This window comes from Lolium perenne, chromosome 3 (assembly GCF_019359855.2).
Source record: "Lolium perenne isolate Kyuss_39 chromosome 3, Kyuss_2.0, whole genome shotgun sequence".
NCBI lineage: Eukaryota > Viridiplantae > Streptophyta > Magnoliopsida > Poales > Poaceae > Lolium > Lolium perenne.
Window position 1 is genome coordinate 66,982,373 of NC_067246.2, and position 72,089 is coordinate 67,054,461.

Consider the following 72,089-nt stretch of genomic DNA (forward strand, 5'->3'; position numbering starts at 1 on the left):
CCCTAAACACTAATTAAACCCTAAACCCTAGACCCTAAACACCCTAAACTAAACCCTAGACCCTAGCTAAACACCCTAAACACTAAACCCTAAACCCTAAACCCTAGCTAACCCTAAACCCTAATTAAACCCTATATATAGGCCAACGACACTTAATTGTGCATCAAGCAGGCCAGGGGTGCCTAGCTCGCGGTCCTCTAGTTAAATTAAATGTGCCATGCATTAACCCTAAACCATATATATAACTAACCCCTAGCTAATCAAACCCTAGTTCATTAAAACACATAACCCTAAACTATACTAGCTAGCTATAACCCGATCTAATAAAAACATGCTCGATCTATATATAGCAGCTAGCTAGCAAATTAAACGGTAGATTAACACCAATTAATATATACGACATGGCCTATATCGATCATATGTTGTATAACATCTCCCTGAGATTCATTAATTAATTATATAATTATCGATGATAAATTAATTAACTTGAATTTTGACAAGTTCTCTCGAATGAAAACACATTTGATTAAGTTTCCTCACAATATATATATATAATTAGTGTGCATGCATGGCCTACCATGCATGCATTCGAGCATATATTTTAATATATATTTGATCGAACATATTCTTGGGGATTTCAATCTCTCTCTCTCTCTCGATCATCTATATATCGTTGTTGGCCAAAAAAACACACACATATACACATGCACTTTATGCGCAAAGGCGCATGTGCCTCTAATAATGTGTGTGTGCGCACTCGATCGATGATCCATAAACCTTAAACCCTAATTAAATAAACCCTAATCCCTAATCCCTAAACCCCTAACCACCATAAACATTAAACCCTAGACCCTAGACCCTAAACCCTAACCTCCTAACCCTAAACCCTAAACCCTAATTAAACCCTATATATAGGCCAATGACACTTAATTGTGCATCAAGCAGGCCAGGGGTGCCTTAGCTCGCGGTCCTCTAATTAAATTAAATGTGCCATGCATATATATATGTGTTTAATTTGGGGATTTCAATCGCTCTCTCGTATGTAGATCTCTCTCTACCTCTCTCTCTCTCTCTGTCTCTCTCTCTCTCTCGTTAATTGGTGGCCAACAACACACACACATGCACTTTGTGCGCAAAGGCATGCGCCTCTAATAATGTGTGCGCAGTCGATCAATCTAGTTTTGATTAATCATAGCACACAATAAAGAAGTTGTATTTGAATCCACACAACCTAATCTAAAACACATAACCCCTAACATGGCCTAATTAATTAACCCCTTCTCTCTACCTAATTAGTGGAAATTGCACAAAATCAAAAGGGGTCCCTCACTAATTGTGCATATCTGCTAGATTGTGATAAACTTTTGCCCCATATATATTTGGTGGATGGGTGCATCTTGGCATGTAAAACAATTAGTGTTTGCAAATGGCGTTGTCAAAATTTATGTACAAATGATTTCTTTCCATCCAAAGTGCATAAAATGGGAGTTTTAATGAAGAAAGTACAAATAAAACAGCTCAACATGCTTCCACACCCCGATTTCCACACGAAGTAGAGCATATTTAAAGGACAATTCCAGAGTTTTACTATTTTTCAAGCAACTTTGCTAATTTTCCCCCACTCACATGACTTTATGTCGATTTAACGAAAATATGGCGAATTTAAACTACATGGGCGGGATAGTTTGAATTGTGCGCGCGGCAAAGGGAACCGCCTATTCCTCAACCTTGTGCACGGCAAATTACACACGCAACTCCATTAAACGCCACCTACCGACCTTAATTATCACCCCGGCGGCCCGGCCGCATGACCCCCCACCCACCCCTACACAACATATCCCCGTCCGTGCGAAGAGCTTCCCCGCCCCGTCCCGTCCGTGCGAAGAAGAAGCTTCCCCTCCCCGTCGTTCTTCTCGAGACGCACCGGCGGTCAAGTTGATCCACGGTAGGGCTGCTATCTCTAGCTCAATCATGTATCGGGCAAGACGGCCTAACGATTTATATTTTCTTGATGCTGCTAAAAAAATTCGTCAGTATGCTCGAACTAATTGGCACTTTATAGTTTTCCGCTCGATTTGTCATCGATCAATTTGTTCATTTGCGTGGGCATATAGAGTCAGTTCTGCACTCGATCCATTAATTTGCTGAAATGCCATGGCAGAGTTTTGTACACGATCTGTTTGCTAAAATGTCGATGGGCATTTTTTGTTTTGTACTCGACATGATTGCTGAAATGCATAATCATGTAGTATAGTTTTGTACTCGATGGATATACATTTCCTACTTCGCCTTAAATTAATCACCAACCACTGTATCTCATAATTAAACAGATGGACAGAACTTGGATACTGCATGGACACTTATGTCCCCCTTCATATATAAATGGTGTTCAACCCTTTATGGGGTTTATTAGAGCTCATGAAGGTCACAACCTGGACGTGTATTGCCCGCGCTGCACATGTATGAATGGTGAGAAGAGGCCTCACCCTGTAGTGGCAGATCATTTACACATTTTTGGGATGGACCGCACATATGTTAGGCGGGTTTAGCATGGTGAACCATATAATGATCCTTTAGTAGGAGAAGCAGATCTTGCTCACACTGTATGTGTGCTGGCATATGTAGTTAATTATTTATATTGATGCTGCTGCTGTTTCAATCAATAGTTTGCATTGCTGTGCAAGGTTCTATACTCAAATTTAACTTGTTGCAGATGGATGGACGGGAAGGAGAGAAAAAGCGCTTGCTTCAGGAAACGGGTTTCAGCTCTGGGACATGTGTTGTGCCAGATGAGAAGGTAAATATGTAAAACGGCATTTGTTCAGGTTGCATCCCTTAGATGTTTGTCTAATCGGTTGATGTACTAATTGCAAAAGCATAGAGTTGAAGAGGTCTCTCAGTTTGATGGGAGATTTGAAGATGAATCTCAGTTTGATGCATCTGTGGATGGTACTAATGACGAGCCTTTCATAGACGAAGGTCCTGCACCTGAGATTATCCAGCCTACAGAAGGAGGCCGTGGACCGAGTACACAGCTTTGCGTTGAAGTGGATGCACGCCCGGAGATCATCAGGGGCGTCCGGGTAGTCTCAAGACCACCCAGCCCTGATGCACCTGTGGATGGTACTGATGACGAGCCTTTCATAGACGAAGGTCCTGCACCTGAGATTATCCAGCCTACAGAAGGAGGCCGTGGACCGAGTACACAGCTTTGCGTTGAAGAGGATGCACACCCGGAGATCATCAGGGGCGTCCCGGTAGTCTCAGGACCACCCAGCCCTGATGCAAAATGTTGAGCTACTTTATGATTCGTACTCTTATGTTCTGGTGCTGTAGTATGTTATGATTTGTACGCCTTTGGCGCTAGATTAAGCATTCAGTGGATGATCGCGTTGCAAAATTCGACACCCACACAATCAGTTCATCGTATGAGTAGTAGCACAATTACTTCTACAGCGATTCCCGCCAGCCGCATTAGTTGGTAGCATGAAACACTTTCAGGTACTCCCCTCTGATTCATATTAATTGACTCAATTCTGTCTAGATATGGATGTATCTAGATGCATTTGTTAACTAGACTAACAAACCTGAGTCAGTTAATATGAATCCGTGTAAACCGCCCAGTCCTCGAGCAGCTAGTTTATTGACTCTGGACTCCAAGCCTCTCGCGGCAAGCCATCGACGAAGCTTTGACTAGATCTTGGCCCGCAATTTTTTGTGTGTGGCGAATAGCAAAGCTTTGACCAGTTCCTCTCGGGATGCAGCACGCCGGTGAGCTTGCACGGTTGCCATGAGCACTTTCCGGCGGAACTTCCTCTTCAGCGCCCTCAAGCCGCTGCTGCGAGACAAAGACGCAGTGCCTCGAGGTGGACGGAATTCTGGATCTCGGGCGGGGGTCCGCATCGTCCGGAACGATCTCCGCCGGGTTAACGAGGACATGCATGGCGGCTGTGGGATTTGTTTTTTTTTTGGTTTGAGCTTGGGATTTGGGGTTTTTTCGGATAGGGGAGGAGGAACCGAGGAAGAGGAAGGAACAGCCGCGTGCTTGGCGCGTGGCGGTGTGCTTGAATTTCGAATTTTTTGAAATGTTTCATTTCCCCGCTACAATTCGGGGGTTTCTTGACGCGCCAATGCGTCCCGCCGGGCAGCTTCAAGTGAATTTGGGGTGCCACGCTATGGGCCCTAGTTTCAGTGAGACATGTAATGACTATAGTCACATTAGTAAGTTCATTGTGTAATAAAATATGTTACCCCTCCCCTTTATGTAGCACCCCTTCTCTCCCGATCGAGTGCCGATTGCCGATGGATGCAAGCCGCTAGCTCGATCCCCTCCTTTCGCCTCCACCGTCCAGGCATCCAGCTTGGAGGGGCAAGCTGCATCTAGACCAAGCGGATTAGGTAGGACTAGTAATGTTCTTTCCTTTCTCGAGATCGGTTCTTTTTCCTCTCCTCGATATCTTGCGCATATCTTTCCTATTACGGGCGAAGGGGTGTCTTTCTCGGTCACCCTCGAGTTGGGAGTGATTGATGGGGGTGGGGGGCGGGGCTACCTTTGCTTGGATTGGGGTGTTCTTCCTTTATTTGTCGACATTTGCAACCTTTGTAGTTTCTGCTGATCCTCACTGTATATTTTGTCAGCTTGTACAGGAAAGGTAAGACCTCGGCGGTGGGGGCAATGGAGCGTAAGGCCACCACGCATGTGGGCAGTTGGCTGAGCCTGAGCTGCGTCCCCAGCCCCGCGGCTGGTACTCCGTTTGCTTATCCACTCTTTACCTTTTAAGTGTCTCTCTCGCATCCTCAACTGCTCTCGTTCTGGAATATGCTTAAAGTAGCACATGTCTTCGTGTGTTTGTGCGTAAAGCCTCTGTGACACCATGCTCTATATTCTCTCGTATCAGGTTGGTACCTCCAGGTTCCGTGGCCGAGGCTATGGGGAACGAGAATAGCGCCCCACCCGCTGCAGAGCATGGCCCGATCTGCAAAGCACAAGAAGCGAAATGCCATCGCCGAGCCGGGCAGTGGACCGCCTGTGGGTAATTTTTTTAACCAACTTACCATGATGTAGTTTGAATCTGATACTCCCTCGCATCCAAATTAATTGACTCAACTATCTGTAGATACGGATGTATCTAGATGTGTTTTAGCTCTAGATACTATCGCCTCCATCCCAAAGCTTTGGGCTTATATTATTTTTAGAAAGTCAAACTATACCATGTTTGACTAAGCTTTTACCAAAAATCAGTAACATGCAAAATACAAAATTAATATCATTAAATAGATAATAAAATATATTTTCCTACGGTATCTACACAGTATTATATTTGTTGATAGAATGTTCTAAAATTTTGGTCAAACTTTGCTTGTTTTGATTTCTCAAAAATAAATAAGGCTTAAGCTTTTGGATGGTGGTAGTACATTCATATCTAGACAAAGCTGAGTTAACTAGTTTTTTGTCTGTCCATAGCTAGTGTTCACGCTGCAAAAGGCTAAGAGCATCCACTATATGCATCAGTCTATCTCATACAGTAATTCAATATCACTGCTGAGGTCTGCCTTTTGTTTTGCTATTCATATGCATCGAAACTTTAGGGCCTTTACTCAAAAGGAAGATCAAAACTGCGGCTGATCAAAGCCGCCAAGTATGTTGATGCCGCCCCCATCTTCTAAATGCCTCTACAAGCACAAGGCCACGCGCCAGCTGGGTGGTGATCTTTTAATGAATATGGTATATTTTCTTAATCCACAAAACATGCCTTGATTTTTCTCTGTTTATTGTCGGTTTTTTCTATGCTTGCCAAAAGTTTACAACAACAACAACAACAACAACCAAGCCTTTCAGTCCCAAACAAGTTGGGGTAGGCTAGAGTTGAAACCCATAAGATCTCGAAGCCAAAAGTTTAGAAACACCAAATTCGTTTGCTTACAATCATCATACAAAGAATGTTCATCTACTCCAGTTCCCCTAACCCAACAAAAAATTATGTTAATTACGATTTTTAGATTAAAAGAGCACCATTAGGCGCTGTTAATTACGACTTTGAGATTAAAATGTCATTTGCAATTGTTAATTACAATTTTGAGAAAAATGGTTAGTTTAACCTCGATCTCTTCTGCTCTCCATTTATCCCAACCGAACAAAAATTTAACCATTCCATTCCTCTGAAATGGAACCATTCCATTCCATTCCACGCTGTTTCAGAACCGAACACACCCTTGCATTGTTGTGAACTGTTGTCCATACACGGCCATACCCTTCCACTTACATCCAGCACTATATGCATCAGTCTGTCTCAGAGTCATTCAATATCACTGCTGAGATCTGTTCCCATTCTTATGCAAGCTGAAACTGCTGCACCTTTACTCAAGTGGATGCAAAATGAGGCCAATGAGGCTGCTGTGAGGACGATGGTGCCGGCACCATCTTCCGAAAACCTCTACAAGCACGAGGCCATGGGCCAGCTGGGTGGTGACCTTTTAATGAATCTGGTATATTTTCTTAATCCACATACATGATTTCATTATTATCTGTTTAATTACTGTTGGCTTTGTCTAATGCTTACCAAAAGTTTAGAAACACTGCGTCTGCTTACAATCATCATACACTAATTTTTCACTTTTCAGTCTGTCTCATCCAGTATATAAACTGTTGATTTCCATTGGCTTGTTTTGTAATCATTTGCATTGTTGTCGACTGTTCTCTATGCACAACCCTATTCTTCCACTTACACCCGCACTATTTGCATCAGTCTATCTCATAGATTTATTAAATATCAATGATGAGTTCTGTTGCTATTCATATGCAGGATGAAACTTCTATGCCTCTACTCAAATAGATAAAAAATGATCCTGATGAGGCTGCTGTGAAGACGATGGTGCCGCCACCATCTTCTGAAAGCCTCCTCAAGCACAAGGCCACGGGCCAGCTGGGTGGTACCCTTTTCATTAAGCAGGTATATTTTCTTAATCCTCATACATGATTTGATTTTTGTCTGTTTATTTCCGGCTTTGTCTAATGCTTACCAATAGTTCAGAAACACACACACCTATTCTTACACTTACATCCAGCACTATATGCATCAGTGTCTCATAGATTCATTTTATATATCACTGCTGATGTCTGTTGCTCTTCAATTTTCATATGCAGATCGAAACCGCTAACCCTTCATTGGTCAAAAGGATTGCAACCGCTGCCGATGAGGCATCCGCAGAGGCTGCCACCAAGTTCTTGTCAGCCCCACCTTCTGGATGCTTATATAAGCTCAAGTCCAAGGACCAGCCGGGCCGTAACCATCCAAGGGTTCAGGTATATTTTCTTAAGCCACATATACATGCCATGATTTATGTCTGATATTATCACCGGCTCTGTCTAATGCTTTTTGGAATTCGGAAACACCAAATTAGCATGCTTATATTCATCATACACTAATTTTTCACTGTTCAGGTTGTAACATAGTGTTATGCACTCGCTTGTCAACATTTGCATTGCTCTGAACTATGCACTTTACACAACCTAATTCTTCCACTTACATTCAGCGCTACGCACCAGTAGTACCTCCCATGTTTCCTTCACCATCCCGATGCCGAGCTTGCGGGAATATGGCGGGCCCATGTACATACCCCGCATATAACACCTCCTATGGCTCTATCTACCTTTCTAGTAGCTCCTTCACGAGTTACTGGTATGTATTCTCGTGGTTTAGCATGAATTGGCATATAGTAAAGTCTTGTTTTTAGTCTTCTGCTTCTTACATTTGTATCAATTTTCACATGCAGATCGTACCTTGTGAACTTCGTCCAATGATTAACCAGATGTGTCCGCATGAATGGTCTTTCACTATGCATGGCAATGGCAAATTGATGAACACCTACATGGTCTATGAGGTGTATGTCTACAAGACGCAGCCATCACATATTTGTATGGACATGATTGGAGAAAGTTTGCTTTTGACTACGGTCTCGAAGAAGGGCGACGAGCTGAGGATCGAAACTCAAACGGGCAGATATACGTAATCGCTTACGTAGTTGGAGACACTTCCAAATATATAATATGTAACTTTTTTCTACTCATATCTTTTGATAATTGTTCTGAGCAGTTGTTCTAAACCATTCCCTCTATTCTAGCTTGCTGGGTTTAACATGATCAAAGCTGCAGATCCCCTGATGGAACATGAGCGGATGTCACAAAGGGCAACCACACCAAAGACCGGCACCGGCTTCCCACTCTCCCGCATCGCACCGGTTCCCCGTACCAGCTCCACATCGCATCTACCCAGCCAGTCCCCTACATCGCATTGGTTCCTGTAGAGGCCCCATATACTACACCTGCTCAAAGGCTCACGGATCAAGATCGGTTCCTCTAGCTGCACCGTGCATCGCACCTCGCTCAACAGCCTCCTCGCATCAGCACCGGTTCCTCTAGAGGCACCGTTATCGCACCTGCCCAGTCTCCTGCATCAGCACCAGCTCGTGTACCAGCCTGTGCTCCCGCACCTGCCCCACCAGATCACCGAGGTCTCAGCTCATTGCTGTGGCCACCCGTGTGGTGACCAGGACGCATCTGAAGGCTATGTTCGTGAGTATATGACAGCATAACTGCTCTTATCTTGATGTCTTCTCTGCTCAAAGTCTCACATGGTTCAGTGCATTGGTGCCACTGACTAATTTTTGGTGGTATCTCTTGCTTTGAATCAGAAATTGCCTAAAAGTATCTCCAAGGATCTCAATGCTGGCCGAAGGGGCAAGATATCCCTCGTCATGGAGAGTGAAGGTCTCACCGTGGAGGGACGGTACTCCGTCGTCCACAGAGATGGCCGCTTGGCTGTTACTTCCGTGTGGAAAAAGTTCATTGACGGTGCCAAACTTCGCATTGGATCAAAGTTGAAGGTCAAGATCTTTCGATGCCACTGTGACATGCTGGTCATAAAGTTCGCGGTTGTCTAGTTCTGTTGCCCCATGAGCCCTTAGCAAATGCATTTGTAGTTATACTTATATAAGGTTATCTTATCTGAACTGCTAATTAATTGTATGGGTGGTAAAACTCTGGCAAGTTTTTGCTCTTAGCAAGTATGTATGTATGATCAGCTATTACGATAACTAATGTTTGTGTTCATCTTAATTTGCATTTCCGTTTTAGAAAAAAAAACTTAATTTCTATTTTGGCTGACCTGTTAGAGAACTATCAGATTGAACCCACAACATGATTCAAATAGATTCATTACACCGAGCCACATGTCTTGACCTTGCTATACACTACTTCCATTAATCAGTGCAAGAAGGCTTACCTGAGCTGCCTGAACCATGGCAGATTCGAATCCACCTTATCTATCTAGAAATACAACCTTTGCAGAAAGAGGATTTGCAGTATGGGGAGGCTGACATTGGGGACCCATGAGCCAAAGAAAGGCGTCAACGTTTTAAAGGTGGCAGGAGATCGAAAGAAAAAATAAGCCAAAAATCAGTTGGTAAACAAATTCAAGAAAAGAAACATTTACCTTTCTGAGAGGATGACATGCGGGACCCATGAGGCAACAGCATCCTCAACTATTTCAAGGCGGCAGGGGATCAAAAGAAAAAAGGAAATAGCCAGAAATTAATTAGGGTCAAAAATAAATCCATCAAAGGAAACTTTTATTGTTCATAGAGGATGACATGTGGGACCGACTTGCCAGCTGCGTCGTCATCGTTTCAAAGGGGGCAGGGGATCAAAAGAAAAAGGCAAATAGCCATAAATTAGGGGAAAAAATAAATCCAACAAAGGAAACTTTTATTGTTCATAGAGGATGACATGCGGGACCCATGAGCCAGCAGCTTCCTCAACGTTTCAAAGTCGGCATGAGATTGAAAGAAAAAGGCAAGTGACATAATATCAGGAGCCAAAAATAATCCAAGAAAAGAAACTTTATTGTACATAGAGGATGACATGCGGGTCCCATTTTGTAGCAGCGGTCTCAACGCTTCCAAGGCGGCACAGACCGAAAGAAAATGAAGTAGCCGTAAATCGGGATGTGAAAAAAAATCCAAGAAAAGAAAGATTTCAATTGGGCCGTATCTGGACATCGGGCCTTCGAACTATCCCGTCGGGCCTTTTGACTCGTACAATTTCAGCCCACTCCAAAACAGGAAAGGTCAGATTTTTCTCAAAAAAAAAAACAGGAAAGTCCTATGCTTCACAAAAACAAAAAAAAGGAGATTCAACATATAAGTTTGTTTATGTAGATATAAAGATTTAATTTATCCGTTTGCAATAGCTCAGAGCGAAATACAACGTTTATTGTCCGCAAAATAAAATATCACATGTTTCTTGTACGGGGAGGCTGACATCGGGGACCCATGAGCCAGCAGCGTCGTCAACGTTTCAAAGGCGGCAGGGGACCGAAAATAAAAAAAGCCAAAAATCTGTTGGTAAAAATATACAAGAAAAGAAAACATTTATCGTTCTGAGAGGATGACATGCGGGACCCATGAGGCAGCAGCATCCTCAATGTTTCAAAGTCGGCATGAGATCGAAAGAAAAAGCCAAGTGACATAATATCAGGAGCCAAAAATAATCCAAGAAAAGAAACTTTATTGTACATAGAGGATGACATGCGGGTCCCATTTTGTAGCAGCGGTCTCAACGTTTCCAAGGCGGCACAGGACCAAAAGAAAAATGAGGCAGCAGCATTCTCAACAATTCCAAGGCGGCAGGGGATCAAAAGAAAAAAAGGAAATAGCCAGAAATTTATTAGGGGTCAAAAATAAATCCACCAAAGGAAACTTTTATTGTTCATAGAGGATGACATGTGGGACCGACCTGCCAACAGCGTCCTCATCGTTTCAGAGGGGGCAGGAGATCAAAAGAAAAAGGCAAATAGCCATAAATTAGGGGTAAAAAATAACTCCAAGAAAGGAAACTTTTATTGTTCGTAGAGGATGACATGCGGGACCCATGAGCCAGCAGCTTACTCAACGTTTCAAAGGCGGCATGAGATCGAAAGAAAAAGGCAAGTGACAAAATATCAGGAGCCAAAGATAATCCAAGAAAAGAAACTTTATTGTACGTAGAGGATGACATGCGGGTCCCATTTAGCAGCAGCGATCTCAACGTTTCAAATGCGGCTTGAGATCAAAAGAAAAAGAAAGTTGATTGTACATAGAGGATGACATGCGGGTCCCATGAGTCAGCAGCTTACCCAACGTTTCCAAGGCGGCAGGGGATCAAAAGAAAAAGGAAATAGCCAAAAATCAGAGGGTGAAAAAAAAATAAAGAAAATAAACTTTTATAGCACATAGAGGATGACATGCGGGTCCCATGAGCCAGCAGGTTCCTCAACGTTTCAAACGTGGCATGAGATCGAAAGAAAAAGGCAAGTGACCAAATATGAGGAGCCAAAAATAATTCAAGAAAAGAAAGTTTTATAGTACATAGAGGATGACATGCAGGTCCCATTTAGCAGCAGCGGTATCACCGTTTGAGAGGCGGCAGGGGTTCAAAAGAAAAAAGAAATTGCCAAAAATCAGAGGGTGAAAAAAACCAAGAAAATGAACTTTTATAGTACATAGAGGATGACATGCGGGTCCCATGAGCTCGCAGGGTTCCTCAACGTTTCAAACGTGGCATGAGATCGAAAGAAAAAGGCAAGTGCCCAAATATGAGGTGCCAAAAAAAACTCCAAGAAAAGAAAGTTGATTGCTCATAGAGGATGACATGCGGGTCCCATTTAGCTGCAGCGGTCTCACTGTTTGAGAGGCGGCAGGTGATGTCTACGTTCCCCCTCCTTTCCTGTAGACAGTGTTGGGCCTCCAAGAGCAGAGGTTTGTAGAACAGCAGCAAGTTTCCCTTAAGTGGATACCCAAGGTTTATCGAACTCAGGGAGGAAGAGGTCAAAGATATCCCTCTCATGCAACCCTGCAACCACAAAGCAAGAAGTCTCTTGTGTCCCCAACACACCTAATAGGTGCACTAGTTCGGCGAAGAGATAGTGAAATACAGGTGGTATAAATAAGTATGAGCAGTAGCAACGGTGCCAGAAAAGTGCTTGGCGCGTAGTTGATGGTGGTGGTATTGCAGCAGTAGTAACGCAGTAAAACAGTAAACAAGCAGTAGTAACTCAGCAGTATTTAGGAACAAGGCCTAGGGATTAGACTTTCGCTAGTGGACACTCTCAACATTGATCACATAACAGAATAGATAAATGCATACTCTACACTTTCGTTGGATGATGAACACATTGCGTAGGATTACACGAACCCTCAATGCCGGAGTTAACAAGCTCCACAATAATGCTCATGTTTTAGTAACCTTTAGTGTAAGATAGATCAACGCTACTAAACCAAGTACTAACATAGCATGCACACTGTCACCTTCATGCATATGTAGGAGGAATAGATCACATCAATATTATCATAGCAATAGTTAACTTCGCAATCTACAAGAGATCATGATCATAGCATAAACCAAGTACTAACACGGTGCACACACTGTCACCTTTACACTCGTGCAGGAGGAATAGAACTACTTTAATAACATTGCTAGAGTAGCACATAGATAGTAGTGATATAAACACATTGCAATCATAAAGAGATATAAATAAGCACCTCACTATGCCATTCAACAGTGAATAAGTATTCTGTGAAATCTAGCCTAAGAGACCCACACGGTGCACACACTGTCACCTTTACACACGTGGGACGAGGAGTCTCCGGAGATCACATAAGTAAAACTCACTTGACTAGCATAATGACATCTAGATTACAAGCATCATCATATGAATCTCAATCATGTAAGGCAGCTCATGAGATTATTGTATTGAAGCACATAGGAGAGAGATGAACCACATAGCTACCGGTACAGCCCCGAGCCTCGATGGAGAACTACTCCCTCCTCATGGGAGCAGCAGCGGTGATGAAGATGGCGGTGGAGATGGCAGCGGTGTCGATGGAGAAGCCTTCCGGGGGCACTTCCCCGCTCCGGCAGGGTGCCGGAACAGAGACTCCTGTCCCCCAGATCTTGGCTTCGCGATGGCGGCGGCTCTGGAAGGTTTCTGTGGTTTTCGTCGTACGTCTCAGGGTTTTCGATCCAGGGGCTTTATATAGGCGAAGAGGCGGCGCAGGAGGGTCGAAGGGGTGGCCACACCATATGGCGGCGCGGCCAGGGCCTGGGCCGCGCCGGCCTATGGTCTGGGGGCCCAGTGCCCCCCCCTCTGGTCCTTCCCGGGTGTTCTGGATGCTTCCGGTGAAAATAGGAACCTGGGTCTTGATTTCGTCCGATTCCGAGAATATTTCGTTACTAGGATTTCTGAAACCAAAAACAGCAGAAAACAGGAACTGGCACTTCGGCATCTTGTTAATAGGTTAGTTCCAGAAAATGCACGAATATGACATAAAGTGTGCATAAAACATGTAGATAACATCAATAATGTGGCATGGAACATAAGAAATTATCGATACGTTGGAGACGTATCAGCATCCCCAAGCTTAGTTCTGCTCGTCCCGAGCAGGTAAAACGATAACAAAGATAATTTCTGGAGTGACATGCCATCATAATCTTGATCATACTATTTGTAAAGCATATGTAGTGAATGCAGCGATCAAAACAATGTATATGACATGAGTAAACAACTGAATCATATAGCAAAGACTTTTCATGAATAGCACTTCAAGACAAGCATCAATAAGTCTTGCATAAGAGTTAACTCATAAAGCAATAATTCAAAGTAAAGGCATTGAAGCAACACAATGGAAGATGAAGTTTCAGCGGTTGCTTTCAACTTATAACATGTATATCTCATGGATAATTGTCAATGCAAAGCAATATAACAAATGCAATATGCAAATATGTAAGAATCAATGCACAGTTCACACAAGTGTTTGCTTCTTGAGGTGGAGAGAAATAGGTGAACTGACTCAACAATAAAAGTAAAAGAATGGTCCTTCAAAGAGGAAAAGCATCGATTGCTATATTTGTGCTAGAGCTTTGATTTTGAAAACATGAAACAATTTTGTCAACGGTAGTAATAAAGCATATGCATCATGTAAATTATATCTTATAAGTTGCAAGCCTCATGCATAGTGTACTAATAGTGCCCGCACCTTGTCCTAATTAGCTTGGACTACCTGGATTATCACCGCAATACATATGCTTTAACCAAGTATCACAAAGGGGTACCTCTATGCCGCCTGTACAAAGGTCTAAGGAGAAAGCTCGCATTGGATTTCTCGCTTTTGATTATTCTCAACTTAGACATCCATACCGGGACAGCATAGACAACAGATAATGGATTCCTCTTTTAATGCTTTAAGCATTCAACAACAATTAATTCTTTTCTCATTAGAGATTTGAGGATGTTTGTCCAAAACTGAAACTTCCACCATGGAACATGGCTTCGGTTAGCGGCCCAATGTTCTTCTCTCACAATATGCATGCTCAAACCATTCAACTCAGTGTAGATCGCCCTTACTTCAGACAAGACGAACATGCATAGCAACTCACATGAAATTCAACAATGAACAGTTGATGGCGTTCCCCAGTAAACATGGTTATCGCACAACAAGCAACTTAATAAGAGATAAAGTGCATAATCTCATATTCAATACCACAATAGTTTTTAAGCTATTTGTCCCATGAGCTATATATTGCAAAGGTGAATGATGGAATTTAAAGGTAGCACTCAAGCAATTTACTTTGGAATGGCGGAAAATACCATGTAGTATAGGTAGGTATGGTGGACACAAATGGCATAGTGGTTGGCTCAAGTATTTTGGATGCATGAGAAGTATTCCCTCTCGATACAAGGTTTAGGCTAGCAAGGCTTATTTGAAACAAACACAAGGATGAACCGGTGCAGCAAAACTCACATAAAAGACATATTGAAAACATTATAAGACTCTACACCGTCTTCCTTGTTGTTCAAACTCAATACTAGAAATTATCTAGACCTTAGAGAAACCAAATATGCAAACCAAATTTTAGCATGCTCTATGTATTTCTTCATTAATGGGTGCAAAGCATATGATGCAAGAGCTTAAACATGAGCACAACAATTGCCAAGTATCACATTACCCAAGACATTATAGCAAATTACTACATGTATCATTTTCCAATTCCAACCATATAACAATTTAACGAAGAGGAAACTTCGCCATGAATATTATGAGCTAAGAACACATGTGTTCATACGGACCAGCGGAGCGTGTCTCTCTCCCACACAAGCATGATGTAATCCAATTTATTCAAACACAAACAAAAACAAAAGCACACAGACGCTCCAAGTAAAGTACATAAGATGTGACCGAATAAAAATATAGTTTCAAGAGAAGGAACCTGATAATTTGTCGATGAAGAAGGGGATGCCTTGGGCATCCCCAAGCTTAGACGCTTGAGTCTTCTTGAAATATGCAGGGATGAACCACCGGGGCATCCCCAAGCTTAGAGCTTTCACTCTCCTTGATCATAGTATATCATCCTCCTCTCTTGACCCTTGAAAACTTCCTCCACACCAAACTCGAAACAAACTCATTAGAGGGTTAGTGGACAATAAAAATTCACATGTTCAGAGGTGACACAATCATTCTTAACACTTCTGGACATTGCATAAAGCTACTGGACATTAATGGATCAAAGAAATTCATCCAACATAGCAAAAGAGGCAATGCGAAATAAAAGACAGAATCTGTCAAAACAGAACAGTCCGTAAAGATGGATTTTATTAGGCCACCAGACTTGCTCAAACGAAAATGCTCAAATTGAATGAAAGTTGCGTACATATCTGAGGATCATGCTCGTAAATTGGCGTAATTTTCTGAGTTACCTACAGGGAGGTGGACCCAGATTCGTGACAGCAAAGAAATCTGGAACTGCGCAGTAATCCAAATCTAGTACTTACTTTACTATCAAAGACTTTACTTGGCACAAAAAAACATAAAACTAAGATAAGGAGAGGTTGCTACAGTAGTAAACAACTTCCAAGACACAAATATAAAACAAAGTACTGTAGCAAAATAACACATGGGTTATCTCCCAAGAAGTTCTTTTCTTTATAGCCATTAAGATGGGCTCAGCAGTTTTAATGATGCACTCGCAAGAGATAGTATGTGAAGCAAAAGAGAGCATCAAGAGGCAAATTCAAAACACATTTAAGTCTAACATGCTTCCTATGCATGGGAATCTTGTAAATAAACAAGTTCATGAAGAGCAAAGTAACAAGCATAGGAAGATAAAACAAGGATAGCTTCAAAAATTTCAGCACATAGAGAGGTGTTTTAGTAACATGAAAATTTCCACAACCATATTTTCCTCTCTCATAATAACTTTCAGTAGCAACATGAGCAAACTCAACAATATAACTATCACATAAAACATTCTTATCATGAGTCTCATGCTTAAAATTATTACTCTTCACATAAGCATAATCAATTTTATTAGTTGTAGTGGGAGCAAATTCAACAAAGTAGCTATCATTATTATTCTCATCAAGTGTAGGAGGCATAGTATAATCACAACAAAATTTACTCTCCATAGTAGGTGGCACCAAAAGACCACTATCATTATCATCATAAATAGGAGGCAAAGTATCATCAAAGAAAATTTTCTCCTCAATGCTTGGGGGACTAAAAAGATCATGAAAACCAGCTTCCCCAAGCTTAGAACTTTCTATATTATTATCAACAATGGTGTTCAAAGCGTTCATACTAATATTACTACCAGCATGCAAATAAGATTTCATAGGTTTTTTAATTTTCGCATCAAACAATCCATGTTTTAAATCAGGAAATAGAATAAGAAGCTCATTGTTGTCCATTATGCCAAACTAGTGTAAACAAGAAACAAAAAGATGCAATTGCAGGATCTAAAGGAAATAGCTTCGAGCACGCACACAACGGCGCCAGAAAAGTACTTTACTTGAGACCGGAGTATGAGTGCCTTTTACCTTTCCTCCCCGGCAACGGCGCCAGAAAAGTAGCTTGATGTCTACGTTCCCCCTCCTTTCCTGTAGACAGTGTTGGGCCTCCAAGAGCAGAGGTTTGTAGAACAGCAGCAAGTTTCCCTTAAGTGGATACCCAAGGTTTATCGAACTCAGGGAGGAAGAGGTCAAAGATATCCCTCTCATGCAACCCTGCAACCACAAAGCAAGAAGTCTCTTGTGTCCCCAACACACCTAATAGGTGCACTAGTTCGGCGAAGAGATAGTGAAATACAGGTGGTATAAATAAGTATGAGCAGTAGCAACGGTGCCAGAAAAGTGCTTGGCGCGTAGTTGATGGTGGTGGTATTGCAGCAGTAGTAACGCAGTAAAACAGTAAACAAGCAGTAGTAACTCAGCAGTATTTAGGAACAAGGCCTAGGGATTAGACTTTCGCTAGTGGACACTCTCAACATTGATCACATAACAGAATAGATAAATGCATACTCTACACTTTCGTTGGATGATGAACACATTGCGTAGGATTACACGAACCCTCAATGCCGGAGTTAACAAGCTCCACAATAATGCTCATGTTTTAGTAACCTTTAGTGTAAGATAGATCAACGCTACTAAACCAAGTACTAACATAGCATGCACACTGTCACCTTCATGCATATGTAGGAGGAATAGATCACATCAATATTATCATAGCAATAGTTAACTTCGCAATCTACAAGAGATCATGATCATAGCATAAACCAAGTACTAACACGGTGCACACACTGTCACCTTTACACTCGTGCAGGAGGAATAGAACTACTTTAATAACATTGCTAGAGTAGCACATAGATAGTAGTGATATAAACACATTGCAATCATAAAGAGATATAAATAAGCACCTCACTATGCCATTCAACAGTGAATAAGTATTCTGTGAAATCTAGCCTAAGAGACCCACACGGTGCACACACTGTCACCTTTACACACGTGGGACGAGGAGTCTCCGGAGATCACATAAGTAAAACTCACTTGACTAGCATAATGACATCTAGATTACAAGCATCATCATATGAATCTCAATCATGTAAGGCAGCTCATGAGATTATTGTATTGAAGCACATAGGAGAGAGATGAACCACATAGCTACCGGTACAGCCCCGAGCCTCGATGGAGAACTACTCCCTCCTCATGGGAGCAGCAGCGGTGATGAAGATGGCGGTGGAGATGGCAGCGGTGTCGATGGAGAAGCCTTCCGGGGGCACTTCCCCGCTCCGGCAGGGTGCCGGAACAGAGACTCCTGTCCCCCAGATCTTGGCTTCGCGATGGCGGCGGCTCTGGAAGGTTTCTGTGGTTTTCGTCGTACGTCTCAGGGTTTTCGATCCAGGGGCTTTATATAGGCGAAGAGGCGGCGCAGGAGGGTCGAAGGGGTGGCCACACCATATGGCGGCGCGGCCAGGGCCTGGGCCGCGCCGGCCTATGGTCTGGGGGCCCAGTGCCCCCCCCTCTGGTCCTTCCCGGGTGTTCTGGATGCTTCCGGTGAAAATAGGAACCTGGGTCTTGATTTCGTCCGATTCCGAGAATATTTCGTTACTAGGATTTCTGAAACCAAAAACAGCAGAAAACAGGAACTGGCACTTCGGCATCTTGTTAATAGGTTAGTTCCAGAAAATGCACGAATATGACATAAAGTGTGCATAAAACATGTAGATAACATCAATAATGTGGCATGGAACATAAGAAATTATCGATACGTTGGAGACGTATCAGCAGGGGATCGAAAGAAAAAGGCAAGTGACCAAATATCAGGAGCCAAAAATAATTCAAGAAAAGAAAGTTTTATAGTCCATAGAGGATGACATGCGGGTCCCATTTAGCAGCAGCGGTATCACCGTTTGAGAGGCGGCAGGGGATCGAAAGAAAAAGGCAAGTGACCAAATATGAGGTGCCAAAAAAATCCAAGAAAAGAAAGTTTTATAGTACATAGAGGATGACATGCGGGTCCCATTTAGCAGCAGCGGTATCACCGTTTGAGAGGCGGCAGGGGATCGAAAGAAAAAGGCAAGTGACCAAATATGAGGTGCCAAAAAAATCCAAGAAAAGAAAGTTTTATAGTACATAGAGGATGACATGCGGGTCCCATTTAGCAGCAGCGGTATCACCGTTTCAGAGGCGGCAGGGGATCGAAAAAAAAGGCAAGTGACCAAATATGAGGTGCCAAAAAAAACTCCAAGAAAAGAAAGTTGATTGCACATAGAGGATGACATGCGGGTCCCATTTAGCAGCAGCGGTCTCAACGTTTCGAAGGCGGCAAGGGATCAAAAGAAAAAGGAAGTAGCCAGAAATCAGGGGGTCAAAAAAATCCAAGAATAGAAAGAATTTTGGTTCATAGAGGATGACATGCGGGACCCATGATCCTGCATCGTAAACGGCTCGATCGGAGAACGTTGAACGAGATGGCGCGATCGAGAAAAAAACAATGCCAGAGAGGCTGCCATCTGGGCCCTACATCCCTCGGCGGTGCGGATTTGCGTTGACTCGGCCGGCGAACCCGAGATTTCGAGATGCACCACGTCCCGGGCCACCATACGCGACGTTTTGGCTGCTTTCGTCGGGCTAGGTGGCCTCAAAAACGAGAAAAAAAAGTTTTGACATGCACCACGGAGGGACCCAAAATCGTCGGCCATGGTACACCAGCAACCACGGCGCGACTTCAACTTCGTCGGCCATGGCAACTTTTCTTGTAGTGATAGTTGTCATCCAAGCGAGATGTACTTATCTCGAGATTGTTTAATCTATTATAAATGCTAGTGAGGGCTGAATCAAAGTTATTAACTGAATCATGTGATGCAACCAACTTCTTTATGGCATTAAAAGCTTGATCCCCATTGCAATGAAGGAAATCTCCTCCCACTAAAGCATCCAAAGCATATCTATAGCGAATCATAAGACCAAAATAAAAATTACTAAGGAGCAAACTTAGAGTCATTTGAGGTTCAGTTTTACGATAAGAAGTAAAAATTCTAGACCAAGCATCCTTAAAACTCTCCTCATCCCCTTGTTTAAAAGTGAAGACTAATTCTTCAGGCGAAGAAGTAACAGGTTCAGAGCTAGACATGGTAACAAAAGTAACTAATTTTTTTTTGTATTTTTAATATAGCAAACAAGATAGCAAATAAGGTAAAACTAGCAACTAATTTTTTTGTATTTTGATTTAGTGCAGCAAACAAAGTAGTAAATAAAACTAAGCAAGACAAAAACAAAGTAAAGAGGTTGGGAAGTGGAGACTCCCCTTGCAGCGTGTCTTGATCTCCCCGGCAACGGCGCCAGAAAAAGAGCTTGATGGCGTGTAACTCACACGTTCGTTGGGAACCCCAAGAGGAAGGTATGATGCGCACAGCAGCAAGTTTTCCCTCAGAAAGAAACCAAGGTTTATCGAACCAGGAGGAGCCAAGAAGCACGTTGAAGGTTGATGGCGGCGGAATGTAGTGCGGCGCAACACCAGGGATTCCGGCGCCAACGTGGAACCTGCACAACACAACCAAAGTACTTTGCCCCAACGAAACAGTGAGGTTGTCAATCTCACCGGCTTGCTGTAACAAAGGATTAACCGTATTGTGTGGAAGATGATTGTTTGCAGAAAACAGTAGAACAAGTATTGCAGTAGATTGTATTTCAGTATAGAGAATTGGACCGGGGTCCACAGTTCACTAGAGGTGTCTCTCCCATAAGATAAACAGCATGTTGGGTGAACAAATTACAGTTGGGAAATTGACAAATAAAGAGGGCATGACCATGCACATACATATTATGATGAGTATAGTGAGATTTAATTGGGCATTACGACAATGTACATAGACCGCCATCCAGCATGCATCTATGCCTAAAAATTCCACCTTCAGGTTATCATCCGAACCCCCTCCAGTATTAAGTTGCTAACAACAGACAATTGCATTAAGTATTGCGCGTAATGTAATCAGTAACTACATCCTTGAACATAGCACTAATGTTTTATCCCTAGTGGCAACAGCACATCCACAACCTTAGAACTTTCTGTCACTGTCCCAGATATCAATGGAGGCATGAACCCACTATCGAGCATAAATACCCCCTCTTGGAGTTACAAGCATCTACTTGGCCAGAGCATCTACTAGTAACGGAGAGCATGCAAGATCATAAACAACACATAGACATAACTTTGATAATCAACATAACAAGTATTCTCTATTCATCGGATCCCAACAAACGCAACATATAGAATTACAGATAGATGATCTTGATCATGTTAGGCAGCTCACAAGATCCGACAATGAAGCATAATGGGGAGAAGACAACCATCTAGCTACTGCTATGGACCCATAGTCCAGGGGTAGACTACTCACACATCACTCCGGAGGCGACCATGGCGGCGTAGAGTCCTCCGGGAGATGAATCCCCTCTCCGGTAGGGTGCCGGAGGCGATCTCCTGGATCCCCCGAGATGGGATCGGCGGCGGCGGCGTCTCTGGAAGGTTTTCCATATCGTGGCTCTCGGTACTGGGGGTTTCGCGACGGAGGCTTTAAGTAGGCGGAAGGGCAGGTCAGGAGGCGGCACGAGGGGCCCACACCACAGGGACGCGCGGCCAAGGGGGGGGCCGCGCCGCCCTAGGGTGTGGCCACCTCGTGGCCCCACTTCGTCTCCTCTTCAGACTTCTGGAAGCTTCGTGGCAAAATAGGACCCTGGGCGATGATTTCGTCCAATTCCGAGAATATTTCCTTACTAGGATTTACGAAACCAAAAACAGAAAACAAAGAATCGGCACTTCGGCATCTTGTTAATAGGTTAGTTCCAGAAAATGCACGAATATGACATAAAGTGTGCATAAAACATGTAGATAACATCAATAATGTGGCATGGAACATAAGAAATTATCGATACGTCGGAGACGTATCAGTTAGCACCCCCTCATGACTAGTTGCTAGTGCTAAAATTAAAAAGGACTACTCTAGATGGGAACTGGTGAAAACCAATGACTTTGAAAACCTTGGAATGATGAGTCATTCTATTGAAAGATTTTGAAGGTGAATATGACTTGTGAATGACATGGTGAACTTTACAAAAACTGATGGTTGGGTTCGGATGCGATACCATTCCAATTCTTAAGTACCCCCACAATACCTGAATATGGGTAAGGCTTAACTGGAAACTTATGTATTTTAGTATGGGTTCCCTCTGAACAAGCGTCATAGGGGTTATGCCGAGGCTGCCTCCATTGAAAGTGAAATGACGTGAAATGAGGTGAATGTCCTACCCAAGCCCTGTGCAGTTCCCGGGTTGGCGGTTTTCTCTCACCGGGAGGCCAAGCTCATGGGGAGAGGTGCCTATACTAGGGTATATAAATGAAAGGTTATGATTGGTAGTTCGCACACTGAGTGCGATAAATCAGGGCCAGTTACCTCTGACGAACTATTGCAATTATTGTGGCACAAGTGTACGACCTATGCAGAGTTTAAACTATTCGAATAGCCGCGTCCGCGGTCATGGACAGTTGGAAAGGCCATACTGTTCCGTCATCAGAACTTTTCCAAAATATGAATGGTGACTTGTGACTTGAGTTTGAAAGGTGACTTTGACTTTGAATCACAACAGAGTTGTGGGAATGACACTAATGTTCCTACTTGAGTTTAGTTAGACAATCAAAGTGTCTTTATTACTAAAGTGCTTATGAAATGAAACTGGCTTTATGCAAATGAACCTAGAGCTTAGAACCCCCTTACTATAGTTGATAATGCTTAGACTAGTATTAGATTGCGAGTACTTTAAAGTACTCATGGCTGTGTCCCTGGCTATTCAAATAGCCAGACTATGAAGAAGAGCCCCAGTACCAGGATGAAGGACAGCAGGACGTCTACGACAACTAGGACCACTCCTGACGTCAACAGTTGCCTGTGGAACAGATGGACCACACTCGCTACTTCGCTTCCGCTATGTGTTTTGTAATAGGATCTCTAGATCCTCTATGTTGTATTTAGACTGGATCATGTGATCCTTTGTTGTAAGACGATTATGGTATGTAATGAATGATGTGCTGTGATATCAATCTATTATGTCTCGCAAAAACAATATTTCTGGGATTGCGATGTACGGCATAATAGGCATCTGGACTTAAAAATCCGAGTGTTGACAAGATGTACTTTTGCAAATACCACTATAGATGTCTCGCCCCACCTTCAACCTAGGCCAATTTCTTGAGAAGAGAAAGCTAAAACTAATGGGTCCAACTTCATGTCCTGGTACCGCATCCTGAGGATTCTCCTCGCTCCTCACAAGATGACCTATGTACTAGAGGTTGCGCTAGGACACAAGCCCACCAACACCGCCTCTTAGGATGAAAGGAATGTGTTCCAATCCAAGGCGGATGATTCCTCCTTAGTCCAGAGTGGCATGCTCTATGCCATGCATGGAGGCTGATTTGCAGAAGCGCTTTGAGAACATGGGTGCTTTTGAAGTAATCACTGATCTTAAGGATATATTTGCACCTCAAGCCTCGGCCGAGAGGTATGAAGCCTCTGAGCTATTCTTCTTGGCCAAGATAGAAGAGCAAAACATCGTGAGCGAGCACGTGGTGAAGATGTTTGGCTACATTCAACGACCGAACGCTTTGGAACACAAGATTCCGAACGAGCTGGCAACTGATAGGGTGATGCAATTCCTAAACTACAACATGCAAGGGATGACTAAGTCCCTGTCTGAGTTGTTCGCGATGCTCATAATTGCTGAGGTGGAAATCAAGAAGGAGCACACTGTGTTAATGGTCAACAAGACCGTGAACCACAAGAAGTCTGGCAAGAACGACAAGGACGGGAAGTCTGAGAGGAATGGAAAGCCTTTTGCCACTCCATCGAAGGCACCCAAGCCTGGTGTCGAGTGCTTCCACTGCAAATGGGATGGTCACTGGAAACACAACTGCCCGAAATACCTAGAAGATAAGAAGGCCGAGAAGATTGCAGGGAAAGACAAAATTATATGTGATATATATTTTATTGATGTTTACCTCACAAGTGCTCGGAGTAACACCTGGGTATTTGATACCGGTTTTGTTTCTCACATTTGTAACTCTTAGGGCATCTCCAGCGGCGCGACGCAAACGGACGTTGAGCGACCGTTTGCGTCCGCGGGCCGAAAAATGCGTTTGGTACCACCTCTAGCGGCGCGACGCAAAGTGACCGGGCCGTCCGCAGAGACGCAAACCTGGTCCAAATATGCACCTCGGACGCGTCTCTGCAGACGCGGAAAGTGTCTGCTCGCGTCTGCGGACGTTTCTTCTGGCCCGCCTGGCAGTGACCCAGCGTCGATGCGTTTTCTTCGCCAGTACTGGCGCCGAGGCGTCGCTTCGGCAGTCTGCAGCCGCGTAAATGGTGATGCCTCGCGTGGCGCGCGGCCGTCGCCTACCTCTACGCACGAAGTAATGGCGATGCCACGCGTGCCGCGGCCATCGCCCTGCCTCCGATCTATATAAACAGGGGCGCGCGCATCTCATCTCGTCCCAACTAAACCCTAGCCGCCGCGCAACCTCCACCCTAGTGCCGCTGTCGCTCAGACTCCGCCGGAGCCACCATGAGCAGCGCTCGCCGCGGCCAGGCTGCCGCGCCTCCACCTCCACCTCCCAGTCCACCTCCCCGGCCTCGAGCTCCAACGAGGAGTTCGACTCCGATGACAGCACCAACCTCCTCCACCCGGTCAGGGACGCCGCGGCCCTGGCTGAAGCGGAGAAGGAAGCAGAGGAGGAGCGGGCGGCCCATGCAGCGGTCGACGCCGAACTGGAGCAGAGCAGGGTGGCCGCCGCCGCTCCCGCGGAGGACTCCGACTCCGACATATCATGGTCTTCCGACGACCCTGATGCGCCTACCCCGGAGGAGAGGGCGGCGGAGCAGAGAGCTATAGTTGAGTCCTTCGAGACGCTCAAGGACGACGCCGCCAACGCGAGGCTGGAGCAGAGCTTGCAAGAGGACGCGGCGGCGCACCAAGCCATAGCGGCCGCACGGGAGGCGGCGGAGAAGCAAGCGAGGGAGCGACGCAATGACGGAGCCGGCCCGTCAGGCAGCAAGTAGTTTAGATTTTACTTTCTATATTTTCTATGCTATCAAATGTTCTACTATATTACTTTCTAATATGTTGCAAATCTAAAAATGGGTCGCCCTGGTGGACGCACACCCATACGCAAACGGACGCGCGGACGAAATATGTCTGCGGGGCGACGCAAACGGACGCTAGCGACCACTTTTCGGCGTCCGAAATGTGTCGCCCAGCTGGAGATGCCCTTAGTAGTAGTTATACAATAAGCGACGCTTGGAAAAGGATGAGGTGACGATGCGTGTTGTCAACGGCTGTAAAGTTTATGTGGTGGTTGTCTGGCACTCTTCGGCTTAGTCTACTTTCGGGGTTAATTTTAGTTTTGAATAAATGTTAATTTGTACCCGCATTGAGTATGAACATATAAGTGTGCCTTGCTTGATGCAAGACCGTTATTTATTTAAATCTGGTTGTTCCATTTATGTGTTCATGCACCCGAAGATTAATGGTTTGTTCTTATTAAATCTTGATGCTAAAAGTTGCAAGCTTAGTGATGATAGTACCATGGTATATCTGGTATTGCAGTCTAGGTCATATTGGTGTTAAACACACGAAGAAGGTCCATTCTAATGGACTTTTGAAGTCACTAGATTTTAAATCTTTTGACATATGCGAGCCATACCTTATGGGCAAAAAAAAAAAAAAAAAGGTCGGCACGCTGGAGTGATCGGAGGCGACGCTTGTCACTTCCTCCGGCATGAAACGTCCCGGCCCGGCTGCTCTGGGAGAAGAGGGCGGAACATGGGGCGCGTGGGGGATTAGGGTTTGGGTCGGAGCATTTATACTCCAGTCCGTAGTGGGGATGATTTTGCACTTTGCGAGGGGCTAAAATGCAAATGTGCCCGAAACTTTGACTGAGTGGAATTTGCACGAATCTCCAACAAATAAGTGGTGCAGATAGTATGGGGGGCCAACCTATATGAGGGAAATCAGCACTCATGGCTCAGTTTAGCCCCAACTAAGCTCCGCCAGTGCACGAGATCACAAGACCCTCGCGGTCCACCCGGGGATAAGCTCGGGAAGAACGGCACGGCGGACACATAATCGATGGCGACGCCGATCTTGAGTCGAAGACGCAGTGGTTCAAAAACTCGGCAGGCAGCACAGTTTCGACTACCACCGATGTGGCAAAAGCCCACCATAGTGTTCCCGAAGAGAAGGTCGGCACGCTGGAGTGATCGGAGGCGACGCTTGTCACTTCCTCCGGCATGAACGTCCCGGCCGGGCCGTACGTCCTGATGACGGTGGGCTGCTACAGCGAGGCGTGCTCCTTCATCTATCCTGGAAAGGCTCTCTAAGATAGGATCAAGCGAGAACGCGTCACGACTCTCGCAGTCTCGCTCATTCTACTGACATCAGCAAAGTGTCATCCGCATGCAACCCGCGACACGCCGTGTCCTCGATCTTCACTCCTTTCCAAAACTGCTCTTAACCGGCCCTACGCTCCTCTAACTCCCTTCCAAAACTGATCACGCTGCCGTGCCCTCAGCTCAAATTTCACACGCGCTGCGACTCCCTCTCCTTCATCCCCATCTCCAAACACCCTCGCCACCGCCGCCCCCCGCCCCCGCCGCACCAAAGCTAGCCCTAGCTTGTTCGTCCGCTCGCGACTATATATGTCGTCGTCCCGCCGTCACCGGAAATTGACCAAACCCCGACGGTACGTGGAGGAACCGCCGGTCCCTGAGCCAGATCTGCAGCCGGTGCCAAAACGGCGAGCTCATATGCCGCGGCTTCGTCATTTCCCTAAAAAGGGCCACCTGACGGAAGACTACTCCGATCTGGTCGAGGCGAACGAGATCCCACCCCATCTTCCGAAACGGATATACCAGGCCATGGAGCGCCATCTGCCGCCTGCAATCCTGGGCGCTCCCCGCGTCGACAAGCTCGCGTTCATGCAGCGCGTCCTCGCCGGCGACGTGCCCTCGCAGGAGGAGTTCGCCCGTGTAAGTCCTTACGTGTATCTCCGTTTGTTCTACACTTCTAGTACACTTGTTATGCACTTATGCAGTTATGCTTGAAATTAACTGGTTTTTGGAGATTGCACGCAGATGGAGAGCTGCATACAGTACAGGCAGCTGATCTGTTCAACATATAAGGTTTGCTTTTGATCTCTGCCGATGTGTATATATGATGGAGGTGTTCTGCACTTTTGTTATTGTTTATTTTCTATCTCCCCACCCCGTTTTTATGAGGAATTTTGCAGCCGTAATTAGCTACAAATCTACAATTAACCTAATGGACAAGTATGACCTGCAAGAAATCATATAGTTTAAAATAGCCGGCTATCTCATTTAGCCGCGATATTTTTAGAGACTATGAAAGGCTATAGTGAGCTATTCCATTTAGCGGTTTTTCAAAAAATTGGAATATTTCAGTCATATCTTAAAAAAACTATAATTCAAACATAATTCATGATACAACTCACAAGTTTTATATAATCATACTGAAGGCAAATTTCAGAAAACAACAAAATAAAAAGAAACAAAAGAGAAATTACAAATACATGAGGTTTAGGGTTAAATTAGAATCTAATTAGGGACTAAATATGGCTATAGCCCCTATTAGCGTTTTTTTTCTTATTTAGCCTACAAATGGCTTAGCCGCAGCCAGGTCTCTTAAAAGGCTATAGCCAAGCTATGGCAGGTTATTTAAAACCTTGCAAGAGATACATGAACTTCGCAAGAGATACATGGTCTTTGTCTTTTCCGACATAAGAAGACAATAAAATCATCAAAAGGATATATTACATTTTTTCGGCATAGGAAAAGAGGATTTTATTAAGCATTGATAGAGTTCCAATCACAGGTAATGACCTCGGACATTTCCTTAGGGTTGTTCCTGAGCCATGAGCATACTGCCGGTGTCTCTTGAGTTCACTTATCTGTGCCAGACCGTGAGCAGCACCATTGGTATCACGTTCAATATTCGCACAAATTGTTCGTCTCTCCCTAACTAGCTCTCTAATGGCTGAAACTTTAAGGGGATATACACCGACTTATATATCATGCGTGCCTTCCTTTATTAACTCTAGGGCTTCAGTGCAATCCAGTCTAGTGTAATTTTCTGTGTAGTCCAATGCATCGCGCTTCAGTCCTTCGTTTAATTGGCTAATGCAACAATTTTTTCATGGTATCGAAGCTAAGAATTCTCAAGTTCAAAATCCTGTTCGCGTAGTATTAAAAATAAAAGAAAAAAGATTTTGCGACCTCCACCGAACCCATGTTAAAGACTAAAATAGCCTAGATGAATACATTGCCTAGTCTTTCTATCAGTTTGGACTTTTGGTTCAATTGACTAATGCAACAATCTTTCATATGAGTCATCTACTTTCAGCTTCATTTCCCCCGGTATTGTCAGTGACAATTTCTTCCGGATCTTTTGTCTTCCACCCCTGTTGGAATTCACCCACGAATCGATCCCATCAAACTAGATAAATATACGCGACACAAAATTTATCGCCAATACCAGATGCATACACGACAAATGCCTTTCAACTTGCCTTGCATACAATGTGGACTTGCACTACTTAAATTCCTACAGAAATTAGTCTATCTACTCTGACTCAAACGAGTATTAGGACAAACACAGAGATACTAGGAAATCAACCCAAACTTATGCACCCTAAGTTTAGATTATTTCCAACAGTCCCTGCTGTCCCTTGTTCATGCGGGTAACCATCTATGGTTTAGTACAATCGGCCGCATGGTTTTTCCCTAATCTTCCTTTTTTCATGCTACATATGCACATGTATGGCCGGAATCTCAAATGAGTGCATGCTCCATTAAGTTGAGGTGCTGCTTAGATTTTAATTGGGTGGTTTCTCACAAATTTGCACGCACTAGGTAGCTTGTGCACATTACACCCAGTTTTCACTTTTCAGCATGGTTCTAATTGCTTGTTAATTTATATCTTATTTTTGATGACTTGAAAGACAAAATAACATAAACATCATATATCGTTCCTAGTGACATCCTAGGATCTTCATAAGTTTCTAGTTGTTTGTAAAATTATGCTCAAATGTGTATCTCTATGTTAACTTTTTATTTACTTCTATAAAGTTATTTATGCAGTATCTTTCATATGATACGCATGCACTACCATTCTTTCTTATATACAACTATATACTCTATATATCCATTTACTCACGATTTTGCAGCCTCTACATGCCCAACTGTACAAAATGAATCCTCATGCTTTCTTCTTGCCATCGTTTCTCCGAGCCATTCGTGGAAATACAATACAAAGTTTCAGTGATATCATCCATGAGCCGGCACCTAAAGTGTACACATTTCCCATGTTTCGACCGGCATTCTGCGAAATGCTCATGAACGAGGTGCATATGACCTATATTATCTTATTGTTCTTTACCAAACAAATATTAGAAATAAATTTGCGATGATTTACATGTTTTTAGATGTACCTCTTTATACTTGCACATTTTAGATCAACTGATTTAATCATTTTTTGTACTCATAGGTTGAAAATTTTCAAAACTGGGCACATAGAGAAAAACAAGAGATAAATGATCCAAATAACTTTCACAAGCCTAGCCGTGGAACCACTATTTCTGATATTGGAATGAAAGGGATGCTTGATGACCTCATGAAGAAGTTTATCTCACCTATTTCCAAAGGTCATATTTCGCTAGCAAAGCTTATTAATTTATTTTTTGTGAAAGGGGAAATAGTTGTACATAGATTATAAATTCCCAATGATATTTATGCTCTAAATAAATCTACATTTAAAGGAATATATATTTTCATTCTTCATGTTTTCTACAGTTGTTTTCCCTGAAGTGGGGGGTAGAAGTCTGGACTCTCAACATTCTTATGTTGTTTCATATGGTGGAGATGATGGCGGTGGCAGACCTGGTTGTTCATATGATGGATATGACAATGGCCTAGGTACAGAAGCAAGCATATAACCTTCTTCATCTTGTTTTTGCCAAGTATCCCTTTACCATAAAATAATTAAATGGTTGTATATGCAAAATAGCCATGCAATAATCCTGAACCTTTCTCATGTCTATATTATTATACACATGTATATATTTTGTTCTTATGATCATTGAATTATCCCAAACAAAGTGTTGTGTTAGTTTCTGACACTTGAAGATATTTCATATGAGCTACTAGTATTTTTAAAATATATATGGATGATACACTAACATGGTCTATCCTATTCGGTTTCTAGCTTATTTATCTTCTAATATAGTATTTGGTTCCCTCTTTCGGTTGTTAAACCATAATGCTACCATCCTCCTAATCAGTATACCCAAATATATATTTGCAGATATACATGTGGAGGACTCTCATATTACACTAAATGTCTGCCTAGGCAAACAATTTACTCATGGTCAAATGTTGTTTGTTGGTAGTCGTTGTGGGACCCATGTTAATTCAGAATCACAACCCCAGGTACTTTATTTACACAATAATTTTGCTAGTAGGTAAACTATCCATGTATTTATCCAAAACCTTAATTTGCACTACTTTTTATTATGTACGCCACAAAATAAAAATAAGATTTAGTGTTTAGTTACTAAATAAGCATGATCTTATACAATTTTGGTTAGAAATGGGTTACTAATATGGCTAGAATGTATGTACGAGTAATTACAAGAATGAACTTAGTTTCACAGAGATCAGATAAACGTGTTGAGGAAAGTATATTGCATTCAAACATGGCATTTATCCATCATTTACATTTACTGTATTGAAATGGAAATTGAAGTCATGGTATAAATTCTGATATGGTGCGTTAATAAAAAAATCTCTATATATACATAAAAGAGTAGGCTTCATGTAACACAGGCGTGTGTACCCATTGGATAGCATGCATAAACAATAATCAAGTGGCAAGGCCAGTAAGGTTACATTTAAGGAAATGTTGTCATTTACTTATATGATGTAATTATTCAGTAAGTAATCTAAACACAATATTTACTCCAACAATACGTACATGTTCAAACTACAGATAATCATTTGTGGGCTAAGAACTTTCCCCGAGTGGCAAGCACTAAAGGAGACTAGTAGGGGGGATATCTGTTTAGAAAATTAAAGTAGTGCAAAATATTTATCTAGACTAGACTGTTTGTCAACATTTTCGTTATACTTATCTACATATCTCTTTCAAGCACTACGACTCGAACCTGGGACGAGAAGTGCACCAAAGCAACCTCTACTATCCACCTACTTATATTTGATCTCATTATTGAAGGAATGACTTAAAAGTGTTAACTACATATACCACCTTCATTTTTTCTTGTCATTTAATATACATGAATCCACAAAGATGTGACATCTCAATTATTTATATTTATTTTTGCTGGTCCAGGAAATATTTATGTATTCTCATGTTGTTGGACAAGCCTTGCTATACCATGGTCGCCAGCGACATAAAGTATGCCCAACATGTGGATTTAGGGCTAACATGATCATGCAGTGCAAAAGGTACACACATATGCATCTTATTATGGAACTCTAAATATGCATACATATATTTCTAGATGTTGTGTGCATGTTCCATCTTTTTCTTTTGAAGCTTTAATTAAAAATGATTTCTTATATCAATCTTCCTAATGACCAAAGAAACACGATCTTGTTAAGCCATCTTGAAAAATGTTGTAGCATTTATCTCTAGTCATTGACTATATCTACATGCATGGGTTAACAAGAAGAATTTTAGCCTTAGTTTTGTTATGGTTGACTATCCGCCATTGAACAAGTAAGTATTATCTTGAATCACATCAAGCGATTGACTAAGAGTGGTAAAACTAGAATATATGTAATGCTAACAATAATATCTTCTTGTCAGTGTGTACATATGTATGTCTGGTGTGTGTCCCTTAAAGATGCTTATGATTGTGTTGGTTTTTGTAGAAGCACAAACACATACACACCCATATATTCATTACTAATCATTGTATAATTCCACGATTATTTATTGAGTAACAATGTTGCTTCATCGATATAGTTCATTGTTCAAGGAGGTGACAAAATGCAAGCTAGATTTTCCTGATTGGTGCATCGAATGCCTAAAAGAAAACAACGTGTGCAAACATAATATACCGATACCATGAGGCTGGTAATTGGTATGCTCATCCCTTAACTGATTTTTTTTATTTTTACTCAAGAACCATCGTATTATTTTACATCTATATTATAAGTAACTTTGGTTTTTGTCAACTGCTAATTTCAGGTTCTTGTCAAAGTATGGTAATAAAGGATGGGGTCTCTAGGGATATACCAACATGTTGTGCAATGCTTAATTCACTTTATGCAATATATGTACTCCTTGAGTTTGCTCGGCACATTTTGAAAAAAATATTGGGCATGGCCATTTAATCAGTTTAGCTTGTAGTCTGTGTAGCTAATTAACAATGAGACATTGAAGGAGATGGTTATGCATTAATCCAAAATTTGTGCTAAACACTTTCCAATATTCATCCTAGCCTAGAACAAAGGTACAAAATGCTCATTTAGGACCCTTAATTTCATATCTTGTGCGATGTGGTAGACCGCTCAAAATTGTGCTGAAAAGCTTCACATGAACTACCCATGTGCGATTACCGAAATTCACACATTATTTTTTGAGTTCATATGTTGGTCACATTGTACATATTGTAAATTTTATCTCTTGTGAATACCTTGGGCGCTCCCTCCTGAAAATACTAGTTGTACTAGCTCTCTCTCCCTCCCACACCAGGCTACCAACTACCAAGTCCCATTGAAAATTCAAGACACGACCTTATCCCTTGGTCGTTGTCGAGCTTCCCTTACTCCACCAGATCAGCTGGCACGAACCTTCTCAACAAGGCCAGTCCATGGTGACCTCGTTAACTAAAAAACTAGCCGATACTGCCATCTCTCCTTTGCTTAGATCGATCAATGATGAAACTACTTCATCATTGTGTGTGACCACTACCGAGTACAATATGGAGGTCTCCTCCAACACTGCACATCTCATGTACAAGATATGTGGCCGAGACACTCCCTGCTCCATACGATCTGGCCCACTAGCATAAACAAGTGAGTAGAATTACGGATAACGTGGACGCAACACATGCAACGCCAACTCAACACTCATTAGGAACCACCTACTATTGCGACAACATGGACAACAACCTCGAGAGTGCGGGTCCATGTAGAGCTCCGAGGTCCGTGTTCTTTTCGGTTGATGGCAAGCTATATTTAACTCAAAATTTGTATTTTTACTCAAGAACCACCTTACTATTTTACATCTAGATTGCAACAATCATTGGTTTCTATGTCATTGGTAATTTTTGGTTCTTATCAAAGTTGGCAATAAAGGATGAGGTTTCTAGCTAGGGATCCGCCAACATATTGTAGCATGCTTAATTTATTGTATCCAATATATGTGCTCCTTGAGTTTGTCTAACATATTTAAAAAAAGTTGTGGCATGCTCGTTTAATCACTTTGGCTTATTGGCTGTCTACCTAATTAATATGCATTAATCCAAAACACTGTAGACAACACTTGCCAATATCCATCCTAACCTACAACAATAGTATAAAAAGGATCATTTAGGACCCCTTAATTGCATTTAGTTTTGTTATTTTCTACACGGCCCACAATTAAGTGTAAAAAATCATATGTGAAATGCTTCACGCTAACCTGTCCATGTGCGATGACTGAAATTCATACTGTTTTCTGAGTCTGAACCACAACACACATTGTGAATCTTAACCCTTGTGAATACTGTATTTTCCCATGGGAACTATATTAAAAAGGTATATAACCGTATCACTCCTGGGAAACCTAGCTGTTTCTCGCTCTTAGATTGCTCTCTTCCCTTTATTTAGTCTCTTTGTCCCCGAGAGCTCTCTCTCTCTCTCTCTTTGCAGGTTGCAGATAACCAAGAACCATTGCAAAATCAAGCTGCAACCTAACCCGTTGGTCATCGTTCATCCTCCCAATCAATAATATTGTCGGGATTTTCAACAGCGTCAACACATGTCACGATGGGCCTGCATCTAGTGATGGCTTGGGGATCCGTGCACACAGCCACGAACTGACTCAGAAGTGGTGGTGTGGGTGCCACACCACCGACAAATATGTAACAATGGCGTGCTGATCACAATGCCATAATTAATGCCCGATATGGCTCATGCACCGGGCCCAGTTAACAATCGGACCACAATGGTGGTGTTGCTCTTTTTACGACACCACTTGTACTAACAATGGCGTGGTAAAAGATGGTGTGTCACTAATTACATGTCCCCTATAAGCTATTATCTACTAGTGTGTGAATCCTACAATAAAATTTAACTACCCATGTGATGAGTATATTAAGAAGATCACACAAAAAAATACGAAGATTAAGGTAATGAGTTGACTAACTAGAAGCGATAAGGTGCCTCTTCAAGTCTGCACAAAGAGAGGGGAGGATGTTAGTATGGTCATGGTGTGGCGACGTCTGCCAGCTGGCTCCTATGTGGAGGTCGGATGATGTGCCTCACGAAGGTAGTGATGGTGCTTGGTGAACGGTACCCCATGCATGGTTTCTCGTCAAGGGAACAACAAGGCTATGGCAATCAATTGGTGAATTGAGGAAGGATGAGGGTTCTAGGGTGGCAACAACAAGGAATGTTACGTGGTTGCTCTATGTGGTAGCACAAAGGAAAAGAGCATAAGGTGGAGGCGGCACTTTGTTGGCGGTTTGAGTCGACAGTCATACAGGGGATTTTTTACATGGAAAAAGGAGATAATCAATACAACGTGAGAAACTACTGGAATGATAAAGTGGGCCCCACATATTTTTGGTTTCTCGACTTCACCATGTCAGTGACTGCTCGAGGAAGCTCGCTAAATTACACAATGTTCTAAAAATAACATTGGTTTTGCATTTTTTCCAAGCCATCATGTTAAGGCTTCTAAATTTTTGATGCTCCTAGTTCTATGAAGTATTAATGAATCCTGGATTGATGTTATCCTGGCTTGTCGAACTCGTAGACTCAGAGTTTAAATGTTTCACGTGCAATAAGCACTGGCTGTTGTAACATGATGATCTAGATTGTAGAATGTATCTGGTATTAGATGGTTGTGGCCTACTACTTTTTTTTTTGCCCCTATTTTCTCTGTTTTCCCATGTTTTTTGCCCAGTTTGCTCCGACATGAATGTTTTGACCCTGAATTACAATGATATTTCAGCGAAAATTTGCACAGTTTTCGGTCAGTTTTTTAGCTGGATTCGAATGACAATTATCTTGTTTAGCCGAATGGAAAATTAAAAGCACTCAAATTTTCTTTTTTTACCACACCACTGGTACTAACAATGGCGTGGTAAAAGAAGGTGTTTCACTAATTACATGTCCCTGTAAGCTATTCTCTACTAGTGTCTGAATCCTACAATAAAATTTAACTACCCATGTGATGAGTAGACTAAGAAGATCACGCAAAAACAATGAAGATTAAGGTAATGAGTTGACTAACTAGGAGTGATAAGGTGCCCCTGGAAGTCTGCATCAAAGAGAGACGAGGAGGGTAGTATGGTCATGGTGTGGCCACGTCTTCCGGCTGGCTGCTACGAGGAAGTCGGACGATGTGCCTCACAAATGTTAGTGATGGTGCTTGGTGAACGGTACCCAATGAATGGCTTCTCGACAAGGGAACAAAAAGGCTATGTCAATCAATTGGTGAACTGACGGAGGATGAGGGTTCTAGGGTGGCGACAATAAGGAATGTTAGGTGGTTCCGCTATTTGGTAGAACAAAGGAAAAGAGCATAAGGTGGAGGTGGCACTTTGTTGGCGGTTTGAGTCGGTAGTCAAACTGGGGATTTTTACATGGAAACAGGAGATAATCAATACCGTGTGAGAAACTACCGAAATGAGAAAGTGGGCCCCATATATTTTTGGTTTCTCGACTTCACCATGTCAGTGATCGCTCGACGAAGCTCGCTAAATTACACAATGTTTTGAAAATAACATTGGCTTATGCATTTTTCCCCAAGCCATCATCTTAAAGGCTTCTAAATTTTTGATGCTTCTAGCTAGTTCTATGAAGTTTGAATGACTCCTGGATTGATGTTATCCTAGCTTGTCAAACTCGTAGTTAAATGTTTCACATGCTATAAGCACTGGCTGTTGTAACATGATGATCTAGATTGCAGAATATATTTGGTATTTGATGGTTGTGTTCTACTACTTTGTTTTTGCCCCTATTTTCTCTGTTTTCCCCCATGTTTTTTTGCCCAGTTTGCTCCGACATGCATGTTTTGGCACTGAATTACAATAATATTTCAGTGGAAATTTGCACAGTTTTCGGTCAGTTTTTGAGCTGGATTCGAATGACAATTTTCCTGTTTAGCCGAATGGAAAACTGAAATCACTCAAATGAATGTCAATATCAGCACCCGGTGATCTTTTTTGCTGAAACAGAAAGTCAAAACCATGGATATATTATCCTACAAGGTTTGCACTTCATTTGGCGATATGATGGAGGTGTTCTGCAAAATTGGATTTGTTTATTTACGATTTTCTCGCTGCTGGTGGTGACTCGTATTTCAAACTTTTGATGATGAATTTTCTGATATTTTGGTTAACTTCTACAAACAGGAAGGATAGCTTTGAAATATATATATATATATATATATATATATATATATATATATATATATATATATATATATATATATATATATATATATATATATATATATATATATATATATATATATATATATATGTGAACTTTGGAGAACTAGCTTCCAACCACCCAATTTTGAGCTTTTCAATTTATTGAACTATGATTTTGAACCAGTAATCTATGAAAAAGGGAGATCGGATTGATTTTGTGCGAGAAAAATATGGGTCTATTATAGAAGTTCGCAAGGAGTACAAAGCATCCCAAAAATAATAAATTTTACATTGAGATTATTGGGCCATATAACGATCACTATTGCCGCCAGAGCGAGCTACCACCGCTTTCCTACTGGAGCCAGCCTAACGTTGTTGATGATAACTAGAGAGTCTTCGTGCACGTGCCTCAAGGGACTAGCGCCCTAGAGCCGAAGTCGTCACCATTGAACCCCTGAATTGATCTAAATCTTCCAACACTAAACATTTAACACCAGTAGACTGAACAAGATTTACCACTCCATGGGAGCAATGACTAGTTGGTTCTTTGTCCTCCTCAAAGCCAGAAGCGAGATCGCCATCGATGAGGTGGACGAGAAGGCGATATACCTTATTCTTTTCTAGCACAAGACCGCCATAACCACCATATCGTTGCTTCCGGTTGACCAATCTATCACTTTATAGACCTTACAATAGCACCACACACATATCCGAGGTTCCTACCGCCTCTCATCGTCGGAGTGGCAAACTGAGGAGACTAGGACCTATCGATTCCCATTCGTAGATGGTGGAGACATGGTAGATGGCGACGGCTAGCTAGTGTGGAACCCTAGGTTGACGCCTTTCTTCTTTCGCTGGAGGAAATCGTTTCATGCGTGCTCTTGTGTGCCTATGTGGATCCCGCGACAAAATTGCGTGCGTGTTTTGCGAACTGTCTACGCGCGGGACTAGGGGAAGAGTGGAAGATGATGGACGGATCCGAAGATCAGACAGCTCATGGCTACAAGATCGTACGGTGGGGTAGGCGGAGGATGAGATCGACTTATCGTCCGGGGGACGCCCAGCGTCGCCCATTCTGAAAACAACATTGCTTTATGGGTGCATTTTTTTCCCTTCACAATATTCAATGTCCATCGCTGGTGACGACACCCAGGCCTTTCCTTCCAGCTCGTGTCTGCTCACCCGTCCCCGAAGCAAATGAAGAAAGTAGTAACGCTCGGCTCCCCTCCGCATTCAATCACTTGTTTCCAAAAGAAAACCAGCGCGCGATAGCATCACATTTCACACGCCACAACGCGGTCCATCCCTCTCCTTCTTCTTCTCCCCAGTTCCCATCTCCCTCTCCGCCGCCGGACCAAGCCCTAGCCGCCAACCGACGCTCCCGCTCGCCCACCATGGCTCCCATTCGCCTGAACAAGAACAGATCCCACCAGAACCAGCAGTGGTCGGTGGTGCCCGATTGGCAGCCGGAGTTGAAGCTGCGTGTGCACCCTGACCCGGACCACGTGCCGGAGGACTACTCCGACGTGGTCAACCCGGAGACGGACGTGCTCGCGCCTGAGACGTACCAAGACATGGAGCGCCGTCTGCCACCTCAACTCCTCCGAGCTACCCGCCACGAGAAGCTCTTGTTCATGCGGCGCATCGTCAGGAATCACCTCCCCGCACCGGCCAAGGGAATCATGGTACGTACGCAGTCCTCCGTATGTAGATGGATCTCCCGTCCATCCGTCGTACATGCAGTTGCAAGCGATGAACCGCTTGGAGTTGGAGATCGATCGATTAACTGCTTTGGAAAACTAACTTAAACTCCACGCATGCTGGTGGGCATCATGAGGAGACAATACATCCAAAATAACTGTTCACAATATCAGGTTTGCAATTTCATTACCACCATCTTACTGCATATACTATATAGATTCGATTCATTTTGTTTCATTTATTAATCTTTATCTTCGCCTGTGTTTCCATGATGATTTTTGCATGGGTGCCAATAATCCATAGTTTAAGATAGCGGACTATTTCATTTAGCAGCGACATTTTCAGAGCCCAACAAAGGCTATAGCCGGGCTAATCCATTTAGTATTTTTTTGAAAATATGGAAAAATTCAGTCTATCTTACCGAAAAAGAGGAAAACTATGACTCAAACATGATTCGAGCTACAACTTATTCAACTATTCAAGGTAAACAAGTATTCATCTATTCAACTCATAAGTTTTATCGAATCATATGGAACACAAATTCGGAAAACAAGAATTAAAAAGGAGAAGAGAAGATAAATTAAGAAAACAGGAGGTTTAGCTAAATTAGATGCTAAATAGAGCTATAGCTGGTTATTAGTGGTTTTTCTCATTTAGCCTATAAACAGGAGGTCTCTCAAAATACTATAGTCGGATATTTAAAGCTTTGGAACAATCCATTGGATAGCATGACGTCGTCATCAGAGTCACACATATGCATGTTCTTTGGCTTCTGCTTCAAACTAATAATAAGAAGAAAAAGAAACTGTGATACATAGCGTGAAGCTGTGATGTCGTGTCATCTTCCGTAAGGAGAAACAAAGATCAACTAGGGAATTGTCCATATGCTTATTCCAAAAGAAGCTTCATAAGATATCTGTCCTTGAGTACTCGGATACATATGCATGGCTGTATGGTCTAGACCTCTATTTTATTTTTCAGATATCTTTTTTTTACTAGAATGAAATATCATCGTAAACTTAATGTCTATGACTTCGTTTGGTATTGTTTAAAAACGTGCTCCAAAGGGCGTCGATCTCTACTAAAAAATTCTTTCCTGGAATACTAATATTTAATTAGCATTATTGTTGTTGAAAACTTGAAATCATGAATAGTAATGGTCAATGTCCTTTAATCTATGAAGTGTAAAGGCATGAACCATTCTTTCTTTACACATACATCCGTCTATATAACTATATACCCAGACAGATACATAATGCATTATCCATTAATGAACATTTTGCAGCCTCTACATCCCGAACTCTACAAAATGAACCCCGCAGATTTCTTCTTGCCTTCGTTTCTGCGTGCCATCCGGGGAAACACTGCAGAAAGTTTCATGGATATCATTCACGAGGTCATAGCACCTTCAGTCTATGCATTTCCTATGTTGCGACCTGTATTCTGCGAGATGCTCATGAATGAGGTATATATAATAAGATGTCATGGATTGCATATCTATCTTGCTATTCCCGATTTCTGTAACTTTTTGAATTAAAATTCCAATCGTTGTTCTAGTATTTCAAGAAGTATTGTTTCTGTACGTGTCGTGCAAATTCAACTACAAGCTGATTACAGGTAGAAAATTTTCTGAAGTGGGCGCACATAAACAAACAAAAAATAATGATGCCAAATACCTTGGACAAGCATGGTAGTGGCGTTGCTATTTCTGAAATTGGGATTCAAGGGATGCTGGATGAGCTCATGAAGAAGTTTATCTCACCCCTTTCCACAGGTAATAATAAACTTATTTATTTATATATCTCACGGGAAATCCAATTCGGCTTTCCTCCTCACTATGTCTCAATTGCTAATTTCTTTTCTTTGCAGAAGAACACAATATTATACTGGCTAGATTTTAAGTTCCTTTGATATATTTTTATACTGCAAAGACTGCTTTTGTTCTTAAATGAAGTAGTATTTAAATTTCTCGATCTTGTTCTCTGCAGTTCTTTTTCCTGGAGTTGGTGGCGGGTCTTTGGACTCACAACATTCTTTTGTTGTTTCATATAGTGGAGATGACAGTGGCCTAGGTATATATGCTCCCACAAACATACAATAACTGCATAGCAATTTATTTGGCATCCTTCTTTGTGTCATATATCTTGTGGTACAAGACATAGTAGCTCCCTGTGCTTAGCATTATATGTTCATACCATGATACTAATGTTTAGAAAGGGAGTGCTATGGTAGTTCACGATATTTGAACATAATATATGGATTTTCCTTCTCCGAGAAAATTTTATTTTGTAATCATCATGTTTTAAATTTTGTATCTGACGAATGTATTGTTGCTAGCAGATAGTTACCGGTTGGACGTATTGGGTTTTTCCTCTTGGGATTTAAGATATACTTTTTTATAATTTACTATTATGAACCATAATATTTATTTTTCCGTAAATTTAATAGTTCAAAAACATGCAGGGATGCATATGGAGGAAGGCCATGTTGTACTAAATGTCTGCTTAGGAAAACAATTTACTGGCGGGGAAATGCACTTTTTTGGTAGACGTTGTGCGAATCATATGAATTCCGAAACACATGCAGAGGTACTGTATTCATCATGAGTTCTCGTACTACCTAGGTTAGTTAACTGCTAACTAGCAAAGGTGTTCATATTCTGCAAGTGCTAATGTTGGGATCACCCTTCTCCTACTTTATTTTCTTATTTAGTCCCTTTTTACTACTTGTCAATCCAATGGGAGTTCTTCGCCCTGCAGGGTTATTTATAATCAGGATATTAAATTTTGCAATGGTCATTCGTTTTCATTAACAACTGAATGCTTAGATTTATGACTAAACCTTCATGAATTCAAAAGTCTCTTTAATTTATGTGGAAGAGGCTATGTAAATCAGTTTAATTTGAGAATCCCATAAACATGTATTCCCTCTAGCTTGTTTTAATTATCGTGAATCTCTATTTTATTCTATCGATTTCCTTATACTCTTTGTGTTAATTAAAGGGGACAGAGGGAATACTTTATTTCGGATCAAATTTTGTACTAATTTAATTAGATGACATTCTGTCAAAAAGTATCCTTTTTCAAGCTTGTTGGTCTTATACGAAGTTGATTAGATACACATTTTATGAATTAATATCCTTGAGTGCTTGACACCAATTCAATGGAAGTTCTTAACCCATGTAAGCCTATTTATATTTGGAAAGTCTAGAAATTTTCATGTAAGTAGTTTGCTTACAATATCCATGTTTGTTTACAATTTCATGGATGGGTGGTTTGTTTGCTTGATTTTGTTTTGGCTTGTTGGGTTCCAAAAAATAGATAATTTAAATTGACAGTAAATATTAATTAGTACTAACATTCAGCGAACTTTTATTTCAACAAAAAGTTCCACTGTAGCGAAGGAAATAAATTGATGTAACATTACCGTGAACAAATAAGATCTTTCAGCATATGTTCAAATACTTCAGAGTTAATAAATTGGAGGCAACAAGCACTGCATGATTCAGTGGTGGGTGTCTATTAAGAAGGAAATAATGTTTTATTTTTTCTTTTGAAATGAAGGTTGAGACCTCCGGGCTCTGCATCTATTTTATGTAAATTTTAGTTAACAAAGTTCGGATGAGAACATACATCAAAATATCCAAAGCCACCACGAAACACCTACAAACCCGTTAATGGAGGAAAAACATGCCATCAGGGCTTTATTTCCTAAAAATACAAACAAAGCCCCACTAGATAGGTACCGGGGGCATCACCGAATCATTGATGACGAGAGGAGGCACACATACTGTCCAGCAAACTCTCAGCATGCACCTCATGGACACTGCAAAGCCGTCACTGCCGACGAACGACCGAGCCATTTTCAAGGAAGAGATCCGTGTAGTTCTCTCTAGGCCTTTCGTTGAAGCTGCCGCGGCGCCAGGCATCGCCTCCGCCCTATGTGAGTCGACCATGCCGCGTATGTCGCCAATTCCCCGTTGCACCATGGCACCATGGCCCGATGCCTTCAACGTGGTATATGAAACATCGCTCCACAAGCAGACCCCTTCAGGCATCACTTGTTTCAAAACGATACCCCAAGAGGGAGAACGACATAGAAAGTGCCGCCATCGTTAGATTGGGGGAGACTAAGATCTAGGGTTTCCCCTAAAACATTTGGGCTGGAGATTCGCAGCAATGACACTTTCAACAAGGCAATGACACCCGTGGGCGCCACATTCGTTGGCTCCAACTACGTTGAAGCCCGTCCAGGAGAGTGAGCCATCTCCACGCCATCCGCTGTCAATCTTCTCGGAGAGGGCCAGCATGTCAGCCGCCACATCACCGCAGATGCAGCCGCGTGCGCCAAGCCCAAGCCCAAGCCCCAAGCCGTCGTACCGTGTCGGCTCCTTCAGGCGAAATGATGAGGGGAGCTAGCAGCGATGATCTGGGAATGCCCCCGGACGCCTCATGAGAGGGACACGACAGAGTGCATCTCAAATACTATTGGTTATGATATCATCTAGGAGTTAGCACATTCAATACTTATTCACCAACATGAGGAAATTGAAAACGCTGACATAAGACTGCTTGTGTGGAAGAGTGGCATGGGGCAGGAGCCCATGGAATGCGGTGCGAGTAGAAAATAGCTTGGTTAGACAAAAGATCACAAAATTTGGGATTTAATTTAATATCTTCATTCAGTTTTTTTGTATGAGATAGATTGAGACGGGTAACAGAGCTGGGGCATTTTTTTAATTCAGATGAATACTAGATGTTTTTTTTGCAAAAACAAATTGAAGGTGACATATATAGAGATAGAGTGTGTGAAAGATATCTTTTGAACAGAAAATATTGATCATTAATATAAATGAGATGAAGGTGCATTCTTGCACTTATCCTCAAAGCCCTTAGTACCTAGTGACACTCTTTTCTGTTGTCCCTTTTCTAATGTTCAACTCATCCGAAACATCTTGATTATCTTGGTTGGAATCATGTAGAGCCTCCTGGGTATATGTCATCTCTTCCCAACGTCCTCATGTATCTCATGGCGATGCATTTCACAACAAATAATATCCTTCTTAAGATAAACTCTCCATATAAAATGTTTTCTTCTAGTTGTAGTAGCACCTACTAGTAATGCTTTATGCATGCATATAGAACTGGGCCGTGTTATTAAGAGTAACCCACAATATTCATCTATTACAGTTTAATACATGAAAGTTTATTTGCCAATAGGGGTTATGTATATGATTATTTTTTTGGCTTTGATAGCCATCTTCATAATTTGATGTAAATACTTATCACAATTGTGTTTGTTCTTAAAACATTTTGCTGAATACCTTTTTCGTGACATATAACAACTAAGTTCATTCTTGTTTACATTCTGGCCCTATTTATAACACATTCTAGTTAAACTTATATAAACTTTGGCTCCTTTAGAAACTATATGTCATTATACAGGCTTTATTTTGTTTTCCTCTTCCTCCTCCCACCTTCACTTTTTCATCTTCCTCTCATCATTTTTATTATAATTACTACTACGACCTAGGACAGAAGCATGGGCACACTAGAGCACCAACATCAGCACTTAAAAATACATTTCAAACTCTTATTTCTTTGGTATTTACTTTTCAGGAAAGAGTTGAATATTCTCATGTACGTGGGCAAGCCTTGTTGTTTCATGGAAATCACAGGCATTATGTCCATCCTACAACGACCGGTTTCAGGGCTAACATGACCATATGGTGCAAAAGGTACACATACATGCATCTTGCTCTGCAAGTGTATATTAGAATTTCTCTTTTAAAATAACAATTATATGCGCATAAATTTATATATGATATATACATATACAACGCTAATTCCCCTTTTTGATCTTCTGTACAAGTCAAACAAATGGCATATAATTCCGTTAATCAACTAATAGAAGTATATTAACACACTTGTCTCTTAGGGTTGATAGGGCATGACTAATTTCCATTAGCAATAATGTATTCGTAGCTAAACTAACATGATTATTTTGTATACATAGTTCGTTCTATGAGGAGATGATGAAATCCAGGAAGAACTTCCACTGGTGCAGAAAATGCCTTAGCGAAGATAACATCTAGGGAAGCACAATGAGTTGATGACATATCTATGTTAAGCAATCTGATCTTATCTACTCTTTTTTTCAAGTTACATCGTATTTGAGTCAAGATTTTTTGCATTATAATATTTACTTGATATCTTATTTAACTTTGGTTGGTTCGTTCAAAAATTCCAGGCTGTTTTCAATACAAGTGAAAGGGAGAGGATATCTTTGGAGATCATGACAACAAGATTCGGCATGCTTAATCCAATTTTTCCAATATATGTACCACTAGTTTGTGTTTCAATATTTCTATGTAGAGTGGCATGCCCAGTTTACTTCGTGATCATTACATGTATAATTTATTTCAAATATATAGTATTCTATGGAGATGGCTATGTATTAATTCAAAAGAATGTAAACATCGTCTACCGATGCAAAAAAAATGTACTGCTTTTCCAACCGTGTATAGGTTATACTAAACCAAAAAGAACATATTCTTCGACAGGGCTCACCATCTTCAGTCTGCGACCTCTTCTCCATCGGAGATTTCTAGCATAGTAGATGGACATAGCAGACGCGGTGAGCGCAATAATTCTGGGGTAAACGTTGAAGCTAACTCATGCACTAACACTCAATCAGTTGAATATTGAAGTTCATCATGCCAGCAAGGATACAATTTGTCCAACAAAATCTAAGGATACAGGATTGCCTTAACGATTGTAAATTGCTGCACGCTATGGGCAGCAGCCCCCAAATGTTGCTTCAGGTACGCCATATAGCACGCTGCCATACTAGCGGGCCGATAACCCTGCGGACCGAGCTACATATGCAGCATATCTGAAAGAGCGTGTGCAAGACAATGGGACGTGTTTGGTAGGTTGGGCTAAATTTTGCACTCAATAAGGACAAACTTCGTGGGTGTTAGTCCATCTCAAACAAGCTCTGAGCCAAAATCTGGACTTTGTTTGGTGGCCTGTGCAGATTTTTCCAGCACCAGGTGGGTAAACCCTCTTTGTTTGGTGGCCTAGACACAACCTACTCTAGCTCTACTGATACACAGTATTGGTGTTTGGTTGCGCAGATGAAACTACCACGTGTTTACCACGGTTGAAACAAGGTGAGCTTACCATGCTATTACATGCTACATCCCATCATAGAGAAATCAAAAGAACAAGAACTTGACGATCACCATGATGAGAACGACGATGATGCAATCTTTCACCCTACTCTCTCGTACTAAAGGCATTACTAGAAGAGGCATTGGCTCGTGAGGCATTGATTGGTGAGGCATTGGGTGTTGGGGCATTGACTGATGAGCCATAGCCTACATAGGCATAGCCTGGTCTGCCAAGAAGTTCTAGTACTCCTTCCGTGCCTCCTCATAGTATCGTACCTTCTTTAGTTGTTGTGGAGAAATCATTGACTTGATCTTGGCAGATCCTTCATGAATTATAGATTTCTCGATGCCTCCCTTTGAACACAACATACCACTAACATGCCACAAGAAGAACTAGTGAGGAACATGATCACAAGCATCAATGAAGTCATAAGAAAGCATGACAAATTCACACTCGATCTTAAACTAAGAGGAGTATGCATGATCATTACCAAAAGTAGACCACAAGTTTATCCTACCACTACACCCATGGTGTGAACCTACCACCACAACAAAAGTGCATGACATCTTAATTCCACAAGGTCACTACCACATTTGGGGTTAGTATATACCACCTCGTGAAGAGGAGACATTTCATCGTCTACTGTGCATCCTTCATCACCCTCTCCCACATCATTGCGGTTCTTTGAATTCATCATATTTGTGGCGGCACCGGCACATCATCCACATTCGGTCTTAGGGGAATGGGCTATTGAATCAGGCACTTGCGATGGGATCTGTGAGTCCCAAACGCGGATCATGGATTGGCTAAAGTCGTCACAAAATGAGTCCTACAATCACCACGCACCACATCAATATAACAACTATACCTGGCCATCATTCGGGTTGGGCCTAAAAAAACCTGGTGTACAAAACCCTAGCCTAGGCATGGTCATCAGCCTAAAATTTAGGCCCAAGCCGTCCCACCATAGGAAAAACTCATTGGTCCTTGGGCCGCGGGCAAGACATCTTCTTTATTTTGCACATATGTGAGACCTAGGCCCAGCTCGGCCCGACGTCATGCCTAAAAATCAGGCCCATGCTCACCTCGCATGCATGGTCGGTTTGGCCCAAGCCCAGGATTTTCGGGATGGGTCGGGCTGCCCATGCCCAGGTATAGTAACAACTAGCATATCTAACAGTACTACATGAAGTGCACAACCAGTAATCCAGTACAAATTAGCTAAATCTTGAAATGGTAAATGAAATTAAAAGTTTGATGAACTAGCAGTAGATTTCGACACGGCACCCCTCTTCATCTTGTCTGAATACACATTTTTAGGTCCGTCAGTAGGCTTCTCAGGAGTGCCATCGACAACCACCCCATCGGACTACTGGGTGTCAGCATCCTCAGCTGAAGGGGAAACTGGAAGTGTGCCCATTGCCTCACTTGAGCTCATGGCAAACTTGTCGGTGGCGAGGCCGGACGAGAAGATGGCCTGCATCTCATCATAGTTGGCAATGGGCGTGTTCAGGAACTCGGCGTCCTTGGGGTGGTCCTAGGATGGGAAGACAGTGTGCTAGTTGTGCAAGTTAGCGACGAATGATGAAGCACTACAATGTTAGATCACAGTGTGCTAACCGTGACGCGTTCGTGCTAGTGGCCAGCCTCCAGGAGGATTCATTTGCTCTCCTCACACCATTGAGCTCCGCTAAGATCACGGAGCCTGCTAACGGTGAGCCACCTCACCTCCACTTCCTCAGGTGGTTCTACGTCTGCGTGGAGCTAACATTAGCACCGCAGTGCTCCAGAAAAGACTTGTGAGATGGACTTCTTTGAATCTCTTTTCAGTTCGGGCGCTGGTCTTGATTAGTTCACACATCTTCTCTAGCACAAAGCTCGACATGAAGGGGAGTAATTTCATGGCCCCCTTCTATGCAGCCTTCAGGGCCTTCTCCGCGTCAGTGCGGTTCTTTGCCTTCGTCTTCTTCCTGGCGGTCATCCTTTCCGCCACTCTGTCGCGACCTTGGCCACGAGGGAAGACACATGGTCATTGTTGATCGGCACATCCAACACCGACACATGAGACTCAGCAATGGGCTCTGAGTCGGGAACTTGCAAGTAGATCTGCGAATCCCCAACGCATACCAAGGCTAGGCTAAAGTCATCACAGAACAAGTCCTACAATCACCACACAACACAAACCATTACAACACCTTACACATCCTTCACCACACAATATGAACATCCACTAATCTGAAATGCAGAAGGTGAATCTAGGTACGTGCAAAGAAGGCATGACAAATGGCAGTGCAAGATTTCAGCCTAAAGGCAATACATTTCGACACTACCTAGCCAGATCTGCCAAATCCTTTCAAGACCTAACCTAGTCAAACTAGTTCGAGATGCAGCTACTTATAGTCATTGTTGGAGGCGTAGGACAACTCGATGAAGAAGATGAAGTAGCTTTGCCACCAGTACGTGTCATCCCTGACCGGAGATCTGTGCACCGCTTAGGGCATGTGCAATGGTTGATAAGACTCGTCTTATCTTAACCCGCCATGTAGTTTAGATATGACAGTAAAACATGATGTACAATAGATTATTTTTTAGTCTTATCTCTGCTAACTAGACATTCTAAATATGTGGTGAGAGACATTGGGCTAAGATATCATCTCTTAAAGAAGACAAATCCTTTTTCCAACTTTCTCTTTTCTCCACCTAAGCATTTATTCTACGTGGCACTACTAAGATATCACCATTGTACATAACCGGAGATGGAGAGTGAGAGTGGACGTTTCGAATTGGGCAGTGAGAATGAAAGGTAGAAATAGTGGACGGTGCTCGGCGGGAGGTGACCGAATCCTTCCCGATCCATTTTGATTTTTCGCCGCAGCTCCAAACTCCCGCTCCCATTCCCAGCTCGATGTGCGCCGCTGACGCGTTGACGATCGCTTGGACGCGCACTTGACGGGGAGAGTTCCTCCTGAACGGAGAAGAGCGCGCTGATGGATGTATGGCCATTGGCCGGTGAGACACGACGGGATAGAACGGCCAGTGGAACTCCTTCTCTCTCCCGGGTCGCTCTCGCGCGAGCGGCTCCGGAGAGCCCCAACCCTAAACAAAAAAAACCTTCCAGTCTCCTCCTCCTCCCGGCCGCTGCCGCCGCCGGCGCCGGCGGTGGCGGCCGCGCCCGGCCGTCAAAGGCGGAGGGCAGGGTCGGCGCGCCCCGGCGGGTTCCCTGGCGCGGAGGGAGACGCCATCTGGGCTGCGAGGTGGTGGCGGCGGGCGGTCGGCGGCGCGTTTCTGGAGGTCGTCGCCGGCGCATGGCGGTCCCGGCGAACGAGCGGAGGGCTTCGACCTGGCAGGCAGCAAGGAGTGGAGAGGGAGGACGCGGCGGAGCAGCCGGGTGGCGGCGCAGCGAGATCCCATCTCGGGGACGGCGAGGCGGGAGGATGCGTGGCCAGGGCGGAGTGCCCGGGCGCATCGACCGCCGTCCCTGTGCTGGGGGCAAGCAGCGGGGCTCCCCGGTGGCTGCGGCGTGGCGCGGCGGGGCTGCAGGGAGGCGGAGGCGCAAGACCCCATCTTTGGGGCGACGGCGCGGAGGACGCCTTGCCAGGGCGAAGTGCCCTGGTGCGTCGGTCGTTCGCTCCGGCGTTGGGGACGTGCTGCGTTGCCTCTCGGTGGCGCCGGCGTGGGAGCTGGTGGTTGGTGCGGGGTCGATCTGCGCTTTCTTGGGCCAGATCGGAGCTTGCCGGAGGTGGTGGGAGTTGCTGCCCTGTTTTCGTCAAGGCTGAAGCTGGTGGCTTGGGCCGTCGTGCTGGAGACCACGACTTTTTGCGGCCATGATGTTGAGGAGCTTCGGTGGCGGCGGTGTGTCTCTCCATGGACAGGGTTGCCCCAAACCTCGGAGGCTCGAAGTCGTGCGACGATGCGGACGAAGGTCTTGCTCAACTCGTTGGGCCGGTGGCGACGGCGCCTGCGGGTGTCGTGCCCCTCTCTGGAGGCGTCGCCGAGGCATGTCGGTGTCTCTCGTGTTCTGGCCTGGTTTGGTTGATGTCTCTGGGCGAAAGCCTAGATCCTTTGGATCGGCGCAATGGCGGCGTCCTCGACGTCGTTCCTCTGTTGGGAGCTTCGCGTTTGGAGACATGGCAGGGAGGTCCTGGTGCTTTCCTCCGGTGTTCGCCGCTGTCCGAGGCTGGCTGCAAGGGCGCAATGCACGCCATTGCTGTCATCCCCAAGACGATGTCTTCTTTGGGCTGTTCGAGTTCCGCCATCTCCCCTTTTCTTGGCGCGTTGACAAGGAGAGCCCTTTTGGAGTTGTTGTTCTTCGGAGGTGTCTAGCATCGGTTGAGACGCGGCTTTGTGGTTTTAGCTTAGGGTAGGGTTCTTCGTGTTGTCGTTGTTTTGTCGGTGGTGGCTGTCTTCGGACTAGTCGGTGTGGTGTGTGTGCTACTTGTGGTAGCGGGTTCTTGTACTCAAATCTCTGCCTTCTATAAAGATATGGTACGCCTTTGGCGTACTCGCGAAAAAAAAGAAGAGACACGACGGGATTCAGTTTTTATTTCTTCCAATTTCCTATCCCAAATTCCCATACCCTCTAATCAAGAGAGATTTCTAGTCACACAGCCCCTCTACTCGCGTTCCCCACGTCAAATTACCCCCTACCAAACACGCTGTTGAGTGTTTTCTGCTCTTTTGGCGTTTTATTGTGTAAATTCCTTGTTCAGAGGCACCTTATGATATGTCTGCCGTCTAGGATCAATATTTTATTGGTAAGAGTCCAACATTGTTCCACTCCAAAAACAAAAGGAGGTATGAACATAAATAAAGGGGGTACTACCTCTCCATTCCATTGGAAGGTTCTCGCATAGATGGTACTACCTCGGTTCCTAAACATAAAATATTTTGGTAAACTAAAACAGCCTACCAAATCGTCTGGGACAGATGCTGAGCGCAATGACTGAAGCGAAAAAATGTACTAGAGCTTAATATGTTCAATACTGAAGTTAAACAGCAAGGATAAAAGTTACACAGGTGGTACAAATCATCATCCTATCAGCAAGACAGCAAAATCAAAGGACCCTGCCTAACGATGGTACGGCTGTTGCGCCGCGCCAGCGCCGTAGTTATGGGCAACAGACCCAAATGCTGCTCCAGGACCGCCATACAGCCCACCGCCACGCCGCGCCGCCACACTCCCAGGCGCATAGTGCGCCTGAGCATCAGCTGGGCTCGCGTACCCCGCGGAACGAGCTGCGTAACCAAAAGAACGGGATACTGGGTTCTGGAAGGATGGCCGGTAGCTTGAGCCCGAACCTCTTGCGGACTTGGCAGCAGGGAAGGACTGAGGCCCAGCTGCTCCCCGTGCTCGCTTGTTCTGGAATCTATTCGCGCTGCCTAGCTTCTTCCGGTCAGCCTTCTCCTTTTCAATCCTTGCCACCTTCCTTTTTATGCTGTCGATGTTAAATACCGATACAAGCTGGCAGGCCTCGACGCACCTGATGACAGACTTGCAGGCGGTTAACTCCAAGCTTTTTGACTCATCCTGAAGAAAGAAAGAAAAAAACCCTTCTTGAGTGCCACAAGTTATCACTAAGTACACAAAAGGATAGAGAAAGATCACAAAACCAAAAGCAAATACTCTGCCTAATACCAAAAAGAAACTTCGGAAATTGGTGTAAATTGTAACAGACATTACTCCCTCCTTTCATATATAGAAGGCCTATAATCTTGGTTCACGAACTATGAGATTTTTCCTTATTTATCTTCTCTCTTGCATTTATGCACACTCCCACTACCTTATCTCTCACTGATTACCATGACAGTAACACCGTGGATAGCAAGCATGGTCATTCCAGTCATTCCCCTCTCTACTATTCTCTCATTCTTTCTGACTTTATAAATCTACATGCTAAGCAATAAAATAGGCCTTATATTTTCGAACAGATGTAGTGCGAACTAACCAACAGAAACATTCTTTGTAAATGTGCATCCAACTCCAATAAAGACACCAAGCAAATTCAGGACTAGACTAGATGTATTAACAGAAAAAAAGATTAGAACAGATGGAGTTAACTAATCAATGACTCACCGATTCTCAACCTGATTCTACGACTGATGAATCAGATAAGAGACCCCCATCAGATAAACTGAGTACTGTAATTTTGAATCAACTGTTTAAATCTGAATTGCGTAATTGGTTTTCTACAAAATGGTGTACACATATTGCTACCATGATTAATCTGATGTCACATCACAGATTTGACACAAATGCAAGGTTTTCAAATGAAGGGTACATCACTAACTTTATTTCCTTCATTAACAGATCTCAGTGCAGGCATTCACGCAGAAAAAGGCCTATGCCCAAATTGAATGATGAGTTAAACAATCAGACGAAAAATGCATTGGAATAAGAGTAGAATAGAGTCTTACAACAGCAGAACCGGAGCGTCTTCCACTACTCAGCACAGCCTGAGCCTTCTCCGTGGAGTCCTTTATATAAGAGTTAAGAAGAGGTGCAGGTGGAAATCGCTCGAACAGACCCGCCTCATGAGCAATATATATAGCCTCGATTACATTTCCTGAAGTAATCAATTCCTGAACAACATCTGAAAAGTAGTAACAAAATAGTTGTGTCAGCTCTTCTTTTATCCTAACTAAATAATATATACAATCACTATATCTGGATAAAATGCTAAATCAAATCATCTACAGTTACAAACTCAACAATGAACCTTTAACAAACAGCCGAATATACTTAGTAATTGTGAAAATCAATTCATCAATCTTCTAATTGTAATTAGACAAACCCTAAGGTAATGAAAAAAAATGTACGCAACTTTGAACTATGTTGGTTTCACCGTTCCACTCAATCCAAATGCAATCCCGGGAAAAAACTCAAATATTGCAAGAAACAACTTAAATTAGTGTTATCGTCAAGTTGAATCTAAAGAAAGATATCAAAACTTCAACAAGGTCCATCAAACCTTATTCTTGAACTTGTGATGTTTTTTGGTCCATGGATAAGATCATGATCAATTCAGTACCTAAAATTTGTAATCCATATGTCCTAAATACGGACTATGCCACCAAACGAAGCAACATCACTACTACTCCATACGTTATATAATACAGCTCAAGGAGAATGTCATAACAAAGAAACGGCATATTCATGTGATCCTAAATCCAGCAGTTCTACAGTTATTGGGAAAAAGTCCACTAGTTCTAAATATAGACTTTAATTTGCAACATAAAATCAAATAAATGTCACAATCCTCATATGCAACATTACTCTAATCTCTAGTTCGTCTATGCATAATTCTTCTACCAATGCATATTCTCAATTCCACACACCAAAGACCTGTTAGAATCAGATTAAGAAGCGAAACAAATTTAAACACCAGGCCAGTAGGTCATGATTACCTGCGACGCTCTCCTCAAACCCAAGGATACACGCAAACTTGGCAAGCTCCTTCCTCCGTCGGTTAGCGAGAAACAGGCTCCTCAAGAACTCTTGGTTGAACTTGTCTTTCAAGGCAAATGCCGCAACCATCTGCAGGAATATATGAGCCTCTGCTTGCCCCAGTGCACTCTTCTCCTCCTCCTTGACTCCTCCAGCTGCCTTCTTCACGTCCTCAACTTTGCTCTTTTCTGCTTGTTCTTTTTTCTTCTCCTCATCAGCCACTTCCACCTTTACCTCTTGGCCCTTCTCCTCCACTTCCTCTGGATCCTCCTGTGCTTCATCATTGTCTACTTCCTCAGGGTTCTCTTCTTCCTCATCGCCTGATGCAGCGACCACCTCCTCCGGGTCTTCCTCTTCTTCTTCTTCCTCTACTTCCTCTACTTCTTCCTCTTCTTCTTCCTCTTCCTCTTCTTCTTCTTCTTCCTCCACCTCCTCTTGCTCATCCTCCTCCTTCACATCTACAGGCTCTACTTTCTTCTCTGCCGTCGCTACATTATCCACGACAGCCGCTTCTGCCATCTCCACCTCCAGGCTACTGGGTGCGGGCGTGTCCATCTTGATCCCAAACCGCTCTGTCCAGTCCTTGGCGACCACAGCCGCCCTCTCAACCAACGTATCTCCTATCTCCGGCGGCTTCCGGCCGTCAGAACCAAACAAGGAGCGCAGCAGCATGCCCAGCACCCAGCACTGGTCCTCGCCAGCGCCCTCGCCGGCAGCCAGGAAGTCGCCGAGCACGTCGAGGACGAGGCGAGGCGGGTCGACCGACGCGGCGACGGCGGGGGCGACCTCCTTCCGCACCGCCGCGAGCTCCTTGCGGCGGGAGGCCATGAAGCGCCAGAGCGCGGCGCCGTCCATGCGGCGGCAAATCCAGCGGATCGCGCCGCGGATGTCGGCGGGGGGCGGCGCGGCGGACTCGGCCTCGGCGACGGCGGCGGAGAGCGCGTCGGAGGCCGCGGCGAGGCGCGCGGGGATGGCGGCCTCGCGCGCGTCGAGCGCCGCGAGGGACTCGGAGGTGGACGCGGCGGCGGCGGCCGCGGCCTCGTCCGCTGACGCGGAGCGGGCGGCGACGTCCTTGTCGAGCGAGGCGAAGTGGGCGAGCGAGCGCGCCCAGGTATCGCGGCAGGCGGCCAGAAGCTTCTGCTCGGAGTCGAGGTGGGCGAGCAGGCGCTCGACCTCGCCGGCGGCGGTGGAGTCGTCGGTGGTTGCCATGGCGGCGAGGGCTGGGGAAGATTGGGGAGCAAATTCCAGATGCCGGGGAGGCGGAGCTGGGCTTTGGTTTCGATTAATGGGCTCACCCTGTCATAATATTTCTAGGCTAGAGTCTCACATGGGCTCGTCTGAATATTACTATCGTAGGCCTTGATAACTTACTGGGCTGAACTATGCTCAATGTATTGAATTGTCACTCGTTCGGCCATGGAGTAAAGAAATTCAAAACATATCCCCTAAAAAAAACACTCGAGTGTGGTGTTCAGGCCCCCGAGTGCATTTTGCATCAAGATGAAAAATGAATCAACAAAAACGTTTTAAAATTTGAAAACCCTAAGAAAATTTAAAAGGCAAATGTTTGTGTCTCCTACGTATGTGAAGAAAAAGACATGGCGTGTCCTATAGAGAGAGAGAGAGAGAGAGAGAGAGAGAGAGAGAGAGAGAGAGAACATCGTGACTCCTAGAGGAGCAAACAAAACGACCACATCGTGGCTACAGAGTTTTAGCGGTGCTTTTTAGAAGCATGCGGGAGAACTTCATGTTATCAATTAAGACAGAAAGAACGCCGCATCGTGGCTATAGAGTTTTACATGAAACCAAAACGACCGCAAAAGACACAACCTAGACTCCTAGAGGGCAAAGAGCTAAACTAAAAGACATCACCAAAATGGATGAAAGTTAGGCTAGCAGAACAAAACGACCCTTGTTTACCATGACCTAGTGGGTTGCATCCTCTTTGATGGAAGTGCTGATTTGATGTACTAGCTTGTACTTGTTACCAAAAACTCTCATGTTGTTGTTCTGTTAAATAGTCCAACTAATGAGGAGAACTAGAGAATATTTATTGTTGCTTGTCCTTTCCCTGCATACTCTCCGCTGCTTGAATCTACCTGTTATCACCAGATTTTAACCGAATCAGAGGTGGGCCGTGATTGAGATGGGCTTAGAGAATATGCATGGAAATTATTCATGAATCGGCCTTGTGTAAGAGTTTGGGCTAGATTGCCCGTGTATCTGTAAATTATAGTAGGATACGTGTCGGTTAGAAATAAGAGATAGAGTTTAGCTCGTACACGGTTGGGATTATTCCCAAGTTAGAAAGTCTGCGGACTATAAATATGTATCTAGGGTTATTGAGAAAGGAGGACGATCACGTTCATAACAAACCAATCTAGGCGCATCGCCACCCCTTGTTTCGAGGGTTTCTTCCGGGTAAGCACCATGCTGCCTAGATCGCTAGCGAGCAACGTAGTTATCATAGATGTGTTAGGGTTAGCATTGATTTTATCTTGATATATTCGTTTGGTTATGCTATCCCTAGATATCTAGCTGCCTTTACACCTATTTTAGGTGTAAGGGCAGCATCTTGCTTAGTCTTTGTTTAGTAGATTTGATCCATTATGATTGCTCCTTGTTCTTCAAGTAGTTAGGCCTTACAAACGGGTTGAATGATCCAGTAGCGCGTAAGGTATAGTTTGCTAATCCTAGAGAGGATGTTCCGGGAATCAACTCCACGTTGGTTTTTAGGCCTTGTCTAGGGCTGGTTTATTATTATCTTTCGTGTCTGCCAGGCTCAATTACGTGTAGGACGTTTCGGTTATGTGGTGAGAACCCTAAATCGTCGTAGATCGTTTTAACTTAATATTGATCAAGCAGGACCACCATGCTATCGTAGATCCCATACGAATCATGGGTGGATCGGCTCCTTGAGCCGATTCACAGGATAACCTGAGAGCCGATCGAGGCTCGTATTTAATGTTTACGTGTATGCCATGCAGGAAACTAGTCGAAGCAATCCATCACCTTCCTGACCAGGTATAGGTCAGGTGGCACGCCCTTGCACCAGCTTGGACGTGTGCCGGAGCATTGCGGGCCGTCGCCCGAGGGACCAGGGCCCACCAGCAGTCCTGGGAGCCTCCCGGCTCTACGTGTTGCCCGTCGCTGCTCGCCGGTGGGTTTTGGTGGTCAACACATTCTGGCACGCCCGGTGGGACATTCTTCTGCATCAATGATGACGCGTAAAGCACACGCTCGTTGGGAACCCCAAGTGGAAGGTGTGATGCGTACAGCAGCAAGTTTCCCTCAGTAAGAAACCAAGGTTTATCGAACCAGTAGGAGTCAAGAAGCACGTTGAAGGTTGATGGCGGCGGGATGTAGTGCGGCGCAACACCAGGGATTCCGGCGCCAACGTGGAACCTGCACAACACAACCAAAGTACTTTGCCCCAACGAAACAGTGAGGTTGTCAATCTCACCGGCTTGCTGTAACAAAGGATTAACCGTATTGTGTGGAAGATGATTGTTTGCAGAAAACAGTAGAACAAGTATTGCAGTAGATTGTATTTCAGTAAAGAGAATTGGACCGGGGTCCACAGTTCACTAGAGGTGTCTCTCCCATAAGATAAACAGCATGTTGGGTGAACAAATTACAGTTGGGCAATTGACAAATAAAGAGAGCATGACCATACACATACATATCATGATGAGTATAGTGAGATTTAATTGGGCATTACGACAAAGTACATAGACCGCCATCCAACTGCATCTATGCCTAAAAAGTCCACCTTCAGGTTATCATCCGAACCCCCTCCAGTATTAAGTTGCTAACAACAGACAATTGCATTAAGTATTGCGCGTAATGTAACTAGTGACTACATCCTTGAACATAGCACCAATGTTTTATCCCTAGTGGCAACAGCACATCCATAACCTTAGAGGTTCTTGTCACCCCTCCAGATTCACGGAGACATGAACCCACTATCGAGCATAAATACTCCCTCTTGGAGTTACTAGCATCAACTTGGCCAGAGCATCTACTAATAACGGAGAGCATGCAAGATCATAAACAACACGTAGATATAACTTTGATAATCAACATAACAAGTATTCTCTATTCATCGGATCCCAACAAACGCAACATATAGAATTACAGATAGATGATCTTGATCATGTTAGGCAGCTCACAAGATCCGACAATGATAGCACAATGGGGAGAAGACAACCATCTAGCTACTGCTATGGACCCATAGTCCAGGGGTAGACTACTCACACATCACTCCGGAGGCGACCATGGCGGCGTAGAGTCCTCCGGGAGATGATTCCCCTCTCCGGCAGGGTGCCGGAGGCGATCTCCTGGATCCCCCGAGATGGGATCGGCGTTGGCGGCGTCTCTGGAAGGTTTTCCGTATCGTGGCTCTCGGTACTGAGGGTTTCGTCACGGAGGCTTTAAGTAGGCGGAAGGGTAGGTCAAGAGGCGGCGCGAGGGGCCCAGACCATAGGGCCGCGCGGCCAGGGCAGGGGCCGCGCCGCCCTATGCTCTGGCTGCCTCGTGGCCCCTCTTCGTTTCATCTTCGGACTTCTGGAAGCTTCGTGGAAAAATAGGCCCCTGGGCGTTGATTTCGTCCAATTCCGAGAATATTTCCTTACTAGGATTTCTGAAACCAAAAACAGCAGAAAACAAAGAATCGGCACTTCGGCATCTTGTTAATAGGTTAGTTCCAGAAAATGCACGAATATGACATAAAGTGTGCATAAAACATGTAGATAACATCAATAATGTGGCATGGAACATAAGAAATTATCGATACGTTGGAGACGTATCAATCAACTACATCAACATCTGCACCAGAGATGGCTGAAGACCCAGTCACGTACGAAGATCTGACTGAGGAGCATAAGAAGAAGTATAACGAGCTTAAAGCTCTCTTCGAAGCCGACCTCATTGGCTCTTTCGAGAGGACCCGTACTCATGGCATTAGGTGGAAAGGGTTCTCAGTTGAAGGCGCTCTCGATGGAGTAGATCTGTCCACTTCTTCAGAAGAACGCACCAGATCTCTACGCCAGGAGATTAATTACATGGTGGCTCATTCGCTACACCGTCATTCTGAGAGCCTGGTGAACGCGTTCGAGCGCGTTGCACTTCGCGTGGTCCAGGAAATCATGAAGCATCAGTACTCTCCGTCAGGACCCACCCTAGGGACTCACCAAGGAGAAATACCGTTTCAGACCAGGCCACAGCTGCCGTTCGCGCTAGCAGCTCCAGAGCTGCCGAGTTCACCGGCATACGTCGTCTACAAGATCGGTGGCGATCCTAGTGACTACCAGTTCTTGTATGAACCACCTAAGGAGATCCCGCACGGTTACGTGTGCACATACGTGCCGGACTGCAGTAGCTGGGCGCGCACGAACCAGATTGCAACAGGAGGGATTTCTGGAACAGCAGGAGGGGTTTCTGGATCGGATCCCGAGAAGCAGGCGTGGCTGGACAAATATGCCACCGCCACGAATCATCAGAACTCAGCTCCTGCAGCTAACACCGTGGACCAGATCACTGCAATCTTGAGAGACCAGTTCGGCATGGTGCCAAAGAGGAGGGCAATCGGCTATTCCAAGCCGTACCCCAACGAGTATGATTTGATTCCACTACCGCCCAAGTATCGGCTCCCTGAGTTCTCAAAGTTTAGTGGATCAGAAGGCTCTAGTTCAATTGAGCATGTGAGCCGATATTTGGCGCAGTTGGGCATGATCTCAGCATCAGACCCGTTACGTGTGAGGTTTTTCGCGCAATCCCTCACAGGATCGGCTTTCGGGTGGTACACCTCGCTGCCACCAGATTCCATCCGGACTTGGAAGCAGATGGAGGAGCAGTTCCACATGCAATATCACTCAGAAGCTTCCGAAGCTGGCATTGCCGATCTGACACAAGTACGACAGAAGCGTGGAGAGACGGTATCAGAATACATTCAGCGCTTCAGGACCGTCAGGAACCTATGTTATTCGGCTCGTTTGAATGAAAAGGAAGCAGTCGATCTGGCACTGTTGGGTCTTGCGTTGCCGATCAAGGACATGGCTTCCCAAGCGGAATACACTTCACTGGCGCATATGGTTCAGAAACTATCATTGTATGAACAGCGCCACCTAGAACTGTACCAGGACAAATTCAAACGTCCGGTAGGCCTGGTTGAGATAGAAGAGGATGAAGGCTCCACAGGAGACCAGGATGTAGCTGTGGCTGAATGGGCTCGGGGGGCAAACCACGTGTCCTGCAAATGGGTGAAACCACAAGGTCATGCAAAAGGGTTTGACTTCGATGTAAGCAAAGCTGAGCAGATTTTCGATCTCTTGCTTAAGGTGAAACAGCTGAAGTTACCCGAAGGCCATAAAATCCCTACGGCGCAAGAGCTGAGCGGAGGGCCATACTGCAAGTGGCATCACTCGTTCACCCATACCACCGGCGACTGCAAAGTGTTGCGTCAGCAGATCCAAATGGCGATAGAACAAGGCCGTCTGATTTTCAGCCAGTATGCCATGAAAGTGGACACGCAACCGTTCCCTGCCGTCAACATGGTGGAGTACAATCACACTGCGAGGCGCCAGCCAGGTTTCTCGTTCAGCATTAACATGGTAGGACCTGTATACCACCCTGGCAAGGACAAAGAAGAGAGCAGTCGCTCTCGTGGAAAGGAAAAGGAGGAGGCCAGTCCACGCGACCGGCCCCGATATGCTGACAGACGGTACGTCACAGAGGAGCAAGTGAGGAATGTGCGGTATCAACGACCACTCTCCGAGCATCTCCTTAACAAGTATGAGAGTCAGTACGACCAACGCCAGCGAGATGACGCAGACAACAGAAAATATCGTCGGTATGATAGAGACGACGAAGGATATGAACGCCGCGCTAAGGAGAAGTCGAGAAAGCAGGAGGACATGGACAGACACTGGGATTATCCTTTCTTTAAGCATTGCTGGGACTCAGGAATGAGCCGATTGCCTACAATCGGCAACTGCCCAGAGTGTAGACAGAAGAAGAAGGGCACAGGAGGCGTATCAGTGTTCAAACGTCTAGGGCCTCTCCCATCTCGGAACAAACAAGCTGAGTCCTCTCGGGTGGAAGATCTCGAGGAGTTAGAAGAAGAAGAAGAAGAAGAAGAAGAAGATAGATACCATCGGCCAAGGTGGTGCCCTGATGGACTCAGTCACTCTCAGAAGCGTAGGGTTCAGCGACTACGTAGCGTGGAGGAAGCCGAGAGACGATACCTACACGCGTTAAGGAAAGCGCGGCCCGATCTGGCCGCGAAAATTCAGCAAACTTTGGACGAGGAGGGTCGTCCACAGAAGAAAGAGTGGCGCCCCAAACAAAAGAAAGCCGATGATAAGGCATCAGCTGGCACAAACATGGTGTTCATTCTTCCGCCGGAGTTTTGTGCTCCAAGAACAGAAGAGGCACCAGTAGCACAACTTGACTGCGGCCCACGGCCAGTTATCTTTGAAAAGCCAAGAGAGAAAAGCTACAGACATCTCAAGGCCCTGTACTTGAGAGGTTATATCAACGGGCAGCCTGTCAACAAGATGCTGGTTGACACGGGAGCGGCAGTCAATGTAATGCCATACTCCATGCTACGTCGCCTGGGACGCTCTAGCGCAGATCTGATCAAAACCAACGTCACTTTGAACGACTTCAACGGCCAAGCATCAGAAGCGCAAGGCGTTCTGAACGTGGATTTAACTGTAGGCCGAAAGACCATCCCTACGACGTTCTTCATCGTCGACAGCAAAAGCACCTATGCTGTCCTGCTAGGGAGGGATTGGATCCACGCTAACTGCTGCATTCCATCCACGATGCACCAATGCTTGATACAGTGGGATGGAGATGAAGTGGAGATCGTCCATGCAGATGACTCAGCCGAGATCTCAACGGCTGGCATGAACATTTGGGAAGCGGAAGATCAAGAGCCACTCTCCGGAGTCAGTTTGGACGGCTGTGAGTGCATCGAGGTGACAAAAAACGGGGTGAGGCTGGTCTTATCCACCGGCCTGACAGTATAGCAAGAGCAAAGGCAATGGACATACGTGGCAAGGCCGATCCCTGCGATCGGCCCCAAAAAATAAAGAGTGATGATCTCGTCTCAAGCATGTCATGTAGTCGTAGTAAAGCACGAACAAGTTGTAAACCTTCATTGAGCAATGCAATCAAAGTGGGGGCCGATTCCAGCAATCGGCCCATATTATCCTCGCCATACGTTTTTCCTGTGTTGAGCATCGATCTAGCAGGCGATGGAAAGCTAGGGTATGGGTTTACATCAGCTGATGAGCTAGAGGAGGTTGACATTGGTCCTGGGGATAAGCCACGACCAACTTTTATCAGCAAAAAGTTAGATCCACATCTAAGGAGCCTGATGATAGCTCTGTTGAAAGAATACCCAGATTGCTTTGCATGGGATTACACAGAAATTCCTGGGTTAGACAGAAGCATCATTGAGCATCGGCTCCCGCTCAAGAAAGGATTTCGGCTATTCTAGCAACGTGCACGTCAGATGAAGGCCGATATTCTAGAGGAAGTCAAGAAAGAGGTCGAGAAAATGTTGACCGCCGGGTTCATCAGGCCGTGCAGGTACGCTGAATGGATTTCCAATATCGTACCTGTGTAGAAAAAGGATGGCCGATGGCGCGTCGCCATAGATTTTCGAGATCTCAATAGAGCCACTCCAAAGGATGAATATCCCATGCCGGTAGCAGAGACATTGGTCAATGCAGTTGCTGGTCACAAGGTTTTAAGCTTCATGGATGGCAACGCCGGCTACAACCAGATTTTCATGGCTCCAGAAGATATACATAAGACTGCATTCAGAGTACCAGGTTCAGTGGGCTTGTTTGAATATGTAGTCATGACTTTTGGACTGAAGAATGCCGGTGCAACGTACCAAAGAGCCATGAATTACATCTTTCATGATCTGATCGGCAAGTTGGTGGAAATTTACATCGATGACGTGGTGGTCAAGTCTGTCTCCGTAGAAGGGCACTTGGAGGATTTGCGACGCATCCTTGACCGAACTAGGAAATTCGGGCTAAGAATGAATCCAAAGAAGTGTGCTTTTGGTGTAACGGCCGGTCAGTTCTTGGGTTTCTTGGTTCATGAACGTGGAATTGAGATCGGCCTGAAAAGTCAGGAGGCAGTGCGCACCATGCAACCACCTACCACGAAGAAGGAACTCCAATGTCTCATCGGCAAAATCAACTTCGTCCGTAGATTCATCTCCAATCTATCAGGACGAATCGAGCCGTTTATGGGATTGGTGAAAATTAAATCTGATGACGAGTTTCACTGGGGGCAGAGCAGCAGCAAGCGTTTGACGATATTAAGGAGTATCTAACGACACCGCCTGTGCTGGTTCCGCCTCAGCAAGACAGACCATTCTATATTTACTTATCGGTAGCTGACACTTCCATCGCGTCAGTGGTGGTGCAACTTTATGATGGTCTGGAAAAGGTGGCTTTCTACCTCAGCAGAAGGATGTTGGACGCAGAGACAAGGTACCCTGAGATCGAGAAGTTATGCCTCTGCCTATTTTTTACCTGTACCAAGCTTCGCCACATCTTTCTGTCAGCGGAAATTGTCATCATATGCAAGTCAGACGTCGTCAAACACATGCTGTCGGCTCCCGTTTTGAAAGGCCGACTCGGTAAATGGATGTTTGCATTGTCAGAATTTGATCTTCGGTATCAGCCTGCGAAAGCAGTCAAGGGACAAGCTTTGGCCGACCTTATTGCTGAACGGATCAATACTGATATAGCAGCACTGTCTGTACGTGCATGGGCCATGTTCTTCGATGGATCGGCTTTGTGATGATGGTTGTGGCATCGGCATTCTACTCGTGTCGCCTCGGGGGGCAACATATTCTTTCTCCATCAGGTTATCTACCCCTTGCACCAACAATGTCGCTGAGTATGAGGCAATACGCAAGGGAATGGAGTTGCTTTTGGAAGCCGGGGCAGAAGCGGTGGAACTTTTTGGAGACTCTAAATTGGTGATTTCCCAGCTCACTGATACGTCTCCGACGTATCGATAATTTCTTATGTTCCATGCCACATTATTGATGTTATCTACATGTTTTATGCACACTTTATGTCATATTCGTGCATTTTCTGGAACTAACCTATTAACAAGATGCCGAAGTGCCGATTCTTTGTTTTCTGCTGTTTTTGGTTTCAGAAATCCTAGTAAAGAAATATTCTCGGAATTGGACGAAATCAACGCCCAGGTTCCTATTTTACCCGGAAGCATCCAGAACACACGAGAACCGCCAGAGAGGGGGCACAGGCCCACCAAACCCTAGGCTGGCGCGGCCAGGGGGGGCCCGTGCCACCCTATGGTGTGGGCACCCCTTCGACCCTCTGGCGCCGCCTCTTCGCCTATTTAAAGCCTCCATCGTGAAAACCCTGATACGTTCGACGAAACCCACAGAAACCTTCCAGAGCCGCCGCCATCGCGAAGCCAAGATCTGGGGGACAGGAGTCTCTGTTCCGGCACGCCGCCGGGACGGGGAAGTGCCCCCGGAAGGCTCCTCCATCGACACCACCGCCATCTTCATCACCGCTGCTGCTCCCATGAGGAGGGAGTAGTTCTCCATCGAGGCTCGGGGCTGTACCGGTAGCTATGTGGCTCATCTCTCTCCTATGTACTTCAATACAATAATCTCATGAGCTGCCTTACATGATTGAGATTCATATGATGATGCTTGTAATCAAGATGTCGTTATGCTAGTCAAGTGAATTTTACTTATGTGATCTCCGGAGACTCCTTGTCCCACGTGTGTAAAGGTGACAGTGTGTGCACCGTGTGGGTCTCTTAGGCTATATTTCACAGAATACTTATTCACTGTTATGAATGGCATAGTGAAGTGCTTATTTATATCTCTTTATGATTGCAATGTGTTTTGTATCACAATTTATCTATGTGCTACTCTAGTGATGTTATTAAAGTAGTTTTATTCCTCCTGCACGGTGTAATGGTGACAGTGTGTGCATCCGTGTTAATACTTGGCGTATGCTATGATTATGATCTCTTGTAGATTATGAAGTTAACTATTGCTATGATAGTATTGATATGATCTATTCCTCCTTTCTTAGCATGAAGGTGACAGTGTGCATGCTATGTTAGTACTTGGTTTAGTCGTATTGATCTTTCATGCACTCTAAGGTTATTTAAATATGAACATTGAATTGTGGAGCTTGTTAACTCCGGCATTGAGGGTTCGTGTAATCCTACGCAATGTGTTCATCATCCAACAAGAGAGTGTAGAGTATGCATTTATCTATTCTGTTATGTGATCAATGTTGAGAGTGTCCACTAGTGAAAGTCTAATCCCTAGGCCTTGTTCCTAAATACTGCTATCGCTGCTTGTTTACTGTTTCACTGCGTTACTACTGCTGCGTTACTACTGCTTGTTTACTGTCCTGGGCAAAGCACTTTTCTGGTGCCATTGCTACTACTTATTTATACCACCTGTATTTCACTATCTCTTCGCCGAACTAGTGCACCTATTAGGTGTGTTGGGGACACAAGAGACTTCTTGCTTTGTGGTTGCAGGGTTGCATGAGAGGGATATCTTTGACCTCTTCCTCCCTGAGTTCGATAAACCTTGGGTGATCCACTTAAGGGAAACTTGCTGCTGTTCTACAAACCTCTGCTCTTGGAGGCCCAACACTGTCTACAGGAAAAGGAGGGGGCGTAGACATCAAGCTATTTTCTGGCGCCGTTGTCGGGGAGGAAAGGTAAAAGGTACTCACACTCCGGATCTCGGCTACTAAGCTATTTTCCGGCGCCGTAAGTACTCAAAGCTATTTCCTTTAGATCCTGCAATTGCATCTTTTTGTTTCTTGTTTACACTAGTTTGGCATAATGGACAAGAATGAGCTTCTTATGCTATTTCCTGATTTAAAACATGGATTGTTTGATGCGAAAATTAAAAAACCTATGGAATCTTATTTGCATGCTGGTAGTAATATTAGTATGAACGCTTTGAACACCATTGTTGATAATGATATAGAAAGTTCTAAGCTTGGGGAAGCTGGTTTTCATGATCTTTTTAGTCCCCCAAGCATTGAGGAGAAAATTTACTTTGACGATACTTTGCCTCCTATTTATGATGATTATAATGATATTGGTCTTTTAGTGCCGCCTACTATGGAGAGTAATTTTTATGATGATAATACTATGCCTCCTACACTTGATGAGAATAATAATGATAGCTACTTTGTTGAATTTGCTCCCACTTCAACTAATAAAATTGACTATGCTTATGTGGAGAGTAATAATTTTATGCATGAGACTCATGATAAGAATGCTTTATGTGATAGTTATATTGTTGAGTTTGCTCATGATGCTACTGAAAGTTATTATGAGAGAGGAAAATATGGTTGTAGAAATTTTCATGTTACTAAAACACCTCTCTATGTGCTGAAATTTTTGAAACTATACTTGTTTTATCTTCCTATGCTTGTTACTTTGCTCTTCATGAACTTGTTTATTTACAAGATTCCTCTTCATAGGAAGCATGTTAGACTTAAATTTGTTTTGTATTTGCCTCTTGATGCTCTCTTTTGCTTCAAATACTATTTCTTGCGAGTGCATCATTAAAACTGCTGAGCCCATCTTAATGGCTATAAAGAAAGAACTTCTTGGGAGATAACCCATGTGTTATTTTGCTACAGTACTTTGTTTTATATTTGTGTCTTGGAAGTTGTTTACTACTGTAGCAACCTCTCCTTATCTTAGTTTTGTGTTTTGTTGTGCCAAGTGAAGCCTCTAATCAAAGGTTGATACTAGATTTGGATTTCTGCGCAGAAACAGATTTCTATCTGTCACGAATCTGGGCTGTTTTCTCTGTAGGTAACTCAGAAAAATATGCCAATTTACGTGCGTGTTCCTCAGATATGTACGCAACTTTCATTAGTTTTGAGTTTTCTGATCTGAGCAACGGAAGTATTTATTAAAAATTCGTCTTTACGGACTGTTCTGTTTTGACAGATTCTGTCTTTTATTTCGCATTGCTTCTTTCGCTGTGTTGGGTGGATTTCTTTGTTCCATTACCTTCCAGTAGCTTTGAGCAATGTCCAGAAGTGTTAAGAATGATTGTGTCACCTCTGAACATGTGAGTTTTTGATTATGTACTAACCCCTCTAATGAAGTTTATGAGAAGTTTGGTGTGAAGGAAGTTTTCAAGGGTCAAGAGAGGAGTATGATGCAACATGATCAAGGAGAGTGAAAGCTCTAAGCTTGGGGATGCCCCGGTGGTTCACCCCTGCATATATCAAGAAGACTCAAGCGTCTAAGCTTGGGGATGCCCAAGACATCCCCTTCTTCATCGACAACATTATCAGGTTCCTCCCCTGAAACTATATTTTTATTCCATCACATCTTATGTGCTTTGCTTGGAGCGTCGGTTTGTTTTTGTTTTTTGTTTTGTTTGAATAAAATGGATCCTAGCATTCACTTTGTGGGAGAGAGACACGCTCCGCTGTAGCATATGGACAAGTATGTCCTTAGTTTCTACTCATAGTATTCATGGTGAAGTTTCTTCTTCGTTAAATTGTTATATGGTTGGAATTGGAAAATGATACATGTAGTAATTGCTATAAATGTCTTGGGTAATGTGATACTTGGCAATTGTTGTGCTCATGTTTAAGCTCTTGCATCATATACTTTGCACCCATTAATGAAGAAATACATAGAGCATGCTAAAATTTGGTTTGCATAATTGGTCTCTCTAAGGTCTAGATAATTTCTAGTATTGAGTTTGAACAACAAGGAAGACGGTGTAGAGTCTTATAATGTTTACAATATGTCTTTTATGTGAGTTTTGCTGCACCGGTTCATCCTTGTGTTTGTTTCAAATAACCTTGCTAGCCTAAACCTTGTATCGAGAGGGAATACCTCTCATGCATCCAAAATACTTGAGCCAACCACTATGCCATTTGTGTCCACCATACCTACCTACTACATGGTATTTTCCGCCATTCCAAAGTAAATTGCTTGAGTGCTACCTTTAAAATTCCATCATTCACCTTTGCAATATATAGCTCATGGGACAAATAGCTTAAAAACTATTGTGGTATTGAATATGTACTTATGCACTTTATCTCTTATTAAGTTGCTTGTTGTGCGATAACCATGTTCACTGGGGACACCATCAACTACTCTTTGTTGAATTTCATGTGAGTTGCTATGCATGTTCATCTTGTCTGAAGTAAGAGAGATCTACCACCTTATGGTTAAGCATGCATATTGTTAGAGAAGAACATTGGGCCGCTAACTAAAGCCATGATCCATGGTGGAAGTTTCAGTTTTGGACAATATCCTCAATCTCATATGAGAAAATTATTAATTGTTGTTACATGCTTATGCATAAAAGAGGAGTCCATTATCTGTTGTCTATGTTGTCCCGGTATGGATGTCTAAGTTGAGAATAATCAATAGCGAGAAATCCGATGCGAGCTTTCTCCTTAGACCTTTGTACAGGCGGCATAGAGGTACCCCTTTGTGACACTTGGTTAAAACATGTGCATTGCGATGATCCGGTAGTCCAAGCTAATTAGGACAAGGTGCGAGCACTATTAGTATACTATGCATGAGGCTTGCAACTTGTAAGATATAATTTACATGATACATATGCTTTATTACTACCGTTGACAAAATTGTTTCATGTTTTCAAAATCAAAGCTCTAGCACAAATATAGCAATCGATGCTTTTCCTCTATGGAGGACCATTCTTTTACTTTCATTGTTGAGTCAGTTCACCTATTTCTCTCCACCTCAAGAAGCAAACACTTGTGTGAACTGTGCATTGATTCCTACATACTTGCATATTGCACTTATTATATTACTCTATGTTGACAACTATCCATGAGATATACATGTTACAAGTTGAAAGCAACCGCTGAAACTTAATCTTCCTTTGTGTTGCTTCAATGCCTTTACTTTGAATTATTGCTTTATGAGTTAACTCTTATGCAAGACTTATTGATGCTTGTCTTTAAGTACTATTCATGAAAAGTCTTTGCTTTATGATTCAGTTGTTTACTCATGTCATTACCATTGTCTTGGATTGCTGCATTCATTACATATGCTTTACAAATAGTATGATCAAGGTTATGATGGCATGTCACTCCAGAAATTATCTTTGTTATCGTTTTACCTGCTCGGGACGAGCAGAACTAAGCTTGGGGATGCTGATACGTCTCCGACGTATCGATAATTTCTTATGTTCCATGCCACATTATTGATGTTATCTACATGTTTTATGCACACTTTATGTCATATTCGTGCATTTTCTGGAACTAACCTATTAACAAGATGCCGAAGTGCCAGTTGCTGTTTTCTGCTGTTTTTGGTTTCAGAAATCCTAGTAAAGAAATATTCTCGGAATTGGACGAAATCAACGCCCAGGTTCCTATTTTACCCGGAAGCATCCAGAACACACGAGAACCGCCAGAGAGGGGGCACAGGCCCACCAAACCCTAGGCCGGCGCGGCCAGGGGGGGCCCGCGCCACCCTATGGTGTGGGCACCCCTTCGACCCTCTGGTGCCGCCTCTTCGCCTATTTAAAGCCTCCGTCGCGAAAACCCTGATACGTTCGACGAAACCCACAGAAACCTTCCAGAGCCGCCGCCATCGCGAAGCCAAGATCTGGGGGACAGGAGTCTCTGTTCCGGCACGCCGCCGGGACGGGGAAGTGCCCCCGGAAGGCTCCTCCATCGACACCACCGCCATCTTCATCACCGCTGCTGCTCCCATGAGGAGGGAGTAGTTCTCCATCGAGGCTCGGGGCTGTACCGGTAGCTATGTGGTTCATCTCTCTCCTATGTACTTCAATACAATAATCTCATGAGCTGCCTTACATGATTGAGATTCATATGATGATGCTTGTAATCAAGATGTCGTTATGCTAGTCAAGTGACTTTTACTTATGTGATCTCCGGAGACTCCTTGTCCCACGTGTGTAAAGGTGACAGTGTGTGCACCGTGTGGGTCTCTTAGGCTATATTTCACAGAATACTTATTCACTGTTATGAATGGCATAGTGAAGTGCTTATTTATATCTCTTTATGATTGCAATGTGTTTTGTATCACAATTTATCTATGTGCTACTCTAGTGATGTTATTAAAGTAGTTTTATTCCTCCTGCACGGTGTAATGGTGATAGTGTGTGCATCCGTGTTAGTACTTGGCGTATGCTATGATTATGATCTCTTGTAGATTATGAAGTTAACTATTGCTATGATAGTATTGATATGATCTATTCCTCCTTTCTTAGCATGAAGGTGACAGTGTGCATGCTATGTTAGTACTTGGTTTAGTCGTATTGATCTTTCATGCACTCTAAGGTTATTTAAATATGAACATTGAATTGTGGAGCTTGTTAACTCCGGCATTGAGGGTTCGTGTAATCCTACGCAATGTGTTCATCATCCAACAAGAGAGTGTAGAGTATGCATTTATCTATTCTGTTATGTGATCAATGTTGAGAGTGTCCACTAGTGAAAGTCTAATCCCTAGGCCTTGTTCCTAAATACTGCTATCGCTGCTTGTTTACTGTTTCACTGCGTTACTACTGCTGCGTTACTACTGCTTGTTTACTGTCCTGGGCAAAGCACTTTTCTGGTGCCATTGCTACTACTTATTTATACCACCTGTATTTCACTATCTCTTCGCCGAACTAGTGCACCTATTAGGTGTGTTGGGGACACAAGAGACTTCTTGCTTTGTGGTTGCAGGGTTGCATGAGAGGGATATCTTTGACCTCTTCCTCCCTGAGTTCGATAAACCTTGGGTGATCCACTTAAGGGAAACTTGCTGCTGTTCTACAAACCTCTGCTCTTGGAGGCCCAACACTGTCTACAGGAAAAGGAGGGGGCGTAGACATCACTCACGGAGGAATATAAGTGCGAGAGTGAGTCACTCTTCCCATTATGGATGCAATGCCGTGAGCTGATGGCACAATTTCGGTACATCAACGTCAATTAGGTCCCAAGATCGCAAAATACCGAGGCCAACGATCTTGCACAGATGGCGTCAGGCTACAAGGACATACCAGACGGATCCGATGTTCAGGTGCAGTTCCTGGAACAAGATGACTGGAGAGCCGATATCTTCAATTACTTGAAGGATCCGGCTCGGGGGGGCACCTAAACGGATAAGGTACAAGGCCATGAAATATGTCCTTATAGGAGATGACATGTTCTACAGGACGTTGGAGGGGTTACTTCTCAAATGCCTGGGACCAGCCGAGTCGAATCGGCTCTTACACGAGGTGCACGAAGGCGCCTGTGGAACTCACCAATCGGCTCATAAGATGAAGTGGCTGATCAGGCGTTCAGGGTTTTACTGGCCTGATGCGTGTGGTTGGCACGTCCGTTGGGAACCCCAAGAGGAAGGTGTGATGCGCACAGCGGCAAGTTTCCCTCAGTAAGAAACCAAGGTTTAATCGGACCAGTAGGAGTCAAGAAGCACGTTGAAGGTTGATGGCGGCGGGATGTAGTGCGGCGCAACACCAGGGATTCCGGCGCCAACGTGGAACCTGCACAACACAACCAAAATACTTTGCCCCAACGAAACAGTGAGGTTGTCAATCTCACCGGCTTGCTGTAACAAAGGATTAACCGTATTGTGTGGAAGATGATTGTTTGCAGAAAACAGTAGAACAATATTGCAGTAGATTGTATTTCAGTAAAGAGAATTGGACCGGGGTCCACAGTTCACTAGAGGTGTCTCTCCCATAAGACAAGCATCATGTTGGGTGAACAAATTACAGTTGGGCAATTGACAAATAAAGAGGGCATGACCATGCACATACATATCATGATGAGTATAGTGAGATTTAATTGGGCATTACGACAAAGTACATAGACCGCCATCCAACTGCATCTATGCCTAAAAAGTCCACCTTCAGGTTATCATCCGAACCCCCTCCAGTATTAAGTTGCTAACAACAGACAATTGCATTAAGTATTGCGCGTAATGTAACTAGTGACTACATCCTTGAACATAGCACTAATGTTTTATCCCTAGTGGCAACAGCACATCCATAACCTTAGAGGTTCTTGTCACCCCTCCAGATTCACGGAGACATGAACCCACTATCGAGCATAAATACTCCCTCTTGGAGTTACTAGCATCAACTTGGCCAGAGCATCTACTAATAACGGAGAGCATGCAAGATCATAAACAACACATAGACATAGCTTTGATAATCAACATAACAAGTATTCTCTATTCATCGGATCCCAACAAACGCAACATATAGAATTACAGATAGATGATCTTGATCATGTTAGGCAGCTCACAAGATCCGACAATGATAGCACAATGGGGAGAAGACAACCATCTAGCTACTGCTATGGACCCATAGTCCAGGGGTAGACTACTCACACATCACTCCGGAGGCGACCATGGCGGCGTAGAGTCCTCCGGGAGATGATTCCCCTCTCCGGCAGGGTGCCGGAGGCTATCTCATGGATCCCCGAGATGGGATCGGCGTTGGCGGCGACTCGGGAAGGTTTTCCGTATCGTGGCTCTCGGTACTGGGGGTTTCGTCACGGAGGCTTTAAGTAGGCGGAAGGGCAAGTCAGGAGGGGGCACAGGGGCCCCAGATGACAGGGCGGCGCGGCCAAGGGGGGGCCGCGCCGCCCTAGGGTTTGGGCACCCTGTGGCCCCACTTCGTTTCGTCTTCGGACTTCTGGAAGCTTCGTGGAAAAATAGGCCCCTGGGCGTTGATTTCGTCCAATTCCGAGAATATTTCCTTACTAGGATTTCTGAAACCAAAAACAGCAGAAAAACAAAGAATCGGCACTTCGGCATCTTGTTAATAGGTTAGTTCCAGAAAATGCACGAATATGACATAAAGTGTGCATAAAACATGTAGATAACATCAATAATGTGGCATGGAACATAAGAAATTATCGATATGTTGGAGACGTATCAGCATCCCCAAGTTTAGTTCTGCTCGTCCCGAGCAGGTAAAATGATAACACAGATAATTTCTGGAGTGACATGCCATCATAATCTTGATCATACTATTTGTAAAGCATATGTAGTGAATGCAGCGATCAAAACAATGTATATGACATGAGTAAACAAGTGAATCATAAAGCAAAGACTTTTCATTGAATAGCACTTCAAGACAAGCATCA

General features: G+C 43.9%; 4 protein-coding genes and 1 long non-coding RNA gene across 5 annotated transcripts; 4 read left to right on the plus strand and 1 right to left on the minus strand.

Moving 5' to 3' along the window:
• Positions 1–26,463: 26,463 nt before the first annotated feature.
• Positions 26,464–27,189, plus strand: LOC139837532 (2-oxoglutarate and iron-dependent oxygenase domain-containing protein ICU11-like). The gene is made up of 2 exons (XM_071826938.1): positions 26,464–26,938; positions 27,044–27,189. Exons 1-2 carry the CDS (start codon positions 26,609–26,611, stop codon positions 27,101–27,103), a joined length of 390 nt encoding a protein of 129 aa, XP_071683039.1. The 5' UTR covers positions 26,464–26,608; the 3' UTR covers positions 27,104–27,189.
• A 1,968-nt stretch (positions 27,190–29,157) lies between these two features.
• On the plus strand, positions 29,158–30,407 carry LOC127339380 (uncharacterized). Its single transcript, XR_011754029.1, has 4 exons — positions 29,158–29,328; positions 29,472–29,628; positions 29,777–29,899; positions 30,288–30,407. It is a non-coding gene; the product is annotated as an uncharacterized lncRNA (long non-coding RNA).
• A 7,581-nt stretch (positions 30,408–37,988) lies between these two features.
• On the plus strand, positions 37,989–39,906 carry LOC127339379 (2-oxoglutarate and iron-dependent oxygenase domain-containing protein CP2-like). The gene is made up of 3 exons (XM_051365241.1): positions 37,989–38,279; positions 39,581–39,760; positions 39,853–39,906. Exons 1-3 carry the CDS (start codon positions 37,989–37,991, stop codon positions 39,904–39,906), a joined length of 525 nt encoding a protein of 174 aa, XP_051221201.1.
• On the plus strand, positions 39,846–44,408 carry LOC127338227 (2-oxoglutarate and iron-dependent oxygenase domain-containing protein CP2-like). The gene is made up of 5 exons (XM_051364433.2): positions 39,846–40,069; positions 40,284–40,367; positions 40,759–40,883; positions 43,914–44,032; positions 44,311–44,408. Exons 1-5 carry the CDS (start codon positions 39,958–39,960, stop codon positions 44,387–44,389), a joined length of 519 nt encoding a protein of 172 aa, XP_051220393.1. The 5' UTR covers positions 39,846–39,957; the 3' UTR covers positions 44,390–44,408.
• A 6,005-nt stretch (positions 44,409–50,413) lies between these two features.
• On the minus strand, positions 50,414–54,197 carry LOC127341629 (uncharacterized). Its single transcript, XM_051367496.2, has 3 exons — positions 52,875–54,197; positions 51,885–52,060; positions 50,414–50,997 (listed from the first exon to the last, which is right to left on the minus strand). The coding sequence occupies exons 1-3, from the start codon at positions 54,121–54,123 to the stop codon at positions 50,539–50,541; spliced, it is 1,884 nt and encodes a 627-aa protein (XP_051223456.1). The 5' UTR covers positions 54,124–54,197; the 3' UTR covers positions 50,414–50,538.
• Positions 54,198–72,089: the final 17,892 nt, after the last annotated feature.

Bases quoted from the DNA above. Each gene is read 5' to 3' on its own strand.
- LOC139837532 (XM_071826938.1), top strand. From the start codon at position 26,609: ATGTCGTCGTCCCGCCGTCACCGGAAATTGACCAAACCCCGACGGTAC. The intron at 26,939-27,043 runs GTAAGTCCTTAC...GATTGCACGCAG, and splicing joins CGCAGGAGGAGTTCGCCCGT to ATGGAGAGCTGCATACAGTA.
- LOC127339379 (XM_051365241.1), top strand. From the start codon at position 37,989: ATGGCTCCCATTCGCCTGAACAAGAACAGATCCCACCAGAACCAGCAG. The intron at 38,280-39,580 runs GTACGTACGCAG...AACATTTTGCAG, and splicing joins CACCGGCCAAGGGAATCATG to CCTCTACATCCCGAACTCTA. The intron at 39,761-39,852 runs GTATATATAATA...TCGTTGTTCTAG, and splicing joins GCGAGATGCTCATGAATGAG to TATTTCAAGAAGTATTGTTT.
- LOC127338227 (XM_051364433.2), top strand. From the start codon at position 39,958: ATGATGCCAAATACCTTGGACAAGCATGGTAGTGGCGTTGCTATTTCT. The intron at 40,070-40,283 runs GTAATAATAAAC...TGTTCTCTGCAG, and splicing joins TATCTCACCCCTTTCCACAG to TTCTTTTTCCTGGAGTTGGT. The intron at 40,368-40,758 runs GTATATATGCTC...AAAAACATGCAG, and splicing joins TGGAGATGACAGTGGCCTAG to GGATGCATATGGAGGAAGGC.
- LOC127341629 (XM_051367496.2), bottom strand. From the start codon at position 54,123: ATGGCAACCACCGACGACTCCACCGCCGCCGGCGAGGTCGAGCGCCTG. The intron at 52,061-52,874 runs GTAATCATGACC...ACTACTTTTCAG, and splicing joins GTTTGAGGAGAGCGTCGCAG to ATGTTGTTCAGGAATTGATT. The intron at 50,998-51,884 runs GTAAGACTCTAT...TTCTTTCTTCAG, and splicing joins GACGCTCCGGTTCTGCTGTT to GATGAGTCAAAAAGCTTGGA.